Genomic DNA, 60,948 nt, shown 5'->3' with positions numbered 1-60,948 from the left:
TATCCAACTGTCACTGACTCACTGAGGGCTGTCGGTGGTAAGTGCCCATGTTGGCTAGAGGGGAGGGGTCAAGAGTTAGGTTAGAGGTCACGGGGTTAGATTGTCTCACGTCTGAGTAGTTCACAGAGAAAAGGTGGGACAATAGCAAAGCCGGCCTTTCCCCATTTGGGCTAACCATCCTGGTTTGGGTAAGTTCAGAAAGGTTCAGTTGGGGAAGCGGGTTTGGTGGCAGTGCAAACTGGACAGGCTTCACTTGGACGTGAAAGCAGAAGCATGACTTGGTGTTGGGGAAACAAAAACAAATCAAACTAAAGTTTACTATTCATCCATCCTCATCTTCTGTACAAAATGGCTGTCCAATCTGCTACTCAAGTCAGTCCTGAAACCTCCTGCCCTCCTCACACATAAACACGCTCAAAGTCACACCACACGAACAAGGCTTCAAAGAAAAGAGTTCCAGTCATTTTTCTCAGCCGTTTCCAGCAGTCTGAGTATTGTACACAAAATCAGCGGTGGCTTGTGACAAGCTGGCCGGGAGGGGGGCAAGGTTACAAAGATGGCTAGCTGATTCGTCCAATCAGAGTTGAGGGCATTGAAGAGGGCAGAGTTGCAGTGGAGAGGGGGGGTATGGTGGGTCTGGGGCGATCTCCCTCTTTCTCGTCCCTCTCCCACTCATGCAAGCTTTCTCTCACATGTCTTTGGGCTCCAGCTTGCAGGACATTTCAAAGAGCAGGTTCTGATTGTCGATGACCTGCAGCTGGCGAACGTAGGCCTTGGTCTGGAGGTGAGAGGGGGAAGGCTCCGCATCCAGAGCTACGAGAGAGAGAGAGAGGTCAGTTCATTAGTTAAACATACCCCCAACTAAATCATTTGTGCAGTAATCATATTCACCCCCATAGATCAGGGTTCCCCAAATGGCGGCCCGCGGGTCAAATATACACTACCGTTCAAAAGTTTGGGGTCACTTAGAAATGTCCTTGTTTTTGTCCATTAAAATAACATCAAATTGATCAGAAATACAGTGTAGACATTGTTAATGTTGTAAATGGCTATTGTAGCTGTGAACGGCTGGTTTCTAATGGAATATCTACATAGGGGTACAGAGGCCCATTATCAGCAACCATCAGTCCTGTGTTCCAATGGCACGTTGTGTTTGCTAATCCAAGTTTATAATTTAAAAAAGACTAATTGATTATTAGAAAACCCTTTTGCAATTATGTTAGCACAGCTGAAAACTGTTGTGCTGATTAAAGAAGCAATAAAACAGGCCTTTTTGAGACTAGTTGAGTACCTGGAGCATCAGCAATTGTGGGTTCGATTACAGGCTCAAAATGGCCAGAAACAAATAACTTTCTTCTGAAACTTGTCAGTCTATTCTTGTTCTGAGAAATGAAGGCTATTCCATGCGAGAAATTGGTAAGAAACTGAAGATCTCGTAAAACGCTGTGTACTACTCCCTTCACAGAACAGCGCAAACTGGCTCTAACCAGAATAGAAAGAGGAGTGGGAGGCCCCGGTGCACAACTGAGCAAGAGGACAAATACATTAGAGTGTCTAGTTTGAGAAAGATGCCTCACAGGTCCTCAACTGGCAGCTTCATTAAATAGTACCCGCAAAACACCAGTCTCAACGTCAACAGTGAAGAGGTGACTCCGGGATGCTGACCTTCTAGGCAGAGTTGCAAAGAAAAAGCCATATCTCAGACTGGCCAATAAAAATAAAAGATTTTCTACATTGTAGAACAATAGTGAAGAAGTCAAAACTATGAAATAATGCATATGGAATCATGTAGTAACCAAAAAAGTGTTAAACAAATCAAAATATATTTTAAATAGCCACCCTTTGCATTGATTACAGCTTTGCACACTCTTGGCATTCTCTCAACATGCTTCATGAGGTAGTCACCTGGAATGCATTTCAATTAACAGGTGTGCCTTGTTAAAAGTTAATTTGTGGAATTTATTTCCTTCTTAATGCGTTTGAGCCAATCAGTTGTGTTGCGACAAGGTAGGGGTGGTATACAGAAGATAGCCCTACTTGGTAAAAGACCAAGTCCATATTATGGCAAGAACAACTCAAATAAGCAAAGAGAAATCACAGTCCATCATTACTTTAAGATATGAAGGTCAGTCAATCCAGGAAATTTCAAGAACTTTGAACGTTTCTTCAAGTTCAGTCGCAAAAACCATCAAGCGCTATGATGAAACTGGCTCTCATGAGGACCACCACAGGAAAGGAAGACCCAGAGTTACCTCTGCTGCAGAGGATGAGTTCATTAGAGTTAACATTCAGAGTTCAAGTAGACACATCTCAACATCAACTGTTCAGAGGAGATTGCGTGAATCAGGCCTTCATGGTCGAATTCACTACTAAAGGACACCAATAAGAAGAGACTTGCTTGGGCCAAGAAACACAAGCAATAGACTGGTCGAAATCTGTCCTTTGGTCTGAAGAGTCAAAATTTGAGATTTTTGGTTCCAACCGCCGTGTCTTTGTGAGACGCAGAGTAGGTGAACGGATGATATCCGTATGTGTGGTTCCCACCATGAAGCATGTAGGTGGAGGTGCTTTGCTTGTGACACTGTCGTGATTTATTTAGAATTCAAGGCACACTTAACCAGCATGGCTACCACAGCATTCTGCAGCGATACGCCATCCCATCTGGGACTATCATTTGTTTTTCAACAGGACAATGACCCAAAACACACCTCCAGGTTGTGCAAGGGCTATTTGACCAAGAAGGAGAGTGATGGAGTACTGCATCAGATGACCTGGCCTCCACAATCACCCGACCTCAACCCAATTGAGATGGTTTGGGATGAGTTGGACCGCAGAGTGAACGAAAAGCAGCCAACAAGTGCTCAGCATATGTGGGAAGTCCTTCAAGACTGTGGAAAAACATTCCAGGTGAAGCTGGTTGAGAGAATGCCAAGAGTGTGCAAAGCTTTCATCAAGGCAAAGGGTGGCTACTTTGAAGACTCTAAAATCTAAAATATATTTTGATTTCTTTAACACTTTTTTGGTTACTACATGATTACATGTGTTATTTCATAGTTTTGATGTCTTCACTATTATTCTACAATGTAGAAAATAATAGCCATAAAGAAAAACCCTTGGATGAGTAGGTGTGTCCAAACTTTTGACTGGTACTTTTTTTTTTTTTTTCTGGGGGGACATAAGTCTGTAAAAACATCAGGAAATCAGCTCCAAGTGATTTAAATTTAAGAAATCCATTCCCAAGTATTCCCACTCATGATCGTATTCACGTTTTAAATGATTATGTTTTAGTCAAACATATCTGTTTGGGATTCTTGCGGTCAATTTGCAGTCAACATATTATTTGTAGTTATGTTCTGGCCCCCCTACCATTCGCTAAAGAAAAAAATCGGCCCGCGGCTGAATCTAGTTGATGATCCCTGCGCTAGATGGTAGTGTAACACCCAGAGAAGCTGCTGTTGCATGCAATGTCCTAACCTCACCACCGGGCGGCGGCAGACAACCCACTATTTCCACTTGACCTAACTAGAGGATCGCAGCAGCATCTGCTCACGACGAGCCCACACAATGCAGCAGGCAGAGAAACTGGTTTGATTCAGTTCTAACCAACAGCAAAACACTCCTTTTGTCAGGCAGGCTATCAATAGCCACAAATTGTCCTTTCCCATTCTGGGCGCAGCAAATCCTCCCTGGATGCGTCGTCATCCTCCTCTGTGCCACCATCACCACAGCAGCAGCAATCTATAGGATTAGATGGCAATTTACTCCTGAGCCCAAAGGGCCATTTTGAAGCTATTCCCTTTGGGGGGTTTTCAATGGGTTTGTGAACGTGGTTTATGCCCGACTGTAGCCTCTACCTGTCGGAGAACACAGGGTTAAATGTCTCCCTCTGTGCTCTAGCACGCTAAGCAGAAGTAACCTATACTTAATGGAATGAAATGACCATTGGCAAAGTCACTCAGGTGGACAGAGAGAGAGAGATAGAGAGAGAGAGGGATAAAAAAAAAGAGAGATGGGGAGATTATGAAAAAGAGAGGGATAGAGTTGAGGGGGTAATTCAAAAGAGAGACCGCTGCGGTCATCCAACGAGGTACTTTGTGATACATTCCATACAGTCCATTAGGGTACAGTGGTAATCTCAGACAATGTACTGCCATAACTAAGCCCTCTAGGATTTACGCATCTAAGCACAGATTCATTATAGCACTGTGTACAATATAATACAGCTCTAAAAAGGGTTTCAGTACTTCCTGTAACTGGTCTGAGTATCCTGAATGAAGGCTATGGAATATTTCAGGGTTAAAATAAACCCATTTTGAGAAACCCCGAGTGAAAATAAACCCCATTTTGCTGCTTTCATGTAGAAGCTATTCAACTTCAGGTTCTACACACCACAGTTCCGTCAAGTCTTGTTTGTGTCCTTTACATCACAAAGGAGCTTAAGCCTTGGAAGCCAGGTGAATAAACTTGTCATCTAATTGACAGAAGTTGTGTAACTAGATCTAAAGTGAAATACAACAAAAAAACATTAACCCTGGCTTAGGCAACATTATGCAATGTTTAAGGTCATGGTATGATGTGAAGCCGTGAGGCTTGGCTCTGGTCTCATGTTTCAAGTTTTAATGTCATGTACACAAGTACAGTGAAATGCCTTGTAAGCTTCAAACCCAACAATGCTTTAATCAATATCAAATGTAGCACTAAAAAGAACATACGGTACGGTGAAGAATCTTCAGCTGGTATAAACCTCTATATGTTGTGTTGTATGTAGGTATGCCAAGTTGCTGATGTGCTGTGAAACTTATCTTTATGCCCCTTGTCAATAAATATACAGAAATAAGAGGGTGGTGATGGACAATGTTCTACTGGGTTATTGAGTGTCTTTGCGTAGTCTTATATTATGTCAGTCTTCTCTTGTGTGTGTTGATTGTGTAACAGCCTTATATGGATTTGTGTGAAACATCAATGACCTTAGTGTGGCTGACAGTGTCGTGCTTTACTCAAACTAATGAGTGTAAGGCACGGATTGTGAAATGTCTCTGAGTAGTGCACTAGCACGATACAAATTAATTACACTGACTCTTGGGGATGCTGGCTCTAAAAATAGTGGACCAGGCTGTGAGATATGTTATGTAACAATGATAGTGATATTGAGTGTTAAGCATGCTAGACTATGCAATAACAACATTATTGAGTGTTTAGCATGTCATGCTATGTGATAATAATGATATTGAACATTTAACATGCTAGGTTGTGTGATAACCATATCACAGTGTTTTGAGCTGTACTCTGTGTGCTGATATAATGTTATTGGGTGTTTATGAACACTAGGCTATGTAATGAATGATAATGTTAAAGTGTTTACCTCAACGTAATGGAGTGGTTAGCACGCAAGGCAGTTTGTCAGACAGTAATATCATTATGTGTTGAGCATGCCTGTGTGTGTGTGTGTGTGTGTAGTGGTAGTGAATGGCGGTTGTGTGATTGAACGGCCCTGAGGGCTGTGCTGTTCTAAACAGACGGCAGGGTGGAGCTCTGCTCCTTCAAGACTATTCTTCACAGACAGGTGTGCCTGTGGAGGGGGGGGGGTGTGGCCATGAATGCTTACCTAGTTGAGAGCTCCTGTACCGTCTGATGCTCCTCACCATCTCTGCCACTTTATGCTGGAAGAGAGAGGAGACACGTGTCCTTAGTACATGTGTCGTAAGACAGTACTCAGGGATGGTAACTGGTTGACCAGGGAATCACGCTGATTGTGCCGAATAGAAAATAATTGTATTTCTTTGGCTATTCTGTCAATGGCTGAAAGTATACTCACCATCTTCTCAAAATTGACCAGCTCCCCATGAAACGACTTGCAGCTCTCGTGGAGGAAGGTCAGGTCTGAGAGAGAGAGAGAGAGAGAGAGAGAGAGAGAGAGAGAGAGAGAGAGAGAGAGAGAGAGAGAGAGAGAGAGAGAGAGAGAGAGAGAGAGAGAGAGAAAGGTAAACACACTGTGAAGGCAGGGAACAGTTATGTAATGGCTTGTCGACACTCGCCCCAGCGGCTGCCCTTGTCTACCGGTGCTTTAGCCCACAGACGGAGGAGAGGTAGGACCGAGAGAGAGACAAACCAAAGAGTCACAATCCGTGATCCCTCAATAGGAACTGGAATTTGCGGGTGCTGGGTGAAGGGGGGGCATGTTTAATCGAGACGCTACCCCCAGTCAGGAGGAATGTTCTGAATGCTGCCGATGGCGCTCGACCTGGGGAGGGAGGGTGTGTGTATGTGTTTGCGTGTGTGTGGTGGAGGGAGGGAGGAGGTGAGGCGATACGCTTATGTGACCTTTTTCACCTCTGGACTAAGATGCTGTGAGCGGAGCTTGATGTGCTGTACACTGGACAGCAGGCGCACCTTCTCTTCCGAACCGACACACATATTTAAACACACACAGCAGATGCACTTTGCTAACCAACTATCACACACACATGCATGCAATCTCGTACACACGCACACACAGCAAGCATATGCATCTTCCTCCCTCACTCCCCCACCACCACCCACACACAGAAAGAAGTCAGATGCACCTTACTCTTCAACACACACACACGCCTGCTTGAACAGTTAGTTATTTAACCACGGAGACGAACGGCCAAAGGCTATCATTCTGAACCAGGGAGCCTGGTACCAGGAAGCCCTCACAGAGCTGTCAGGTCATGCACAGTAATACACTCCTGCTATGACATAACATCCATAACATTTTGAAAATGCTTCACCTTGCCACCCAGGTCAGAGTGAAATATGACAGAGAAGGATGAGGTTGTACTAGTGTTTCTCAGAATTTCTCCCCTATTTGGAAGCTAGGTGAATTGCAACAGCAATAGGCTGCATTCAAAACAAATCTCCTCCTTAGCCCATTGAGCTTGAGTCTTTTATTTTTACTTTTGGTCCACCAGCTTCAAACAGCTGTAAAAACTATATTTTTTGTTATTGAAAATATATTTCACAGCGATTTAGATGGTACAATGATTCCCTACAGTATTCAGTGCTTGTTTTCCCAAACTGAAATTGAGCGAACAGTGTAGAATATTAGTAACCAGGACATGACGGAGTGATTTCAACATGACCTCGTTTCCACTAGATAACACAGCCAAAAAGTCTAAATCAGCTTTCAATCAACAGTTGCCGCTCCTGCGGGAGAAATCAATAGACGAATATCACAGCCAATCACAACACTGGCGGGTATGTTATATTGTGAAACACAATCATTCCACTATTACTGCAGATATATTATGGACATTTTCTGATGCAGATATTTAAAAAAGATCCTATTTGTTGCACCATTAAGAAACATTCAGTAATACATATAGCAATGCTTATGCAGTATGGTGTTTAACCTGCTAGCCAGCAGTTATGTGTCTTATCCATAGAGAATGATAGAGTACTCTAGTGCCCAAAAGCCTGTTTTAGCATGGGCAGCGCCATTGAGGACTTACACCCTTTTGTAGTCAACTGGGTGGGACTTCCTATGGGTTACTGTACCTTGTCCATAGACTGCTTACAGGGTAAGGAAACCAATGTGTTATTTCATAATTTGGGTGAACTATCCCTTTAAGGTAGGATCACATAATTCTATCCAGGTCATCAGGAGGGATGAGCCAATTAATTATACTAGTGCACAAACATTCCATAACTGCAGGTGGCAGTAAATCACCAACCTTGGCTTTATACCTGTTCAAACAACACACTCCAGGTGTCAGTATGGACCGTTTCAGTTTGTTTACCAACTCATCGAAGTAGTACAAGAAGAGAATTGACTACTACAAAATGGAGATGGCCTCAATGGCGCTGCCTGTGCACTCACAGACGCTATAATGGAACAGATACAAAGATGAGTCCTCTATCATTCTCTATGGTTCCATTATGAAAAAGTGGAAGCATCTAGCTTTGAAAGGAATCGACCTGGTAGCCATTGGAGTTGGTTTTTACAGTATGTACATTGTCTTGTACGTTTGTCTGTACATTTGTCTTGTTTACGTTTATGGTTGTCTGTAGCTCAGTTGGTAGAGCAAAGTAACTGCAACACCAGGATAGTGAATTTGATTCCCGGGACCACCCAAACGTAAAAAATTTACGCACACATGACTAAGTCGCTTTGGATAAAAGCCTCTGCTAAATGGCATATATTATTATTTTCATTAACATTTTAGTAATTTAGCAGACGCTCTTATCCAAAGCGACTTACAGTAGTGAGTGGATACTGTAAACAAATGTTGGTCCCCCGTGGGAATCGAACCCACAACCCTGGCACCATGTTCTACCAACTGAGCCACATTATTATATTACAGTCCCCAAAACCATTCTGTGATTCTATTTGACCATTGGGGATAACAACTGCATAAAATACTACAATGTTAGATTGAATTGTCTTAGAAAGGGAGAGACTTGAGTGCTTGGGGCAGCCCTGTATAGGGAACTAGGAGCAGGTGTTATTCTTAGCTTGACATTATATCAGAGCCGGGTATACACAGCTTTCAGATATAAAACATTCCACACATGTTTTTGGTGTCTAAGTGACATTGACAAGAGATTTGACAAAGAGAAGCTTTTACACCCAAGGGGGAGGAGAAATGGACAGAGAGCAAGAGAGAGTGAGACAAGCACACACTAAGTGTAACATACCACACAGCAAGTACATTTCACACACAGTATTATGGTGTAGAATAATGCAAGTATACACTACCATTCAAAAGTTTGGGGTCACTTAGAAATGTCCTTGTTTTCAAAAGAAAATTTGTTTTTATGTCCATTAAAATAACATCAAATTGATCAGAAATACAGTGTAGACATTGTTAATGTTGTAAATGGCTATTGTAGCTGGAAACGGCAGATTTTTTATGGAATATCTACACAGGCGTACAGAGGCTCATTATCAGCAACCATCAGTCCTGTGTTCCAATGACACGTTGTGTTTGCTAATCCAAGTTTATCATTTTAAAAGGCTAATTGATAATTAGAAAACCCTTTTGCAATTATGTTAGCACAGCTGAAAACTGTTGTTGATTAAAGAAGCAATAAAACTGGCCTTCTTGAGACTAGTTGAGTATCTGGAGCATCAGCAATTGTGGGTTCGATTACAGGATCAAAATGGCCAGAAACAAATAACTTTCTTCTGAAACTCTTCAGTCTATTCTTGTTCTGAGAAATGAAGGCAATTCCATGCGAGAAATTGCCAAGAAAATGAAGATCTCGTACAACGCTGTGTACTACTCCCTTCACAGAACAGAGCAAACTGGCTCTAACCAGAATAGAAAGAGGAGTGGGAGGCCCCGGTGCACAACTGAGCAAGAGGACAAATACATTAGAGTGTCTAGTTTGAGAAACAGACGCCTCACAGGTCATCAACTGGCAGCTTCATTAAATAGTACCCGCAAAACACTAGTCTCAACGTCAACAGTGAAGATGCGACTCCGGGATGCTGACCTAGGCAGACTTGTAGTAACCAAAAAAGTGTTAAACAAATCAAAATATACTTTATATTTGAGATTCTTCAAAGTAGCCACCCTTTGCCTTGATGACAGCTTTGCACACTCTTGGCATTGTCTCAACCAGCTTCACTTGGAATGCTTTTCCAACAGTCTTGAAGGAGTTCCCACATATGCTGAGCACTTGTTGGCTGCTTTTCCTTCACTCTGTGTCCAACTCATCCCGAACCATCTCAATTTGGTTGAGGTCGGGAGATTGTGGAGGCCAGGTCATCTGATGCAGCACTCCATCACTCTCCTTCTTGGTAAAATAGCACTTACACAGACTGGAGGTGTGTTGGGTCATTGTCCTGTTGAAAAACAAATGATAGTCAAACTAAGCCCAAACCAGATGGGATGGCGTATCGCTGCAGAATGCTGTGGTAGCCATGCTGGTTAAGTGTGAATTCTAAAAAAATCACAGACAGTGTCACCATCAAAGCACCCCCACAGCATAACACCTCCTCCTCCATACTTTACGGTGGAAACTACACATGCGGAGATCATCCGTTCACCCACACCGCGTCTCACAAAGACACGGCGGTTGGAACCAAAAATCTCAAATTTGGACTCCAGACCAAAGGACAAATTTCCACCGGGCTAATGTCCATTGCTCGTGTTTCTTGGCCCAAGCAAGTCTCTTCTTATTATTGGTGTCCTTTAGTAGTGTTTTTTTTGCAGCAATTCGACCATGAAGGCCTGATTCACACATTCTCCTCTGAACAGTTGATGTTGTGATGTGTCTGTTACTTGAACTCTGTTAAGTATTTATTTGGGCTGCAATTTCTGAGGCTGGTAACTCTCTAATGAACTCATCCTCTGCAGCAGAGGTAACTCTGGGTCTTCCATTCCTGTGGCGGTCCTCATGAGAGCCAGTTTCATCATAGCGCTTGATGGTTTTTGCGACTGCACTTGAAGAAACTTTCGAAGGTCTTGAAATGTTCCATATTGACTGACCTTCATGTCTTAAAGTAATGATGGACTGTCGTTTCTTTTTGCTTATTTGACCTGTTCTTGCCAAATTGGGCTATCTTCTGTATACCACCCTACCTTGTCACAACACAACTGATTAGCTCAAACGCATTAAGAAGGAAAGAAATTCCACAAATTAACTTTTAAGAAGGCACACCTGTTAATTGAAATGCATTCCAGGTGACTACCTCATGAAGCTGGTTGAGAGAATGCCAAGAGTGTGCAAAGCTGTCATCAAGGCAAAGGGTGGCGATTTGAAGAATCTCAAATATAAAATATATTTTGATTTGTTTAAAACTTTTTTTGGTTACTACATGATTCCGTGTGTTATTTCATAGTTTTGATGTCTTCACTATTATTCTACAATGTAAAAAATAGTAAAAATAAAGAAAAACCCTTGAATGGAGTAGGTGTTCTAAAACTTTTGACCTGTAGTGTACAGTGTGTAACCAATCTATTATCACAGTGATTAATACAGCTAGCCTATAGAATAATGGTAGTGATATTTGGTTGATCCAATTTCTGGACAGATCCAATTCTTTGTTAATCTAAAGAAATATGAGAATTCCCTTGCCTTGAAATTATTAGATTTGAAAGAGGGAGGAATGGAGAAAAAAGGGAGGGAGGTCAGGGTGGAAGGAGGAAGGGGGTAGAGCTCATTATGGAGCTGACCACCTGTGGAGGTGTGTGTTCTCAAAGCATAGAAATGAATGCCATCTGGTTATGTTGATAGACACGGTCCCATGCGGAGTTAAAAGGGTGTGAGAGTGGGAGAGAAAGGAAATGAAAGAGAGGAGTGAGAAAATGGCTTTTCTTCGATAATGAGGGACTTCTGTTGTTAAGTTGGAGCGGTAGGTTATGAAGTGCCTCAATGCCGATGTGTGTGTCTCAAGTGTGTGTTCATGTTGCATGTGTGTATGTGTGTGTGAATATGCTGATGTCTTTGTATGTCTGTATATGTAAGTGGATGACTGTGAATGTACAACAGTCTTCATTCATTCCTCAAGAGGATGTATAAATATGTTACATGTAGACTCCAGCATCGGCTACATCTAACATGAAACGAGTATGATCGTTGCATACCTGTGTTGCCCAGCAGGGAGACAGCATGCTGTGCAGTGTGTGTGTGTGTCTGCATGATGCCCAGCAGGGAGACTCCACACTGAGCTCTGTGTGTGTGTGCAGGGTTGAGGTAGCCTGAGTACCATTCTCTTCAGCTAACATTCCACTGCCATTCCAAATGACAAGGAGTGGCATGTTGGCTAATGAGACTGGTACCCAGGCTAGGGTTGAGGGGGATGGAGAGAGTAACTATGGGTGTTAATTAGCAAGGCGGGGCTCAAAGGCTGCCTTCTAATCACACTACACAGCATCATGCTTGTGTGTGTCTGAGAGAGATGTTATGAGCTCACATCTGGACAACATCTGGGGGGTAAAGTGAGTGTGTGTGTGTTTGAGGGGTGTTGTAGTGGTTTGTGCCCCTGTTTTCAGCACCACACACAAACACAGTGTAGCGTTTCCTCAGCTGTGGTTTGTGTGTGTGTCCATGGCCAGAGAGAGGCCTTGAGTAGCGGCCCGGCGTCACTTATTCAGTCTGTAGTTTGAGCCAATGGCAGCCTGTGTGAATGGGGTGTGTTTTTTAGTGTGTGTGTGTGTTTTGTATTTATCTTTGTGGTGATGAACATATGCATTTGAGTAGCGTAGAGAGAGAACTAATGTGTTTGCGTGTATTTAATTGCTGTGTGTATAGTGTATGTGTGTGCATGTCTGTGTCTCACCTTTGAGCAGCAGTGGTGTGAAGGGGATGAGAGGGGGTCTGAGGCTGCCCATCAGGTCTCTGTACGACTTGTGGTTCCTGGATGGATCCTGAAAAACAACAACATGTTCACTCACTCACCCTTCACTAAATGTGCCTTATAAATGAACCCATAGCCACATCCTGATTGGGGTAATTTACTTTTTGAGGTCAAAAGACCTCTTTTATAATTCTTGACTGACTGAAATGGAACTGAGCCCAACCCTGATATACAGTAAGCCCATATTATAGGGACCTCCTTAACTGTCCTCTTGGAGACCCCGAACAACCACTCACCGCAATGCTCTCAAACTGCTGGAACTGCTTCCTGAACTTCCCAGGGAGGCCCTGCCACAAACCACAGACAAATAGTCCCCAGAGTTATAAACAAATCCCTACGCCAGTGTGTTTGCTGACGTGTCAGACTTATGTGCATGTTGACTGTGTGTGCATGGAGGGGTGTGTACATTTTTACATTTTAGTCATTTAGCAGACGCTATTATCCAGAGCGACTTACAGTTAGTGAGTGCATACATTTTTCATACTGGCCCCCCGTGGGAATCGAACCCACAACCCTGGCGTTGCAAGCGCCATGCTCTACCAACTGAGCCACAGGAGGTTGGTGGCACCTTAATTGGGGAGGACGGGCTCATGATAATGGCTGGAGCAGAATCAGTGGAATGGTATCAAATACATCAAACACATGGTTTCCATGCGTCTGATGCCATTCCATTCGCTCCGTTACAGCCATTATTATGAGCCGTCCTCCCCTTAGCAGCCTCCACTGGTGTGTATGTGTTTGTGTCTTACCTCCCAGGTGAGGCGAAGGCGGCTGACTGCAGGGTTGTCCAGCCCCAGAACAACAGCTAGGAAGGACAGCAGGTCCTGCTGCTGCTTACACCTGGAGCACATACACACACGTTAGATAAGACAATAACACACTTCACCATAAACTAACCACCATAAACCACACTGTTAGGGATGACCAAATAATAACACTACTTATTCTAAACTATTATTGTGGCCTAACACACCATTAAACACATATCATCAATATAGCACACCTAGTTGTAATACGATTCAATAGGACTGACAGACACCCAGAACTCACAGAGCTGCGATCTTGATGAACTTGCGGAGGAGCTGCACCCTCTTGGGCAGCGACTGGCACTGCAGGATCTCGGTGGCGACCCAATGCTGCACCTCGCTGCATCGCTGCAGTACCAGTTCAAGGTTGAGGGGGCGCCAGCGAGCCTGCTCACCGTGGAACACATAGCACACAAACTCCACCTGGACATACGAACGAAGAAACCTACAATAAGTATATAGCATCTAAAATGTAGGTAGACCACACACAGCATAAGTCCTTCTTATCATTGAGAAAACGTTTTTTTGCAATTATTTGGCAGAGGCTCCGCCCATACTATAAGCTCCACCAATCACTGACCTCGTGCACGCAGCTGAAGAGCTCCCAGTCGAACACCACAAGCTGAGTGGCTACCTCCTCAGCACTCATGTCATGGAGTTTACTGTCACCGGGCGACCAGTGGATCTCCTCAGGTAAGGGAAGCTAAAGAGAAACAAAAAAATGTAAGGAGTCTTACCAGAGACGCTTTGGACTAAAGCGCCCTTCATTGTTTCATCTCCTTATCTTCTTTTTTTTTCTATTGGTAACTTTATGAGAACAATAATGAATCAAATGTAAACAAAGTTGTTTAGTACTATCCAAAATGGCTCCCAGCCAGGGGTTTTCGATCCTCTCCATTGTTTAGTGGTGACTCATGCTCTAGGACTCACCAAGCTTTCCAGCTCGGAGGGCTCGCAGGCAAACAGGTGAGTGTTTACTCCCAGGGTGGTGAAGACCGCCTCGTCGCTAGGCCGGAAAGCGGCCTTCTCTGAGAACACAGAAACATAGATGAGCCCACACATCAGCACACACGCAATGGATTAAGTAGAGATACCAGCAACACATAACAAAAAGCACACAAGAGACACACCAGAACATCAACAAACTGTTTTCATCTCAATAAGTCAGTTTGGCAGCTTAGCTCCAAGCAGTGGTGGGTAGTCATTTGTAGATTTAAATCTAAACCTCATTTGTGGATGGAAGCATCGCTGTTCAAACAATCATGTCAAAGCTTGCATTTTCTGATTGGGTGTTTTAGTTGTTGCTGTGTTTTTTTTTTCTGCAGATGGAACTCAAATCAAAAGTAGGCATAGCGAGAAGTAATCATAGGTTTAATGTATACAGTATCGGTGTGTATCTCTGTGTGGTCCTACCCCCGGCGGAGGTGACAGCCACCAGCAGCAGGTTGCCAGGTTGGGTTGGCTGGTCTTCGCTGTACAGCAGCTTCTCCCTGACTAGCGCCAGGATCTCCCCCACGCGGCACGACAGACGGCTGCGGATCGTCACGTACGAGTGGTCCGGTGTGTACACCCTGCAAAAGACTGAACACACACAGCCTTTTTAACTTCACCCACATGGCTCTAGTGTGTACAAAATCTGTCCCATATCCTCATATATATCTGTTACCATCTGTTGGCCTGCATCTGAAGACCTTAAAAGGAAAATACCACCCAAAACCAATCTTTCTGTATTTTGTTCATTAGTCCACTTTTGATACAGTCCCAAAATGTTTTGCAAGTGAGCAATGACGTTTTCAAGATATAGAACTTTCAAAATACATAAAGTGTCACAGTATGATGCGTTTTGCATCACATCCTGTCTCACTCACTCTCATCTGAGCCCCGGAAGGCCTCTCTGGGCTGCAGACAGGCATCGATGCGGCGGAAGTGGCGGAAAAGAGGACGGACCTGCTTCTTCCGAATCTCCTTGTCCTCCTCTGAGCTGCTTAGGAAAACACAGTAGACAGTCTGTCAGTCTATGCATCCTTTCAAAGCCAGCTAGTTTGTAATTGGGTGTGATGACTTGTGTGCTACGGTGGGATGGATCCAAAGGTCTGTATGTACCGTCGCCTGTAAGTAAGTTGTTTGTAATTAATAAGGGCCAGAGTTCTTTCTTACAAGGTCAGGGTAAACTCCTAGTCCTATTTATAGGGGAAGGCACCACAATAGTTACAGTGCAAGATAAGCCAGTGTGAGCTAGTAGGCTATAGGAGAAACCAAGGCCATTAAAACAACATATTACGCTAATTAACAGTGATTATTAAACTTGTGCAATAAATGCTTTGACTAAACCAAGAGGAGCGACACAGCAACATCCAGCTGCAATGCCTTTCACAGCCCCGGAATACCAGATAAGCTGTCCCTAGCAGGCTGGTGTCAAAAGACGAGGCTGTGGGCTCGGTGTGTGTGTGTGTGTATGTGTGTGTGTGTATATATATACGTGCATGCGTGCTTGCGTGTGTATCTGGCTGGGGTGGATATGTGACTTACGGGCATTGGAGGATCTCGGTCCAGCGCTGAAGCTTTAGCACGTCTTCCACGAGCTCAGGGAACTGACTGAGTTCTTGGACTGCACACAGATATAGCTCCTGAAGCAGAGGAGAGAAATGACTTTCAGAGAGGGAGTGCACTTTGTGCCTCGGTCTGTGTGTGTTCATTTGTGTCTACCAGCACTGCGTGGGCAGTTGCAGTTTGTCACAAGATGTGCTGACAGAGTATTCTGAGAGAAAGGAGAGATCGAGAGTGAGAAAGAAAGCGAGACAGAACCCTACAGAGAGATAGGTAGACGACAGTGGAGACAGAACAGAGCAGTCGTAGAGGCCAAGGGGTCTGTGTGAAAGAAACCGACAGTGATGTGTTATTAATGTGAATATAGAAGGAAAGGTGGAGGCGGCCAAAAGCCTCATTTCTCAAGGTGTGTTCAGCTGAGTCAGTTCCGTCGCCATGACAACCTAGGGGCCCCAACAGGCTGCTGCCAGAATCAACACTCCACACACAGCTCCCACCCAGAGAGAACACCACAGCACACTGCCTTGGTGCCAGGCTGCTTGGATGGAAGAGCAGGTGTGTGTGTGTGTGTGTGTGTGTGCTTGTAAATTGTGTGTTTAACACTGACGAGTAGTTAGATCTCACGCCATTGTCCTTCAGGATGACTGTTGTGTGTGCGTGTGCGCAAGTGTGTGGTGTGGTGTTTCTGTGTGTATGTGGGAACGCATGTGAATGTGTGTGTTCCGTGTGTGTGCTGGACCAGTACCTTGGGGAAGCTGTTGGACCTCTCGCCCTCTTCCTGCAGCAGTTCTCTGTATGTGTCCAGGTAGCGGAAGGCAACACTCAGCACAGCCTGCTTCCTCTCTGCCCTGTCCCAGCTGGGCCAGCCCTCCCCTGCCTTCCCCTCAACACCAAATCTGAACCCAGAGTCAAGGAGAAACGCCACAGAGACAGAGAGAGAATATCTACTAATGACTGTCATTAGGATATTGATATTGAAGTTGGAGAGACCATGGAAGATATGGAGAAATCATTTGGAGAAAGCTATTTTCTACTACTTGTTTACTACACACACACACACATAACAAAATTATTTACGTCATACTACCACACTCTTTGTAATTCCATCATAGTTGCACAACATAGGTTGCAAATACCTTCACGCACACACCACACTGACAGAAGGCACACATTAAGATACCACTCACACAAACACATGCAGACGCTCGAAAACACCCTGTAGAAACTCACAGCTGTAGAGCCATGGTCACCTGACACGCATATGGAAAAACACAGTATTTCAGTACAGTGTTCAGAGAGTCAAACAAGCAACTAGTAATTACAGCTTAGCCAGAGCAGAGAGCTGTGTGGTGAAGGCTCTCACAGACACACCCATCCATCGCCCACACTCTCTCCTCTTCCCCTCCAGCTCCCAGCCACAGCACAGCAGGAGGAGAGGAGAGCATCTTAGCAAATAGAGCAGTAAAGAGTTTGAAGAGCTCTGCACAGTGCAGCACAGTCTTTCCACCAGAATGAGTGTGATATTGGGATATTTTGATTCTGTGACTTGAGGTATACCATAACGCGTCTATGTTGGACTCACCACTAAATAGTAGTCATACGTGCGCACGCATGCACACACGGGAAACCTGACATCCTATTCTAAATATAAAAGGGACTACCCACCTGACTCCATGGCTAAATTTAAGGGACTATCCCTGACACCCTCCAATATTTAAGACCACAATCCAAGTCCCCCACAGGCCTGTGACCTACAAACTCACACACTGAACAGTATATACCAATGCCTTGGATGACATTCCAGATCTAGTCATTCTATATCTATGATCCCCTGTTCGCCTGCTTCTCCCAGCAACAGCAACCTAACCCTAAGGCCAGCTGCTGGGTTTATATTGCACTACATTATCTTTGTTCTCTCTGTTCTGTTCTATTGGGTTGTGTTCTATTGCTGGTGTGGGAGTTTGGTCCCAGCCTCCACAATGGCTTGGAGTCCCTCCAGAGCTCTTCAACATAGCCAGGGTTCTGGGCTTTGACCGCTCAGCCACTACGAGTGTAGTGTAGTGTAGTGTAGTGTAGTGTAGTGTAGTGTGTGTGTGTGTGTGTCTTTTGAGTGTGTGTGAAGGGTCTGGGATGAGTTACTCAGGGAGAGTGAAGTAAAGGGAGGAATTCTCTGTGTTCCTAATGGAAGGGGAGGTAGCTTTTGTTTTCATTTCCAGAAGGAAGCCAAACGTGTTTCCACAACAAAATATCTGATTAGGTTGGATTAGGGCCAGCGAGAGACTGAGGGAGAGGTGTGGATGGAGAGACTGAGGGAGAGGTGTGGATGGAGAGACTGAGGGAGAGGTGTGGATGGAGAGACAGAGAGAGGTGTGGATGGAGAGACTGAGGGAGAGGTGTGGATGGAGAGACTGAGGGAGAGGTGTGGATGGAGAGACTGAGGGAGAGGTGTGGATGGAGAGACTGAGGGAGAGGTGTGGATGGAGAGACTGAGGGAGATGTGTGGATGGAGAGACTGAGGGAGATGTGTGGATGGAGAGACTCAGGGAGAGGTGTGGATGGAGAGACTGAGGGAGAGGTGTGGATGGAGAGACTGAGGGAGAGGTGTGGATGGAGAGACTGAGGGAGAGGTGTGGATGGAGAGACAGAGAGAGGTGTGGATGGAGAGACTGAGGGAGAGGTGTGGATGGAGAGACTGAGGGAGAGGTGTGGATGGAGAGACTGAGGGAGAGGTGTGGATGGAGAGACTGAGGGAGAGGTGTGGATGGAGAGACTGAGGGAGAGGTGTGGATGGAGAGACTGAGGGAGAGGTGTGGATGGAGAGACTGAGGGAGAGGTGTGGATGGAGAGACTGAGGGAGAGGTGTGGATGGAGAGACTGAGGGAGAGGTGTGGATGGAGAGACAGAGAGAGGTGTGGATGGAGAGACTGAGGGAGAGGTGTGGATGGAGAGACAGAGAGAGGTGTGGATGGAGAGACTGAGGGAGAGGTGTGGATGGAGAGACAGAGAGAGGTGTGGATGGAGAGACTGAGGGAGGGGAGAAAAAGAAAGGATGGGAGAGAAAGACAGCAGGAGGGAGGAGGAGAGGGGAGAGGGTTAAGAGGTACGGTGGAGAACAGGCTGGATCATTGATAATTTGCAAGAACACCCCCCCCACACACACACTGGGGCATCCCACTAGGGCCCATACAAGCTGCATTAAGGGCAGCGAGGCATGCGGACGGTCTTTCCCAGCAGACCTTTGTGTTTCCAGTCTCCGTCGAGACGACAATGGGCGTCTCGAGGGCCGCACAGGCCTCTAAACACACACAAACAGCCAGGGTCTTCAGTAATGGAATGTAGGTCAGACACACTGAACGGGGGTTCTGGGAGAAAAGAGGGTGTAGTGTCCATCCACACTAACAAACATAGACACTATCCCTTACACACAGACATGCACCGACAGACTCACAAATGCACACATAATATCTGGTGGAATACATACTGTCTCATCACTAAAGATGAATGTCTTCACTTACAGTACATACACCCTCAAAACAGCAAGCTATCATAAACGGGGGAAAAGCAAGCCATCATAATGGGGGAAAAAGTAAGATTCTAAAGCCAGAGATGGGCAGGATAATATCATTGCTCTAAATATGTTTAATTGTAGATAGGCAGAAGCCTCATATAATATCTATTGGTCCACTGTAGTGTAATAATATGGAAAACAGAGTTAGCCACTAGGCAGACGTTAAGTAGCAGTGTGGCTCATTGCCAATGAATGCACTACTACTGCGACCCAAATCCCAGCTCTGTGTCGGGGAATGCTGCTCAACTTTACTGAACCCCCTGTGGTGGTGCCAAAACAGAAACACTGTTCCTTGGCTTGGTGCAGACGGGAGCCAGTGGAGTTGTTATTACGAAGGAGTTTTCAGTTCATAAGCCTTTGGTCGAGTGCTCCTGCCAAGTTACGAGCAACAGCACTGGATAATCTTACTCAAATTGAGCGTCGGCCTGACTGAGTAGCCTAATATGGCTTTGATACTGTAGAAAATATCAATATTCATAAAGAATATGAATTTTAATCGGCTAATTTGCAAGAGCTTTTAGATCAATTGTGTGCATGTTCCATGAAAAACAGCCCTTGCTTATAACATAGCGGACATCATATGCTAGGCTACTTAACATTTTGCTTCAAAAAGACAAAGAGAGCCCTTTCTAAAGCACAAAGACATGTTGTCCATGTCCAAATAGGTGTCAAGGCTAGTTCAGTGCCATTGTTTATATTAGCCTAGCGAAGTAGGGGCGTTGAACAAAACAGTATTATCTTGGCGCTAACGAGCCCTCGGACAGGAAACCAGAAGTGGGCCACCCTCGCCTTGCACGGCGGATGGGAGTGCTTGGACCGAGTCTTCCTGCATCCCAATTCTTCCTGGAGATGTCTGGGAAGGTTGCGCAGTTGTGTGTGTGTGTGTGTGTGTGTGTGTGTTTGTACACATTGGGGCTCCCAGGCCAGGCTAGGCCAGGAAGGAAAGGGAAGGTAAAGGATACTGCTGGAGTAGAACCTGCTGGAACCTGTCCGAAGCCAGGAAGATGGGGTGTGTCAACATGAAGTCATCCAGGAGGGTTTCTGTGGAAACAAGAGAGAGGTGGGGAAGGAGACAGAGTGAGAAAGAGGAGAGAGAGAAAGGATAGAGAATGGCAGAAAGCAGAGAACAGGCAGGAAAAGAGAGCGAGAAAGGGATTACGAAGAGGGTATATTGGGAGAGGGAGAGGAAGAGAGAGCAGGAGAGAGGGGGAGAGAGAGAGAAAAGCATGTTAATTATGCATGGCTGTGCTGCTACAGCCGTTGCAGCTGTAGCTCCACTGTACTTGTTTAACCGGTCATGCCCCAAAAGCTCAAATTTGATTATTGTGTCAGAGAGAGATAAAAACGGGTGTCTGAAATCCCTTAACGTCACCTTTGTCTGTTGTTAAATCCCTGGCCCTGGCGCAGCGCGGGGGCTTCTGCTACTGGGGTAAGATAAATCCTGTCTCAGTGAAACCGCCACCTGGTTCTCTGTGCTCCAATTCGGTCTGCAGTCTATAGCTCTACACGCCAGAGGGGAGGCAATGTGGTGGCCTCTATTTATAAACCCTGACTAGGAGTCGCGGACCGGCTGGACCGCGGTTAAAATCGCCCCAATCCCACTAAATCAGATGAGATTTCAATGACTCGTGCTGTGTTATTATTTCAAATGACAACAAACGAGGCGGCTGAAATTGGAAAGTGTAGGCCTATTTCCTCTCTGGTTAGGGGAAGTTGTTATTCTGGACAAGCGGTAGACGGAGTGTGGAGGGATTGTTCCTGTGACATGCGAATGTGACAGAATATACTTTCCCTAGTTTACTGCTGGTGTTATGGGGATAAGCAGGCTAGTGGATACTTAACCTCACAGGGTCAGACATATGGGGTAAAGAGGGTTGTATTTTACGGAGAGGTATTAACACACTGACCATCAACAAGACACCACACACACACACACACTAGGGGTATGAGGAGGCCTGTAGACATGTCTGTTCAGGATATGTAAAAAAAAAAAAGATTTATATGAAAATTACTAGAAGCTGCAAAAAGGGACGCCCCAAATTCCATTACCCAGAGTGCATCATTAAGAGAGCACTCACTAGCCGTGCTAATCAAACTGCCCCCATGCTCGATCCCAGACTGAGACAGTCATAAACGGACAGACCTCTGAGGGTGTGTGTGTGTGTGTGTGTGTGTGTGTGTGGCTGTGCCTGACAGAATTAGGCACACGTTGGAGAGGGCGGGGGCAGTGGAATGGAAATACCTGCTTTGAATTCATAAAGCGTAGAATGCATGGAGGTGTTGGCAATTGCTGTTCGATCACTACTAGATTAAGACCTGTTCAGACCGGTCTCTTCCTCCTAGCTATTCTAACTGAACCCCTGATATTTGAACAGGAAAGACAGACAAATACTGTGTGACATTGGATATAATGAATAACTACAGAACCAATTGTATGTGATTCTATTTCTAGGGTCTGTGTATCATGCTTGATTGTAATAGAGGCTTCTGATCCACTCACTGCCTAAAGTATCCCCTACATATGGTAATTATGCTCTTCCAATGAATGTAATATATGTGTCAGTGTTCATGTGCGGTTGAAATTTAAATATGTGTGCTTGTGTGGTGTGTGTGTTCGACTGTGCATGCTAGTGTGTGTGTGTGTGTGTGTGTGTGTGTGCGCACGCATGCGTGCTTGTATGCGTGTGCTAGTTTGTGTGCTAATGTGTGTGAGTGTCTCTAGTCTTTGCGTGCTGCAGTGAGTGAGTCCACGCATCGTCCACCTCTTTGCAGTACTGGTTTCCCACAGTTGCCTGGGAGATGCCACATTGAGTGGCTGCAGTGAGACTGCCCAGAGAGAGAAGGAGCGAGAGAGAGTGGAAGAGCGGCAAAAGATGAGCAGAGGAAGCAAACAGAATGATAAAAGAAAGTATGAAAGTCAGAAAAGACAGGCAAAGCAATGAGAGAGGAAAGAGAGAAAGCGAGAGAGTGTGAACGTGGGTGGCAGAGGAGAAACAAATGGGATGCAAAAGAGAGAGAACCAGAGGAAAGGGAGGAGAGTGCATGAGAAAGAGAGAGAATAAGTGAAAGAGAAGTCAGTGAGTGAGGAAGAGAGGTGAGGGGACGTGGGTCTCAATCATCTTCCCTATCATTATTCCCCTGGAGCTATGTGTGTGACCACAGCAAAATAGCACATCCTTTCCACTCCATACCTGCAAAGGAACAGCAGGGTGCTACAGAGATGGCTATGAAGTGCAGTATGGCAGATGAGACCATAGAAACAAATAGCATAGAGAGGACACATTCCTTGTTTGTTTCATGTGTAGCTTACATGTTAAAGTCTCATAGTAAGAGGCCAGCGTAGATCTGAATGTGAGAGAACTCATCATGTTTGACTCATCCAATATGGCTGCCTAGCTCTCGGGCAGGTTGCCACTGTGTTTCATTGGTTCATTCATGTTCTAGACGAGAGGGAAGACCCATTGTGACAGGCTCTTGGATCCACACAGCGGTAACAGAGAGAGATGGCCACTGAATCTCCCTGCTCCTCTGTCAAACTCTAATACAGTGCGGCCAACCTCCACGGCAAACAGAGAAAAATAGCATGTGCTGAAGATGGATCGGTGCACGTAACAGGGTGGGAAGATGTTTTCCCTCTCCCCCGCTCTCCAAACGCTGTTCTCTCACTTTCTCTCCTCCCATCACGCATTTTGTGCAGAAAATCTCTGACTCCGATTAGAATTGAGCACACTGCTCCACATGACAGGAGTGGGAGAGAGGAGCACAAATCCAACTCCCACATAAACAGACACAGAATTCATACACAAAACATGTGCACCCCCACGCACACGTTGTACATGTACACACATAAACGTGCATGCTTGCGCATTCATGCAGAGGTAGATTATTTCAAATGGACATTACACATACATACATACATACATACATACATACATACATACATACATACATACATACTCATCTAATTTAAAGATGACAGACTCTCATTCAAACACCTGTGCATAAACAGAAAAAACATCCCTGCAATGCCCCTGATCTCAGGGTCAAAGCACTACTGCACATCTCCCACAGTCTGTGCCTGCATCCAAACGGCAAGAGGGCTTTGGTGGGAGGAGAGGGGGGGGGGAGTGAAGGCCATGCATGTTTGAGATTTGAAGTGGGCAGAGCATACAGCCTTGAGGTACACCCTCTCCTTCATCCCCTTTTATATCTGGCCCTGCAGGAAGCACAAAGGCTGGGAGGGGAGGAGTACACACTCCCTTCAGGGGTGGAGCAATGGCAGGATGGAGAGATGGAAGGAGGTTGTGGTTCATGTCACAGCTGTGGACCACCTTATACCAGGGGGGGAAGGGGGGAGGAGTTTTAGCCTCATAACAACACGAGGTCTGGAGACCGCTCATAAAGCAGCAGCTGTACATGTGGTTTGGATCTGGATCTGAACCAGTGGGACTGATTCAAAAACAAGATATTTACTCCTGAGGTGCTGACCTGTTGCACCCTCTACAACCACTGTTACCCTGCTGGTCATCTATGAACATTTGAACATCTTGAAGAACGATCTGGCCTTAATGGCCATGTACTCCTATCTCCACCCGGCACAGCCAGAAGAGGACTGGCCACCCCTCAGAGCATGGTTCCTCTCTAGGTTTCTTCCTATGTTCCTGCCTTTCTAGAGAGTTTTTCCAAGCCACCATGCTTCTACATCTGCATTGCTTGCTGTTTGGGGTTTTAGGCTGGGTTTCTGTATAGCACTTTGTGACATCTGCTGATGTAAAATGGGCTTTATTGATACATTTGATTTGATATTGGAGAGACAGAAAGGCAGATTTCAGCCTATCCCTAGCTACCAACTGAACCAAACTAGTCTGGTATGCAGTTCAATAAACTCTGATACGTATCCCATTTCTATGGTGACCTTCTCTTTTTGACTGTACTCTACCTTACTATGCGCATACAAAAACACACACACCCACAGCTCTCTTAAGTGTTTGGGTTTCAGCAAGAAGCGGTCAGATGGAGAGGTGGAGAGTGTGTGTGGGCGAGTTTGTGTGTGTACTCTCTGCATCTGCCTGTTGGCGCTTGTTCCACTTATCTGGTGCATCTCCAGCCCTCCGCCCTGCTCCTATCTTCCCCACGCCAATTCTCATTCTCCACCTCCAAAACACACAGCCATTGACATGCAAATGAACACCAGGGCAAATATAAACACATGCGCACACATACACAATCCTGTGTTGATATGGCAGAGAGGAAAAGTGAACACACACAAAAAACAGCCACACATTGGACAATCTGGATTTAGTAAGTAACCCTAAACCAAATGGTGACAAACACAAAACACAGACACGCAGCAGTGGTTCCCTGCTGTTCATAGTGAGTGGCAGCATTCTTCTCTGGTTAACCTAATTCAAACTGCACCCAGGAGATACTCTGAGGCCTCCCCTCCCCAACCACAACCCTCCATTTTGGGCAGTGGAGAAACTCGTCTGGCCACTCGCTCCAGTGGGCTTGCAGAAAGGCTCAAATATGCACCCAAGGCCATCCAAGCTGACGCAATGCCTGTGCCACTCACATACTTTCCCACCACTGTGGATAATGCTATAGGACACATACATACATACATACATACATACATACATACATACATACATACATAACCAGTCAAAAGTTTGGACACACCTACGCATTCAAGGGTTTTTCTTTATTTTTACTATTTTCTACATTGTAGAATAATAGTGAAGACATCAAAACGATAAAATAACACATATGGAATCATGTAGTAACAAGAAAAAGTGTTAAACAAATACAAATATATTTTACACTTTCGATTCTTCAAAGTAGCCACCCTTTGCCTTGATGACAGCTTTGCACACTCTTGGCATTCTCTCTACCAGCGTCACCTGGAATGTTTTTCCACAGTCTTGAAGGAGTTCCCAGATATGCCGAGCACTTGTTGGCTGCTTTTCCGTCACTCTGCAGTCCAACTCATCCCAAACCATCTCAATTTGGTTGAGGTCGGGTGATTGTGGAGGCCAGGTCATCTGATGCAGCACTCCATCGCTCTCCTTCTTGGTCAAATAGCCCTTACACAGCCTGGAGGTGTGTTTTGGGTCATTGTCCTGTTGAAAAACAAATGATAGTCCCACTAAGCGCAAACCAGATGGGATGGCGTATTGCTGCAGAATCCTGTGGTAGCCATGCTGGTTAAGTGTGCCTTGAATTCTAAATAAATCACTGAGTGTCACAAGCAAAGCACCCCCACACCATCACACCTCCTCCTCCATGCTTCACGGTGGGAACCACACATGCAGAGATCATCCGTTCACCTACTCTGTGTCTCACAAAGACACAGCGGTTGGAACCAAAAATCTCAAATTTGAACTCATCAGACCAAAAGGACAGATTTCCACCGGTCTAATGTCCATTGCTCGTGTTTCTTGGCCCAAGCAAGTCTCTTCTTCTTATTGGTGTCCTTTAGTAGTGGTTCCTTTGCAGCAATTCGACCATGAAGGCCTGATTCATGCAGTTGTGTGTTACTTGAACTGTGAAGCATTTATTTGGGCTGCAATCTGATGTGCAGTTAACTCTAATGAACGTATCCTCTGCAGCAGAGGTAACTCTGGTCTTCCTTTCCTGTGGTGGTCCTCATGAGAGCCAGTTTCATCATAGCGCCTAATGGTTCATGTCATAAAGTAATGATGGACTGTCGCGTCGCTTTGCTTATTTGAGCTGTTCTTGCCATAATATGGACTTGGTCTTTTACCAAATAGGGCTACCTTTTGACTGGTACTGTACATATATACATACATACATACATACATACATACATACATACATACATACATACATACATACATACATACATACAACAAGCTTTTGCAACATACATCACTCAAGCACATAACTATGGAACAAACGTGTGTAGCAAGACTATTGGACATGGCAATACAATGGTGCTTAGCAGTGGTACATCAGGGCTACAGGGTACCATCAAATTAAAGTCAAAAATAGTCTGCATATATCTCTATACGGATTTGGAAACACTGCTCTACTGTTTATTATAGCTCCACTGTAATAAGACACTTCATCCACATTGTTATGTTTCCAAGACACTCCCACCAAACACTAGGGGTCACGCCCCAAATGGCGTCTGTCTCTAGTACACCCCCCTGTGACAGAGCTATAAAATAAGTGCACATGTACAGACACACGTGGCTTCCATGGGAAACACCCTTAATCAATAGACTACACCCACAAAGAAAAGGCTAAATATTTTTCCTCTGTTTAGTTTTTCATAGCACACGTCTTTGCCCTTCAGTGTAGCTGCTGTGACCTTTTGGCTGCTATTCACACATTTAAAGACCATGTTGGGGCGAAAGGTTGGGATTGATGAGTCTCTGTTTGAGCCCTTCTAACAGCAGAACTCAGGAGGAGATGGCTACTGCAAACATATGCCTTTGACCCTTCCTCCATTTCTCTTCACTGACGATTCCTCAAGGTTCTGAAAGAAGAATCTACCGCACAATGCAAGATTGTACTAAGTTTGAACTACTAACATTTTGCTCTACAGACTGTGTGGTCAGAGCATACTCTAAGTAACAATGCACCTGCCATTGTGGCTGCATGCCTTCTCCAATTCCTCTCAGTTTATCATGTAGCTTGTACATCTTCCTCTGGCCCTTATGCTGGGGAACATTCTGGAGAGAGTATCCTTCTTGGCCATGGATTGAGTGTGTGTCCCTTAAATGTAACCTGACAGTTTCCATGCTAGTCAATTCTCTCTCTCTAATACAACTGTTCCCAAATCAGATTCCTAAGCCTGTCAAGTTGATTGGTCTACCGACATTGGTCTACCGTCCCCTGCGATTAGGTCTGTTCCTGGGTCAGTATTTAGTGTTCCAGGGGGAGGGACGGAGGATGTAGGGTTGTTATTACTGCCACTGGTTAGCGGCGTTTCTCCCAGCATGCTCGGGGCCATCTGTGTGCGAGCGAGCGTGCCTAATGTGGCACACCGCACAGCAGAGAAAATAACCACTGCTCCTGTCACATCAAAGGATGTCAAGTGGCGTGGCGGTTCACCAGGGTAAGTCATAGTCACTACCCGGCTGGCTAGGCTACAAATAAAATCAAATAAAATCAAATTTTATTGGTCACATGCGCCGAATACAACAGGTGCAGACATTACAGTGAAATGCTTACTTACAGCCCTTAACCAACAGTGCATTTATTTTAAACAAAAAAAAGTAAGAATAAAACAACAACAACAAAAAGTGTTGAGAAAAAAAGAGCAGAAGTAAAATAAAGTGACAGTAGGGAGGCTATATATACAGTAAAATAAAGTGACAGTAGGGAGGCTATATATACAGGGGGGTACCGTTGCAGAGTCAATGTGCGGGGGCACCGGCTAGTTGAGGTAATATGTACATGTGGGTAGAGTTAAAGTGACTATGCATAAATACTTAACAGAGTAGCAGCAGCGTAAAAAGGATGGGGTGGGGGGGCAGTGCAAATAGTCCGGGTAGCCATGATTAGCTGTTCAGGAGTCTTATGGCTTGGGGGTAGAAGCTGTTGAGAAGTCTTTTGGACCTAGACTTGGCACTCCGGTACCGCTTGCCGTGCGGTAGCAGAGAGAACAGTCTATGACAAGGGTGGCTGGAGTCTTTGACAATTTTGAGGGCCTTCCTCTGACACCGCCTGGTATAGACTCCCTCTGGATGGTCAACACTAGTTAGTACCAAACTGCAAACTGAGAGAAAGAAGGCACTGCACTGATCTACTCGTCATCATGCCACCTGGATAGGCTAGCAGATAAAGAAGTGATGAGTAGATGAGAACATCCTTATGATATAGAAGCCAGTTAACAAGTGTATTTTGCTCGGTCTCTCTGTCCCCTTCTTCCTCCTACTGGCTGTCACACTGTCCATACAGTTTATTAAAGCTCTATTCCCTCTCTCCCAAGTTTCATGTTCTAAAAAACACATCTCCTTCCTTCCTGCATTCCCTCTGTTTCTCTTCCTCCCACTCCTCCTCCTCCTCCTCCTCTTGCTTCCCTGCAAGTGCTGGTTGCCATGTGAACAGGTGCTGGAGAGCCGCTTTTCCACGCAGGCACACAGATAGACATGCTCTCTCTCTCTCTCTCACACACACACACACACACACATCCAAGAACACACTCGTATGGAAGCACAGAAATGCACACATCCATGCAAGTGAACAAGTACAGAAATGCAAAGAGATGCATCCATGCTCACACACACACACGCAAAAAAACACACAGAGATTAAAACACATACACACACACACACACACAGTGGGTCAATCAGGCAAGTCAATCAGCCCTGGAGGGCCCCATCGTGCTCTCCTCTCCACAGAGTGGTCCAGGTGCGTAGGCTAGAGAGGAGAGGAGAGTGCAGGCATGTAGAGAGGAAGGAGGGGGTCAGTTGTCCCTCCTTTCCTTATGTAAAAGCATCCAAAAGGAGTGGGCACTAGCCAGCTGCTTCTCTTTTAATCCCTCTTTCTTTACATAAAATAACCATCAGAATCCCTCCCACACAGCCCAACGCAATCACATTTTCTCTCTGCCCTTTGTCCCTTTTCCTCCGCTCCCTTTCGTTCCACAAGACTTTGCAGCTGCGTGGCTCTGAGTCTCCGAAAAACTGCCTAAGGAGCGCATCTCTGGATGTGGAATGTAAAGCAATGAGAGCATCAAGCAAAGTTAAAGTCTATAGTTTAAGCATCCCACTTGGCTTTGTGAATAACTGATGTGGAGCTTGATACATGTTCCCTCTGCATTGCACGTGTTTTCAAAGCCAACATCAAACCCCCAAGGCCTTGTCATTCTGCAAGACAAAACAGCCATGCAATCTACTGCACTGTACGCAACTGCTGCAGCATCTCCAGTGCCCTGACACCCTCGTCTGTATCGATCATAGCCATTATTGTACCCATGGGTGCCTGGTCTAAATCTCTACTACTTGTTTGGTTTCGTGCTTTTACATTCAATACTATGGTATACTAAGAATGTGTACTGTCCAAATACATAGGATGTGGAGCGGCAAATTCCCCTCTTTGTTATTATAATCATAGTCTATCCATCTGTTTTCATGTGGACTATATATCAGACAATAATAGTGGTAATGGACTTTGGACGTGTGGTTTCCCAAGTTGTAACATGTATCACAAGCCAGACATGGCTTCGTTAACAGATTGCTTTGATCTTGATTTCCACTGTAACTCTGTGACTGTACACACCTAACCATTGCCTCAACACGCCTGTTCCTAGAACCAATAGCGTGGTTGGACGAGAAATGAAACCACAAGGTAAACAAGGTTACATAAGAGCAGGGCCGTTGACCTTGAAAAGGACGTGACTTTTTAGGGGCTGTCAAAATGCTTATAATCTGTTCTTTACCTGCGGCTCGGTCTCTCTCACACACGCACTGAAGCAGAGGGCAGTGACTCAGAGGGTTCATGGTGTTCGTCTGGAGCGCCACTCAGCCAACACTGATCTGGGACAGCCGATATAGACAGCCTGGTGCATAGTATCTCTTTGAGAGCACTGTGGTATGCAGTGGTAAAATGTAAACCGGGTGTGGTGTGCCTCCTGTAGCTCAGTTGGTAGAGCATGGCGCTTGCAACGCCAGGGTTGTGGGTTCGATTGCCCCGGGGGGCCAGTATGGAAAATGTATGCACTCACTAACTGTAAGTCGCTCTGGATAATTTAGTCTGCTAAATGACTAAAATGTGGGGGGAAAATGTGGTGTACTCAAGTCTGTCAGGTAGAGCGTCAGATAGGAGTGTGTGTGACAGGGAGGTTCAAGGGGTTGGGGACCATGCAGTGTTCGGGTCGTAGTAGACCTTGTTGACATTGTTTCACCATAAACACATTTGCATCCACACACACACTTCCTAATTAGAAACATTTAGGCTATAAGCCAGGATCAAGATCCAACCTAGATCCATAATCCAAAGATTCATTTCTGCTCCACATGTCAGGGTGGGCAGGTCCGCTCAATCTGGTCCGCTATTGTTAACTAATCCTGGATTAGCCGCGCTTTTTCAGATTTTTTACATATTCTAGAACATCCCCATCCAAACAGCAGCGGGCTTGGCCCTCCAAGAAACAGGTTAAACGAGATTAAACATATTTAAGCTATCTGGGTTGTAGCTTATAACACCAACGCAGCTCCCTGGAGTGAATTAAGTCCGAGAAAAATGAGTCTGAGACAAATGAAAGTCAAACAGAATAGTGACCTTTTGGAATGGACCAGATGAACTCTCATGAACCCTCTTCAGCCGTACGCCAACCAAGCTCTCTGTATATTTATTTGTCAATAAACTCAAAGCTTACATAGATAAGGTTTAACATTAACCCATTTATCAATAAAATCTCCCATTTTGATTAATTCGGAATCCGATATGCATTCTGGAATCACATCTGCGGTTTCAAACATGACTATTGGTTGCTATACAAATCTAATTCAATCTCCAGCACTACGATGTTGCTTCTCTCTTCCTATGAATGATGCAGTGGAGATATGCCTTTTCCTGTAGAATGCAATAGGGGGAAATTGACAGAAGAACAAGAGTGCGAGAGAGGGTAATTCAAGCATGCTTAGTCAGTTTGACAGGAACATGCAGGACAACCCGGGGAGCAGGTCAGAGAGGTCAAGGGGTCATAGGACAGGAGGTACACTGGCTTTACAATGCATAATGGGGGATGGTTGCCCGCAAGCAGAATAGTTCTGTGAGAATTTGCTGGAGGAGCATTGAACCCTTATACACTAAATTATCCTAGGTAGAGCAGATTCCTCCTGCAACAGAGGAACAGGAACTGATGTGGATTATCACTAAACAGTAGGTCTCAATATGAGTCTTGGACACAGTTAATTGCAGGTGTTTATTCTAATACATTTCCTGATCATATTCTATTGATCTGTTCATTGTTGCCCGTAATAATGCCTGATCACCACATTATCATTCATCACAGTCATACTTCATAAATCTATTGGATTTTCCAGAGAGATCTGGTAATAGTGTTACAGTGTGTGAAACCCACATCATGCACCAATATAACAGATCAATTGAGCAGAATTCAAGGATTGGCTGGGAGAAAATTCTGCATGTTACACAGGAAGACTTGGCAATCTACCTTGGAAATCTCTGTTAAATCCTGTTACTGCATGACTTGTTGAGATAAGCAGTGGAAAAAAATCTCAATGAGATATGGCAATGGCAAAGCTGCATAGTAGAAATTGACATACTGGAGGCTTCACTCAAAGGTAGAAATTGACAGTGGTGGTGTCATCTAATGCAGTGTATCACCCACCCACCATCCCCCACATCACATCAGAACTACTAACCTACTTCCCTTCAATAACATCAACTGCTTGGGAATCTTCTCTCCCACCATTCCAAGAAACCATCACCAGCATCTGTTTATGGTTTCTATATTAATGTATTCCTATCTGGGCTCAGGGTTGGGTAGGTTGCTTTCTAATTGTAATCCGTTACAGTTACCTGTCCAAAATTGTAATCAGTAGCCTAACTTTTAGATTACACAAACTCAGTAACGTAATCTGATTCAGTTTAAGATTACTTTTCCCTTTAGAGGCATTACATGCAAACCTCACTGGCCACATTGCATGAGCGAGCGTTGCAAAATAAAAATGTACACATACATGTTATTCAATCATTTCACCCATACCGCTCGCACACGTGAACGAGCGTCTGCGTAGCCAAGCGCTAAAGTAGAACTTGGTTCTATTTGAGGCGCGCCACAAGTCCCCTCCTTATTGGATATCAGGAAGATGCAAACCCACGTGGAAGCTTGAAAGATAAATGAGGAGAGATGAATTAACGATAACTAACTAAAAACTAACTAGGTTCCCCTTTTTATCTGTGGATTAATCGCCAGAGTAGAGAAACACACGATTTTGTATGACTCCAGGTCAAAATTCGACAAAGATCCAGCTAAAAACAGGACCATATACACATTTCAGGTAAAATAACATCCTAGGTCGAATTAGCTAGCAATAGCAAGCTAGCTTAGTGTCCATGAATGTTTCATATGCATTTCGACACGCCCCCAAATGAATATAGTTGGTTCTGATATTTTAACCTGAGTGTCATGATCGTGTCTGGTGTGGATAGACAAAATCAACATGCGCGTGTGTCTGGTGTAGTCAGCACATTAGAAGAAGACGATAGTTACCGGAGTGTAACTCCAGTTCTATGAGTGGAGTGGAGCCCCATAGGGGAGATCTGCTCCTATTGGTTTACCCCGCTGCCTAGGCAGCGAACAGCCAAAATTAAGCACACACCTGCAGCCAATAGGAGTACAGGTGTCTCTATAAGAGGTGACGTTTCCCCTCAATCAGCCTCCCGAGAAATTATCTTCAGCGAGACTAGAGGGTCGGCAGGGCCTTAAGTCCTATGGGGCTCCGCTCCACTCATAGAACTGGAGTTACAACTCTGGTAACTATCGTTCTATATCGTGGAGCTCCGCCCCATAGGGGAGCTCTGCTCCTATTGGTTTAAGGCGTAGCGCAACGTTCCAAAATGTACTCCCTGCCGAGCCCAACACTTCCCATCGAAATGAAAAGGTCGGGCCTAGCAATGGCTGCGACCAAGTCCCGCAGTACTGTAACACACTGTGTCACAATATACTGCGTCCTCGGTTCAAATCCGCCCCACCTAGTCCAATGGCATCACCAATGTCTGGTGGGCAGATAACTAGAATATGAGTCATACTAATCTGAACCAGCAGATAGATGACGTCACAATTCCGTCAATATTTATGACCGGTCAATAGTAATGTAACAAAGTTACAAAAACTATTTCCATCATCATTCCACCCCAAACCAGTAATACTGGTGGGCAGATAAATAACATTCCCTCTACTGTACTGAACATGTCAGCCAGGAGTCATGTCATATGTCACCTAACAGGAGCAGACCTGAAAGAGACCTACCTCTTTTAGTCCTGCATTCCTTTCCCCTGGTTCAAGGCCTCCCATCAGCTACGCTGAGTACAGACCGAGCCAAAGAATTAGAAGACATATCCAAGAGATAGAAACTGATAAATGGAGACAGTGACGACCACGACGCCGCTGCACAGATATCCTCTACCCCTGTTCCTCTGAAAAGGGCAGTAGAAGCCGCTACTCCACGAGTGGAATGGGCTCTTATACCCTGAGGCAATTGTCGCCCGCTGCCTCATAAGCTGTCTCAATGCCTTCGCAAAGCCAATGACCCATGGGGAGGAGGAGAAAAAGCCCACAGCTCCACGGTCTGTGATCTATATGAGCTCTTAATAACCTTCGGCATAAATGCCGGGTTAGGATGTAACACCGCTCGGGTCTTGTTGAAAGAGCACACAAATCACTGACACACTTTGCAGTAGTCAAAGCGAGCAACAGTGCGGTCTTCACATACAGCTTCTTGAGGGGAATTTGATTCAATGGTTCGAACGGCGACTCAAAGAGCGCTTCGAGTACCAAAGCCAAATCCCACGTTCCATTTGCTGGCATACACCCTGGAAGTGGAACTGGCACGTGAACCCTGTATGGTCCTGATTACAGAATCAGATAACCCATGGCGCTCTAGACTGTCCCTCTCAGGAGCCAAGCCTTCAGTGGTTGGGCGATAATGGGCAATTGCCCTATCGCGCCTCCCGCCTGAGTCAACGCGTCCCGTTGATGTGGAATTGGCCAAAGTGGCGCAATCAACATCTGAATCATCTCCGTGAACCATGGAGCCCCTGGGCGATCGGGAGCCACCAATATGATTGACAGCCCGCCTGATCTCACCCTGGCTAACAGTGGGAGAATGCAGGGCAGCGGTGGGAATGCATACAGGAGAACTCTCGGCCACGGTCGGTGCGCAAACGCGTCCCTACCCAGTGGCGGTTCGTCCCGATCCCTTAGAGAGAACCATAGAGGACAATGCACGTTCACACGTGATGCGAATAGATCCACCTCGGCTCTCCCGAACTGTTCCCAAATTTGGAGAACAATGTCCGGGTGCAGACGCCACTCGTCGTCTCGAGGACCCCCTCGAGACATGAGGTCTGCTCCCATGTTCAAGTAGCCTGGAATGTGTGCTGCTCTCAATGAGCGAAGGTGCTTGTGAGCCCACAGCCACAATTCCTCCGCCGACCGGTGTAGTGCAGGAGACCTGACTCCTCCCTGGCGATTTATGTAGGCTACTGTGGTCCGGTTGTCTGACCAGACCAACACATCAAAACCCCGAAGGGTAGACGCGAAGTGGGTCAGAACCAGTAGAACCGTTTCAACTCCAAGAGGTTGATGTGGCGACTCGAAAGAGGCCACACACCTCCTATCACTTGGGTCTGACATGTCCCTCCCCACCCAGTCAGAGAGGCATCTGTAAACACTGGAATGTAGGAGGACACTTTGCCTATTGGGACTCCGTGCGTGAGAACGCGCGGGTCTCTCCAATAGTTCAGATCTGCACTGAGCGAGAGAGGAACCATCACCAACCGACGACGTTGACGCACTGGGTCTAGTCTTAGTTGGGCAAACCATCGCTGCAAACTATCGCTGCAGGAAGGTCGAACGCTCTCGGATGTATTATGGAAAAGTGGCTCTTTCTTTGACAAAGTCAGGTAGAGCCAACTCTTTATTACACACATCAACAAAAACATTCTCCTCCGTACCCTCAACAGAAGGGTGGGGGGGAATAGCGGGCGCAGTCGAACTCGTCGCTGTGCCATCCTCCATTCTCTCCCCCACGTCCCGTCACGTGCGCCGTCTCTTCTGGTTGTCCTTAGGCTGCCAGGTCGACGCTCTAATGACTTCCCTCGCCGGCGGCATCGTCGGGGCCTCAGGTGCTGCTGGGGGGGGCGGAGCCCTCTCTCCTCCTGCTCGAAGCCGCCGGGCACGACGCCTCGCAGTAGAGGCTGCTCTACTAGACGGGGTGGACTTTTGTAGTCACGTGGCCTGCTCTCCCTGCCAGTGGCAGGTGTCTGGCCAGCTGCTTCCTCTCCTCGTCGAGCTTCGTGAAGCGCTCCGTCGCCTCTTTGACGGTGACTCCGAAGAGTCCGTCGTCAGAGAAGGGGGCGTTCAGAAGCGACGCTCTCTCTGCTTCTTTCATGGTTGTCAGTGACAGCCATAGGTGTCGCTCTGCAACCACCGAAGTGGCCATGGACCTCCCCGCGCAGACAGCTGACGCCTGTGTCAGGTGAAGAATAGTGCCAGAAATCCTGGATGCCTCTTCCACCTCCTCCCTGCCGAGCACAGTCTTACCTGAGGTTAGACGGGACAGAGAGGCCGCTAGGAGGGCAATGTTATTCACTGCTGCTACAGCTTGGGCCCCCAACGTAAAATACTTTTCCACCAGCTGTGCTGTGAAACAGTCTTTCTGCGTCGGCAGAGTGGCCTTCTTGGAAGAGGGCCAGGGACTCGAACCCGGCACGAGATACGCAGCCAGTGCGCTCTCTAGCCTGGGGATTCCCTTAGTGAAGCCCTGTTGCCTTCCCTCCACTCTTGTAAACGGGAGGTACGCCTTGGCCGGCGAACGCGCCGCCAGAGCCGCCTCCCATGAGCCCTCGACGTATTTTGCAAGCGAGGGCATTGCTGGAGCCAAAGGCTCCGCCGCCCTCCTTGGCCGAGAATGGAATGGATGGAATGGGAGGCAGCGCTATCTCTAAACGTCTAGCTGCCCTTTCAATGAGCCCAGGAAAGTCTGAGCGCAGAGAGGCTGCAGCGAAGGACAGGGCTACTGATCTCTCAGAGCCCGTGTCGTCATCGCCGAGGGAAGTACAAGACCTCTCACTCTCCAAAGGAAAGGGGGTCTTGAAGTTTTGGGTCAGAGGGACGGATTGTTCCATAGGAATATCCATCTCATCCCCATAATCCCTGTCTTCTCCAGAGTCGGCGCCTTCGGATGATGCCTCAGAAGCTGAGGCTAACACCGATAGCACGTCCTCTAAAGGGATATCCTCCCTAAAGAACGCCCAGCGCTGCTTCCTCTCCTTCAATGGAAGGAGGGCGCAGCTGGCGCAAATAGGGGGATCGCTGATGCCATCCTTGGCGTGCTGTGAACCCAAACACACTAAACATAAGTTGTGGGAGTCCGCAGCCGCCATGGAGGCGCAGCGGCATTGAGCTCTGAAAATAGCTTTTTGGGGGTGGAAAACTTCCCGGTGTGCTCATTATCGGACAACGTTGAGAATTGGAAATCAGACGGCGCTATCTTCGTCCTGAGTCTTCGTCTCTTCTTGGCTTCTTCAGTCTAGTCGCTGAAGATAATGGGAGGCTGATTGAGGGGAAGCGTCCCCTCTTATAGGGACACCTGTACTCCTATTGGCTGCAGGTGTGTGCATAATTTTGTCTCAGGCTGTTCGCTGCCTAGGCAGCGGGGTAAACCAATAGGAGCAGAGCTCCCCTATGGGGTGGAGCTCCACGATATAGAACAGAAAGGATCCATCAAACTCATTTGGTGTGTTATCATAGTGGTCTCTGACTTGTAGTCAGACTCACCAGGCAGGTAGCTTAGTGGTTAAGAGCGTTGTGCCAGTAACCGAAAGGTCGCTTGTTCTAATCCCCAAGCCTACTAGGTGAAAAATCTGTCGATGTGCCCTTGAGCAAGGCACTTAACCCTAATTGCTCCTGTAAGTCGCTCTGGATAAGAGGGTCTGCTAAATGACTAAAATGTAAATGTAATGTAAATGGAACAAACTTAAACTTGAGCCCTTTTTCATTGCTAAATTGAATGGCATTGAGAAAATAGATAGGTGTCATAATGTATTGTTTTTCCGCAAACATCCTTTATGAATTCAAAAGTAATCCAAGAAGTAATCAACTGATTACAGTTATTTTTTTGTAATCAGATTAGATGTAACTGATTAATCAGTTACTCACCAACCCTGTCTGGGTTTAATTTAAAGATTGGTCACAACCGCCATATTTCAACTTGGAGAGTCTAAAGAGCAGATTCAATAGATCACAAGCACACCACCAGAGGGGCTATGCATCTGGTATATTTGAAATTATGCTAATGACACTACTTCATATTTGTTATTCTCACAGGAAATATGGAGAGAAATGCTACAGATATGTAGGGTGCAGATATTACTCTTCTTTAAAATGTGCTATGGTGGCTTCTGCATTGGTTAACAAAATGTTAAATGTATTATTATTTTAATTCTGTATGCTCATCTCCTCACAATCCCTTGTGATAGAAAATAATTCTGGATCAAACCTTTTAGGATAATAATGTAGGCCCACTCCGAATAAAAAAGTATAAATCCCATTGTATCGTCTGCTCTTTAGCTGACAACAGAAACATTGTCTTTTAGGATGAGAATCATGACCTCGTTTTTAGAAATAAATAAATAAGTGCACAAACTCAGCAGCCAATGTGTGAAGACTAGCGCTTTCCTCCATGACTGATCATGAAGCAGCCAGTTTCCATATGAAAGACATGCTTCTACTGTAATAGGCTAATGCAAATGAGCTCAATCAAAATGTTTTTTTGAATAAACTGAACCCTAGAGGCTATAAATGAGATTCTGGGCGAGTGTCACAGAAATGTAAATCGTAAATATCATTCATTTTGCGAGGTCTTCTTTTCTGAGGCGTGAGAAACATCTGGACCATCCCTTTTAATAACAGGCTTTAATTTTTCGTAACGAGGACAGCCGTTCTTATGTAACCGTTGAACCAGAGAATATAACAAGGCAATGATGGGAAGGAACCCTTCCGCATCAACCACCCCCTAATCTCTAATTCTACAGCCTGGAATAGATCACTGACTGAGTATTTGGGTTTTCTGTTATTGTATGAGCAAAAAGAGAAAATAAGGAAAAGCTTAGTTATTTTCAATAGCCTATGAAGGCCTATAGTATAGGATATAGCCTAATCAAGGACCAAATAGTAGTTTTGGGTTCCTGGATAGGCTACATTCCCTTGACAAGTGAATTGCTTGGCTAATTTGCAAAAGTGAAACTTAAGAACACCATGATTAGGAGGGAAACAGTTGAGGCATTAGTCAAACAACTGAGTGTGATTATTGACAGGCCAATAGGTGGATGCACTGTGTTGTATAAATGCTGTTGATTGACTAGCCCATTTACCTGTGCAGTTGCCATATCGTTTGCCCGCCACACTGTCCAGGAGCGCCAACGCCAGGTTGTCCGGCGTGTCCGCAGGCAGCGGGGTCCAGCTCGTGTCCAGACTCGCCTCCGAGCTTTGCTCATCGCTAGACAGCGACGGGCTCCTAATGTCCGCAGTGGCCGAGGGCCAGCACGGTGCTTCCTCAGTGTCCGGGCTGAACACCTCCCTGGCCGGACCGCTCTCTGGAGAAGTCTCCCTGAAAAACGGAACCACCCGAGACAGGCTGGCTCTCCGCCGAGAAGCGCCAGTGCCAGTCGCCTTCTCCCCAAAGCCACCAGCTCGAGTGAGCGCCGTTGTCTGTTTCTTCAAAAACTTTTCCAGGGGCTTCATTCCCGCCGGCATTTTGATACAATACCGCAATAAGGCTTTTTTCGATGATGATTGATATTAACTGAATAGATCTGCAGGAACTAACGTTGTGTGACTACATTATACAAGCATCCATGCGTAATTCTATTGACCGGTCTTCGTAGTAGGCTCTTGCGTGGAGATAATTAACCCATTTGTCAAATCATGATTTTAAAAGAGCAGTGTAAAAATCCGATTTGTGAAGCAGCAGTCTATCGACGTCGGCCACAGCGTGCTCACACACACGACTGCACGTTCTGGTTGAGTAGTTTTTATCGCAAAATATCCAAACCTGCTCCACAACAACCGCTCCCTGGCATCTCCTCCACCTCTGCAGACGTTTCGGGCGCGTCAAGGAACAGTGTTTGTCAGTTTCAAGCAGCGGCCAAAATACACTGGATGACGAACGCAAGGTGCCGAATACACACACTCTCAGCAGAGCACAATGCGATAAACAGAAACAACAGATAAGGGTAACAGCGGGGGTTGGTAAATAGGCGCCCCAGTAGCTTTTTACCACCAACAAATGCGACGCGTCCTTGCCGCATGGGGTATCTCTTGCTGCTGGCGTCAAAGCAATCTACTGCAGTAATATCGCCAGTGGAAATGGCCTCGGCTCCTCCGTATGTGTGGAAGCTTGTTCAGATAAGTAGCAGCCGTTTCCCTCTCCCCTTCTCCGTCTGAATGCTTATTGAATGCAGTGGTTCGAGCTCTGTGTGGACACACTCACACTCTTCGGGGGTGTGTATGTACTGTATTTGGGACCGCTGCTATATTAACTCGCACACTCCCTCCCTTCATCTGCAGTTGCGCGTTTGTTGCCGTCGGTACTCCTCAGTGCCTGCTGAATGGCAGCTGCTCACTCCCACTGCCACTGAAAACCAGGGCCGGCCCTAGGCATAAGCGCCTCCAGCCGCTAGAGGGCCCCGACCAACTTTTTAAATTATTGTGTTGGAACTCAGTCGGGGTCTTAACTTACTGTTTAGCGTTAGAATAGTACAATACACAAGATGCAATTTCGAAATGTAGTTGTGCATCAGCAGTTTTCCTCTAGTTATGTCTGTCACTGACAATCATTCAATTAGCCCATGTCAGCTAAAAATGTTTTGATAAGTTAGTTTACGCAGCTACAGTGGGGAAAAAAAGTATTTAGTCAGCCACCAATTGTGCAAGTTCTCCCACTGAAAAAGATGAGAGAGGCCTGTAATTTTCATCATAGGTACACGTCAACTATGACAGACAAATTGAGAAAAAAGAATCCAGAAAATCACATTGTAGGATTTTTAATGAATTTATTTGCAAATTATGGTGGAAAATAAGTATTTGGTCACCTACAAACAAGCAAGATTTCTGGCTCTCACAGACCTGTAACTTCTTCTTTAAGAGGCTCCTCTGTCCTCCACTCGTTACCTGTATTAATGGCACCTGTTTGAACTTGTTATCAGTATAAAAGACACCTGTCCACAACCTCAAACAGTCACACTCCAAACTCCACTATGGCCAAGACCAAAGAGCTGTCAAAGGACACCAGAAACAAAATTGTAGACCTGCACCAGGCTGGGAAGACTGATTCTGCAATAGGTAAGCAGCTTGGTTTGAAGAAATCAACTGTGGGAGCAATTATTAGGAAATGGAAGACATACAAGACCACTGATATTCTCCCTCAATCTGGGGCTCCACGCAAGATCTCACCCCGTGGGGTCAAAATTATCACAAGAAAGGTGAGCAAAAATCCCAGAACCACACGGGGGGACCTAGTGAATGACCTGCAGAGAGCTGGGACCAAAGTAACAAAGCCTACCATCAGTAACACACTACGCCGCCAGGGGCTCAAATCCTGCAGTGCAAGACGTGTCCCCCTGCTTAAGCCAGTACATGTCCAGGCCCGTCTGAAGTTTGTTAGAGTGCATTTGGATGATCCAGAAGAGGATTGGGAGAATGTCATATGGTCAGATGAAACCAAAATATAACTTTTTGGTAAAAACTCAACTCGTCGTGTTTGGAGGACAAAGAATGCTGAGTTGCATCCAAAGAACACCATACCTACTGTGAAGCATGGGGGTGGAAACATCATGCTTTGGGGCTGTTTTTCTGCAAAGGGACCAGGACGACTGATCCGTGTAAAGGAAAGAATGAATGGGGCCATGTATCGTGAGATTTTTAGTGAAAACCTCCTTCCATCAGCAAGGGCATTGAAGATGAAATGTGGCTGGGTCTTTCAGCATGACAATGATCCCAAACACACCGCCCGGGCAACGAAGGAGTGGCTTCGTAAGAAGCATTTCAAGGTCCTGGAGTGGCCTAGCCAGTCTCCAGATCTCAACCCCATAGAAAATCTTTGGAGGGAGTTGAAAGTCCGTGTTGCTAACGACAGCCCCAAAACATCACTGCTCTAGAGGAGATCTGCATGGAGGAATGGGCCAAAATACCAGCAACAGTGTGTGAAAACCTTGTGAAGACTTACAGAAAACGTTTGACCTGTGTCATTGCCAACAAAGGGTATATAACAAAGTATTGAGAAACTTTTGTTATTGACCAAATACTTATTTTCCACCATAATTTGCAAATAAATTCATAAAAAATCCTACAATGTGATTTTCTGGAATTTTTTTTCTCATTTTGTCTGTCATAGTTGACGTGTACCTATGATGAAAATTACAGGCCTCTCTCATCTTTTTAAGTGGGAGAACTTGCACAATTGGTGGCTAACTAAATACTTTTTTTCCCCACTGTATCTAAACTTGTAGTAATCATGGCCGAATTACCGACCGGGCACGAAGGGTACGTTTCAAGCAGAGAGACAGGCGATTCTGTATCAGTTGACAAGTTACATAGTAAAGGTGATCTTGTATAATGTCACATGGAGTAGAAACACTGTGCTACATTTTTACAATAGCCAACTACTTTACAATACCTCTATTTCTGATGATTTGTCCTACATACAGTATGTACTGTATAAGGACAATGAAACTGTAAGACTGACATATTTCTCAACATGCTCACAACCTGCCAATTTTTTTTGTATGGTGCATGTCAAGTTAGTCAAATTGGCTGTATGGAAAATTACACTGAGTGCACAAATCATTAGGAACACCTGCTCTTTCCATGATATAGACTAACCAGGTGAATCTGGTTGAAAGCTATGATCCCTTATTGATGTCACCTGTTAAATCCACTTTAATCAGTGTAGCTGAAGGGGAGGAGACAGGTTAAAGAAGGATTTTTAATCCTTGAGACAATTGAGACATGGATTGTGTATGTGTGCCATTCAGTGTGAATGGGAAAGACAAAAGATTTAAGTACCTTTGAACGGATATGGTAGTAGGTGCCAGGTGCACACGTTTGAGTGTGTCAAGAACTGCAACGCTGCTGGGATTTTCACGCTCAACAGTTTCCCGTGTGTATCAAGAATGGTCCACCACCCAAAGGACTTCCAGCCAACTAGACACAACTGTGGGAAGCATTGGAGTCAACTTGTCCCTGTGGAACGCTTTCAACACCTTGTAGAGTCGATGCCCCGACGAATTGAGGTTGTTCTGAGAGCAAAAGGGGGTACAACTCAATATTAGGAAGGTGTTCCTAATGTTTCATACACTCAGTGTATATTTACCATCTACTATTTGTTCTATTCAGCGCTTCAAAAATAAGTTTTGAAATGTGTACCTTGTATTTTTGTTATTGGATTAAATGGTAGTTAAAATGACTAAATGGGGAGCCTATCATTATGTGATGTATTCAGTGGCGACCCGTCATTCAGCGCAGGTGGGGCTTAGCCCCACCTGTTTTGAGCCCCATCTGTTTAGCTAAAAATAAATACAAAATCAAATATTATAATTTATTTATTTTGCCTGTTTTGCATGTTATTTTGGCATTAATATGTGTCACATATCAGTTTGCAAACAATGTAAAAAAATTAATAATCATTGAGTTAATAAAGCTGCATACAAACATGGTCTCTTTTTTGCTTTCTTGAGTAAGGCAGCTCCAAAATGCAGGTATTTCAGCCTAGCTCAGTGCTTTCTGTGGTGATGGGGCAGCAAGCGGAAACCACAGAGTGTAGGGGTTGGTAATGTTCTCTAGTTGCGCCGTGATTGGCTCAGTGTTCTGTCACTCATGGGGACACTACGTCGCCGCAATATCTACGTGGAGAGCTCGAAAATTCAAGCCCCTTGGGTGCTGCCATAGAGTTACATTAGAAGTGCCCATCCAAGAAGGCTCAAGGTCATTGGCCACAGATAAAATTACGTCAAATCACGTTATATCTACTGTAGCTTTGAATGGACATGTCAACATCATACTTTCAAAATCTTAGCTAGCAAGCTAGCAGTCATCATCATGAATCAAGTCGACAATCTACTGGCAAATCCTTTTCGATCCTTGTCATATGAAGATAAATTATGGATAAAACGTATCGGTGCTCATCGGCCATTGGACATAAACATTACACAACAAGTTGGAAATCGCAAATTCAACCATGAGTGGTTTGGAAGGAATCAGTGGCTAGCCTGCTATTCAGTGGAGTGGGTGTGTGGTCCAAGTCTGGGTTTAAGGGTCTATTTTCCAAGCTTAAAAGGATAAACATTCACATGCCATGGTCCAGAAAAGGTTGAATACATGCTGTCAATCCAGCATGACTTCTGCCGCGTTCAAAACAACTGGAAACTCGGAAATGGGAATTCTCAGACTTCACTGAGTTGAAGAAAACTGGGAACTAAAAGTAAACGAGCTCCGACTGGGAAAATACGTTTTGAACGGTCATCCAACTCGGAATTCCAACTCGGGAACTTGGCCTCTTTCTAGAGCTCCAACCTGAAGATCACTGACATCATGATTCGCAAAATATTTTCTCTTGTGAAACAAACAAGAAAAAAATACAGAACTTGAGCGTGCATAACTATTCCCCCCCCCCAAAGTCAATACTCTGTAGAGACAACTTTTGCAGCAATTACTGCTGCAAGTCTCTTGGGGTATGTCTCTATAAACTTGGCACATCTAGCCACTGGGATTTTTGCCAATTCTTCAAGGCAAAACTGCTCCAGCTCCTTCAAATTGGATGGGTTCCGCTGGTGTCATACCACAGATTCTCAATTGGATTGAGGTCTGGGCTTTGACTAGGCCATTCCAAGACATTTAAATGTTTCCCCTTAAACCAGTCGTGTGTTGCTTTAGCAGTATGCTTAGGCTTATTGTCCTGCTGGAAGGTGAACCTCCGTGCCAGTCTCAAATCTCTGGAAGACTGAAACAGGTTTCCCTCAAGAATTTCCCTGAATTTAGCGCCATCCATCATTCCTTCAATTCTGACCAGTTTCCCAGTCCCTGCCGATGAAAAAGTATTGTAAGTAAGTGGAGTTGCAATGATCATGAGAACGGTGAGGAATCAGCCCAGAACTACACGGTAGGATCTTGTCAATGATCTCAAGGCAGCTGGGACCATAGTCACCAAGAAAACAATTGGTAACACACTACGCCGTGAAGGACTGAAATCCTGCAGTGCCCGCAAGATCCCCCTGCTCAAGAAAGCACATATACATGCCAGTCTGAAGTTTGTTAATGAATATTTGAATGATTCAGATGAGAACTGGGTGAAAGTGTTGTGGTCAGATGAGACCAAAATGGAGCTCTTTGGCATCAACTCAACTCGTTGTGTTTGGAGGAGGAGGAATGCTGCCTATGACCCCAAGAACACCATTCCCACCGTCAAACATGGAGGTGGAAACATTATGCTTTGGGGGTGTTTTTCTGCTAAGGGGACAGGACAACTTCACCGCATCAAAGGGACGATGGACGGGCCTGTACCGTCAAATCTTGAGTGAGAACCTCCTTCCCTCAGCCAGGGCATTGAAAATGGGTCATGGATGGGTATTCCAGCATGACAATGACCCAAAACACACGGCCAAGGCAACAAAGGAATGGCTCAAGAAGAAGCACATTAAGGTCCTGGAGTGGCCTAGCCAGTCTCCAGACCTTAATCCCATAGAAAATCTGTGGAGGGAGCTGAAGGTTCGAGTTGCCAAACGTCAACCTCGAAACCTTAATGACTTGGAGAAGATCTGCAAAGAGGAGTGGGACAAAATCCCTCCTGAGATGTGTGCAAACCTGGTGGCCAACTACAAGAAATGTCTGACCTCTGTGATTGCCAACAAGGGTTTTTCCACCAAGTACTAAGTCATGTTTAGCAGAGGGTTCAAATACTTATTTCCCTCATTAAAATGCAAATAAATTAATAACATTTTTGACATGCGTTTTTCTGGATTTTGTTGTTGTTATTCTGTCTCTCACTGTTCAAATAAACCTACCATTAAAATTATAGACTGATTGTTTCTTTATCAGTGGGCAAATGTACAAAACCAGCAGGGGATCAAATACTTTTTTCCCTCACTGTATGTCTGAACTGAAGACAAAACAAACGACAGGTTAAGGAGAGTAAAGAGCCAGGCTGAAGACAAAGACAATTTAACTCTACTGGTGAGCCAAGTTACCGCTCTAGTAAGAACAACGATCTGGCGCCGGTGGAGAGCCATGCCCAGGAATTAGTAGTGCAGGTTGATGAGAGAATAGGATGCAGCTGCGTGGGCAGGAATCACTGGAAACAACCCGCAGCTGCACAGGAGAGGCAGATCCTGAGCACGCCCCCCGATCCACTCCAGACACACCCACATAATGGGGACAAACACACATACAGATACCAGTCCGCCTGGCCTTGCTGCTATTCCAGTTTCAACTGTTCTGCCTGCGGCTACGAAACCCCTACCTGTCCCAGACCTGCTGTTTTCAACTCTAAATGATCGGCTATGAAAAGCCAACTGAGAGACCTGAGCCCTAGGACCATACGTCGGGACTACCGGCCGTGGTGACTCCTTGCTGTCCCCAGTCCGCCTGGCCTTGCTGCTATTCCAGTTTAAACTGTTCTGCCTGCGGTTATGGAACCCCCTACCTGTCCCAGACCTGCTGTTTTAAACTCTAATGATCGGCTATGAAAAGCCAACTGAGATTTATTCCTGATTATTATTTGACCATGCTTGTCACTTATGAACATTTTTGAACATCTTGGCATGGTTCTGTTATAATCTCCACCCGGCACAGCCAGAAGAGGACTGGCCACCCCTCATAGCCTGGTTCCTCTCTAGGTTTCTTCCTAGGTTTTGCCTTTCTAGGGAGTTTTTCCTAGCCACCGTGCTTCTACACCTGCATTACTAGCTGTTTGGGGTTTTAGGCTGGGTTTCTGTACAGCACTTCGAGATATTAGCTGATGTAAGAAGGGCTATATAAAATAAAATTGATTGATTGATTGATTGAGATACAACAGACAAAGAGGGGACAAAACAAGGAGGAAGGGAAACAGAAAAGGGAGAGACAAGCTGCCCACATAACAGTACCCCCCCCCTCAATGGTCGCCATCTGGCGACCCACCAGGCCTGTCATGGTTGTCGTGATGGAAGTCCGTGATCAGCTGAGGATCCAACACAAAACGCTTAGGGACCCAAGACCTCTCCTCTGGTCCATAACCTTCCCAATCGACTAGGTATTGGAGACCCCTACCCCGCCTCTGAGAGTCCAGGAGCCTACTGACGGTGTAGGCCGGATGGTCGTCAATGAGGCGAACAGGTGGAGGTGGATCTGCCGGCGGACACAAAAGGCTGGAGGACACAGGTTTCAGTTGGTAGACGTGGAAAGTAGGGTGTATCTTCATGGCTGAAGGCAACTTCAAACGAACCACAGCGGGGTTAACGATGGACTCCACCACAAACGGACCCAGGTACCGAGGAGACAGCTTGCGTGATTTGGTACGAAGAGGTACGTTCTTAGATGACAGCCAAACTTCTTGACCAGGATGAAACACAGGTGCGGGAGTCCTGCTCCTATCCGCTGTCGTCTTGTTCCTGTCGGTGGTCCGAAGCAACGCTTCCCGAGCGTCGCTCCACACTCTCTGGCAGCGGCGGAGGTTCTCCTGAACCGAAGGAACAGCCAATTCCTTCTCCTGAGCAGGAAACAGAGGGGGTTGATAACCCATGGTTACTTCGAAGGGTGAAAGGCCGGTGGCAGAGGTGGTGAGGGAGTTATGGGCGTCCTCTATCCAAGGCAGATGTTTGGCCCAGGATGATGGATGTTGAGCAGCCACACAACGAAGGGTTGCTTCGAGGTTTTGATTGGCTCTTTCTGTTTGACCGTTGGTCTGGGGATGAAACCCTGAGGACAGACTAACGGAAGCACCCAAAGCAGAACAGAACACCTTCCAAACACGGGAAGTAAACTGTGGGCCTCTTTCAGATACAATGTCCACAGGTATTCCATGGGGACGGAATACATGTTGGACTAGGAGGTCCGCTGTCTCACTGGCAGACGGTAATTTTGGTAATGCTATATAGTGAACAGATTTAGAGAATCTGTCCACAATGGTAAGTATAGTATCATTACCTTCAGACTTGGGTAGGCCGGTGACAAAATCCATGGCTATGTGGGACCAGGGACGGCTGGGAACTGGGAGGGGTAGCAGCAGCCCCGAAGGGGACTGATGGGAGGCTTTGCCCCGAGCACAGGTTGAACAGGCTGCCACAAAAGCCTGAACGTCAGTTTCCATTGAAGGCCACCAAAAATGTCTCCTAAGCAGCGTCAACGTGCGTCTCATCCCAGGGTGACCAGCAAAACGGGAGGTGTGAATCCACTGCAACACCTGAGACCGGACCGTCTCGGGAACAAAGAGTAGGTTGGGAGGTCCATCACCCGGTCCCGGGTCCGTGGCAAGTGCAGTCTTCACAAGAGACTCGATCTCCCACTGTACTGCCGCCACGACGCATGAGGAAGGTAGGACTGCCTCAGGCTCGCTGGTCTCCGAAGGGTCAGCAAACTGGCGGGACAAAGCATCTGGTTTAACATTTCTTGACCCCGGTCTGTATGTAAGAATAAAGTTAAACCTACTAAGAAACAGGGCCCATCTGGCTTGGCGTGAGTTGAGTCTCTTAGTGGCTTGGATGTAAGCCAAGTTTTTGTGGTCTGTCCAGACCACAAACGGCAGTTCAGCTCCATCCAGCCAGTGCCGCCATTCTTCCAGTGCTAGCTTGACCGCCAGCAGTTCCCGGTTTCCAACGTCGAATTCCGTTCTGTGGGTGACAATTTCTTGGAGAAAAAAGCACAGGGGTGAAGCCTTTGGTCAGTGGGGGGAGCGCTGGGAGAGGACTGCTCCCACACCTGAGTCAGACGCGTCCACCTCCACAATAAACTGCAGAGAGGTATTGGGGTGTATCAACACGGGGGAGGTGGAAAACAGTTCCTTCAAAACCCCTACCGCCTGCTCCGCCTCAGGGGACCACAGAAAAGGGACTTTTGGGGATGTGAGTCTAGTAAGGGGTGCCACCACTTTACTAAAACCCTTAATGAATCTACGGTAGAAGTTAGCAAAGCCCAAAAATCGTTGAAGTTGCTTACGGGTGGTGGGTGTGGGCCATTCCGTCACTGCCCGGATCTTCTCGGGGTCCGCCTTCACCTGCCCGCTCTCAATGATGAAACCAAGGAACGATGTAGACTGTTTGTGGAACTCACACTTTTCTGCTTTGACGTACAGCTTATTCTCCAAGAGCCGTTGAAGGACTTGACGGACGTGTGACTCATGCTCCTCGGGTGACTTGGAAAAAACAAGAATATCATCCAGTTATACAAAGACAAAACGGTTCACAAAATCCCTAAGAACATCGTTCACCATGGCTTGGAATACAGCAGGGGCGTTTGAGAGCCCAAAGGGCATGACCAAATACTCAAAATGCCCCAGTGGAGTGTTGAAAGCGGTTTTCCACTCATCTCCCTTTCGGATTCTGACAAGGTGATAAGCGTTCCTGAGGTCGAGCTTGGAGAAAACTGTGGCGCCATGCAGAGGTTCAAAAGCTGAGTTGATGAGTGGAAGGGGATACTTGTTTTTAACAGTTATGTTGTGTAAACCCCTGAAATCGATACAGGGGCGTAACGACTTGTCTTTCTTTTCAACGAAAAAGAAACCTGCACCCAAAGGAGACGAGCGAGGACGGATTATGCCCGAGGCCAGAGAATCACCAATATACTGCTCCATTGCCTCTCTTTCCGGTCGGGACAGATTGTATAAGCGACTAGAGGGCAAGGGAGCACCAGGAAGCAGTTCAATAGGGCAATCATAAGGCCTATGTGGTGGTAGAGACAGAGCCTTGTCCTTACTGAAAACCTCCGCTAAGTCATGGTATTCTTTGGGAACAGATGACAGATCGAGAGGAGCTGAGGGATGAGTTGGGTTACACTTAGTGGGGGAACCGCTGACCTAAGGCACTCTGAATGGCAGTTAGTGCTCCAACTGAGAATGGTGTGACGTGTCCAATCAATTTGTGGGTTGTGAAGAGCCAACCAGGGGAAGCCAAGGATTAGGGAGGTAGCTGAGCCAGACATAACTCTTAACTGAATGCTTTCACAATGATTGCCAGAAATCACTAGGGGAAACGGGGGTGGTTTGATGAGTTATCTCCGCAGGAGGCGCCCATCAAGGGCTGTGACCCGAATGGGGGTAGGTAGTGGCTCCATGGGGATACGAGCTTGTGTAACGAACTGGTGGCTAATAAAGTTGTCTTCTGCACCTGAGTCTATGAGAGCTGAGAGTGGCAGGGAATGACTCTGGAAACGTAAGGTTACAGGTACTTGTAATCGGGGAATGATGGGTTCAGGATCTAACTCTGAGCTCGCAAGTAGACCCACCGTTACGAGCGAGCCTTGTCTTTTGGTCGCTTAGGGCATGTAGCCAGAATGTGTGTGGCGTCTCCACAGTACAGGCACTCACCCGCCTGGAGGCGCCGTTGCCGCTCTGCTGGAGGTAGTCGAGCTCGACCCACTTGCATTGGTTCCTCCTCTGTGCTCGGGATGGGATCAGGAACAAGAAGCTGCCGGCTCCGGGGAGGCGAGACTCGAGTGGTTGAAGGCTGGGGAACTCGTCCTCCTAGATGTGGCTGACCGCCTCTCTCCCGACGCCTCTCCCGCAACCGGTTGTCTAGCTTAATGGACAGGGAAACGAGAGAATGTAAATCATGTGGCTCGTCACGAGCAGCCAGTTCATCCTTAATGGCTTCATTCAAACCGTTTAGAAATGCTCCTTGAAGTGCCACATTGTTCCACTTGGAGTCCGCTGCCAAAGTCCAGAACTCAATAGAGTACTCAGCCACACTGTTAGAACCCTGCCTCAAATTAAAAAGTATCTTGGAGTAATTACCCACATGGTCAGGATGGTCAAAAACAGTCTTCAATTTAGCAGAAAAATCAGCAAACGTCAATCCAGTCAAAGTTTGATTTGAGCACACAGCCTCAGCCCAAACCAGAGCTCTCCCTCTTAACAGCCCCAGAACATAATGTACCTTAGAGGAATCAGTAGAAAACGACAGTGGTCTCTGCTGAAAAATCAAGTCACACTGAAGCAAAAATCCCCGGCACTTGTCCAATTCTCCATTGAACGGTTCAGGCGACGTGACAGGGGGTTCCCGATGGAACGAAGCCTGCATAATGTCCGAGGAAACAACTTGGGGTGCATCAAACTGGGGGTCAGAGAGAGATGGAGAACTGATAACAGACAATTTAGAGACGTGTGTAGTTAACTGAGTCACCTGGTTCAGCAGTTGATGATTATCTTCCAAAAGAGTCCGAATCAATTGGTCATGCTGTCCTAGCAACGTTCCTTGAGCCTGGATAGCTTGTTGGAAGCTGTCTTCGTTTGCCCCGTGCTGTTTCTCTGTTGGGTCCATGACCAGATCGTTCTGTTAGGCTATGGTTCAACCTAGCACTCAGAGAAACAAACACGACTAAGGGAGTGGAGGAAACAAAAATTATTTTAATAAAAGTTCAATTTGTCTTAGTCCAAAAACAACTGAAGAAAAGGAACAGAGTGGGCTAGTCGGCTCCGGAGGAAGGAGAGGCTGAGGCAGGCAGGCAGGCAGGCAGGAAGGCCGGCAGGCAGGAAGGCAGGCAGGTTGGGAGGTATGTCTGAACTGAAGACAAAACAAACGACAGGTTAAGGAGAGTAAAGAGCCAGGCTGAATACAAAGACAATTTAACTCTACTGGTGAGCCAAGTTACCGCTCTAGTAAGAACAACGATCTGGCGCTGGTGGAGAGCCATGCCCAGGAATTAGTAGTGCAGGTTGATGAGAGAATAGGATGCAGCTGCGTAGGCAGGAATCACTGGAAACAACCCGCAGCTGCACAGGAGAGGCAGATCCTGAGCACGCCCCCCGATCCACTCCAGACACACCCACATAATGGGGACAAACACACATACAGATACAACAGACAAAGAGGGGACAAAACAAGGAGGAAGGGAAACAGAAAAGGGAGAGACAAGCTGCCCACATAACAGAGATCTTGCATGGAGCCCCAGGCTGAGGGAGATTGACAAATCTTTTGTGTTTCTTCCATTTGCATTTCCATAATCGCACCAACTGTTGTCACCTTCTCACCAAGCTGCTTGGCGATGGTCTTGTAGCCCATTCCAGTCTTGTGTAGGTCTACAATCTTGTCCCTGACATCCTTGGAGAGCTCTTTGGTCTTGGCCATGGTGGAGAGTTTGGAATCTGATTGATTGATTGCTTCTGTAGACAGGTGTCTTTTATACAGGTAACAAACTGAGATTAGGAGCACTCCCTTTAAGAGTGTGCTCCTAATCTCAGCTCGTTACCTGTATAAAAGACACCTGGGAGCCAGAAATCTTTCTGATTGAGAGGGGGTCAAATATTTATTTCCCTCATTAAAATGCAAATCAATTTATAAAATGTTTGACATACGTTTTTCTGGATTTTCTTGTTGTTATTCTGTCTCTCACTGTTCAAATAAACCTACCATTAAAATTATAGACTGATCATTTCTTTGTCAGTGGGCAAACGTACAAAATCAGCAGGGGATCAAATACTTTTTTCCCTCACTGTATCAGCTATGTTTTTAACAGTTTGTGGGCACCGTTTGTCACCGTTAGAGTGCAATTAATATATTGTTTAGTGTTGTGTTGTGTTGTGTAGTGGCTTTGCTGGCATGCATCTAAAACCTTTTTGAGTTTGCCCCACCAAGATTCACATGCTAAAATCGCCACTGGATGTACACTAAATGTTCTCATGGTATTTCACTGGCAACTTTGATTTCGCATGAACGATGTGTGAAACCCCAATGAATGCACAATCAAAGGTTCTGAACATAAGATAAGGTTTAGAGTTTGTACTTAGTTTCGATAATTCACCACATACTTGTGAAAAAAGCGCAAAAAATATTTTAAAAAACTAACATGGCATAAGTAATGGCAAAATGTGTAGAATTTCATGAAATCAGCTTTAAAACTGAAAAACTTTCTCCACCCATGGCAAAATGAGTAGCATTGCATGAAATTGCAACATTTTATCTCCACCCCATGGCAAAATGTGTAGAATTGCAGTAAATTAACTTTAAAACGTAAAATATTTATCTCTGCTGTCAAGAGGGGGGCCACTAAAATGTTTTGCCCACGAGGTGAGGGGGCCTTCCAACCAAATCTCGCCTAGGGTCCCCAAAAGGCTAGAGGCCTGCTGAAAACAAACATGTGTGGCAGGTTAACCCTTTATACACATCGGTCAAGAACAAGACAGTTCTATATATATCAGTTGTAGAACAAGACAGTTCTATATGTCAGTTGTAGAACAAGACAGTTCTATATGTCAGTTGTAGAACAAGACAGTTCTATATGTCAGTTGTGGTGTCGTCTAGCTCTATCTCCTCTTTTGTTGTGGATATGCCTATTTGCTCAAATGGCCCATGGCCCATTGTTAATTGTGGGTGGATCGGTGCTGACTATATGGATAGGTGGCAGTCACAACCAGTGACAATAACAGAAGAACCCATGGTTCCAAGGCAGGCACCTAATATAATGCACCACTGATTATTGGGTTGTCATTTTTAAGTTCAGTGAGGTATGATGGACATGGTAACAAATATGGTGAAGGACATATAGTCTATCGGTTATGTTAAAGAATTGAATAAATTCCTATTGCAAGGGCTGAGGCATCAAAGAAAGAGCACAGCCTGACAGACTGTCTGTGAAGAAGTTAGGGGTTGGATGGAAGCCAATTAATCAATTATTAAAATCACCATTCAGTTATTAGATTTAGTAGTTCATTAAAAAATTAACTCAGTGATTGATTCATTATTAATCTAAGCATAATTTATTTGACCTTTTTTCAGAGAAGGCCTCTCTGAGTTAAGTTTCATAAAACATTTATTTGCTCTGTTTAAACCGGCTACGGCCATTTGAATAGTAGTAGTGAAAGCAGATATTGATTCTACTACAACATAGGATTGCTAACAGATTGAAAAATAAAGGTCAGTGGTAGTAGGCCTGTGTAGTAGTGTCATTGATTATTACTGGTGTTGTGTGTGACTTCATTACTCCAGTACTTGTGGCTGGGGATTGAAAATCATTCAGAATGTATTTTTGGAATCACCAATTGAGTGATATTGATTGTGGTAGCCTGTTCAATGGAACAAATTAAGTTATCAAGTCATGTTTGTATAAGAAAATGTGATAAAAATGCCAGTTTGGGGCAGGCCTTTTATTAAATGTAAAATAAACAAGGTCTCTAAAAGGCTTAAAGAACTTCAAAGAAAGATATAACTTGAGGAGGCAAATGAGTGCAGCTATGATGAGATAACAACAGAGTGTGAGGCTTAAACAGCAAACAGCAGCCGAGGCACTCATGATGAAATGGAACCTTATCAGGTGTCACTTATGGTTTCATCACCATCCTGTTGATCAACTGGACTGCAGAAGGAAACTGTATACTCACTCTGAGCTGCTGCATACTCAATCCTTTGTTTCAGAGTAAATACGGGATCCGATTCCAGCCACCCACGGCTGACTGATCCGGCTCCTTGCCTATGCAAGAGGTCTTTCCAAACAGCGAGCACACAGGTGCCATACAACACATGTCGGAGTAAGAGAGCTCATGGCTGGGGATATTGAAAAGCATGGCTTCTCTTCTCAACAACATGCACTTGGGGCATCATTTCTCTCTCAACATGCTGCATACTAACTCATTCAGGCTATTGCCTGGACATTGAGGCAGTGTGGAAATAACTTAATAACTGCTCAAGTTATCAGTGAATTTCTTTGCAGTGAATGGCAAGCAGTGTGGCCCTCGATAAAATGTCAAACAAGACAGCGCCTGACAGTAGTAGTGAAGCCTATCCCGCACACAACCAACCACAATGTAGTTGAGTTTTTAGCTGTGGGATCGTGCATGGATTTGCAAGCCCCCTGAGACAATAGTTCTGATTGTCTGGTCTCCTTGAGGAATGACCTCATCCTTGTCTCTGGCTCCTTTAGCTCATCCATGTTAGCCGTCTCTATTGACACAAGCACTAGCTCCCTAGCTCCTGTCTGTGAGTGACAGGAGCGCTTACACACAGAGACCACAGCCTTCCGTCACCTCTGGCAATATGCCAAGCTCAGCAACGTCTGGCCCGGATCTGTAGGGATGTCGATGGGGGAAGGGATGGGGAACGTGTGTAGTGAGTGACTTATCTCAGGGAAACCCCTCTGCCCCACATCACTGACACAGGAGTGGAGTCCCCCACTCACACACACACACACACACACACACTCTCTCTCTCTCTTCTCTCTCTCTCCTCTCTCTCTCTCTCCACTGGGCACATACTGGTTGAATCAACGTTGTTTCCACGTCATTTCAATGAAATTACATTGAACCATCGTGGAATAGACATTGAGGAAAAGATCATGACCATTAGAAAGCAAATTACGGACTCCTCTTTGAATCTGCGTATTCCTCCAGGGCTTAGCTGTCCTGGATCTGCACAGCTCTGCGAGGGCCTGGGATCGGGAGAGACACTTAAGTGTTTTAGTACTATATCTCTTGACACAATTATGAAAATAATCATGGCCTCTAAACCTTCAAGCTGCATACTGGATCCTATTCCTACTAAACTGCTGAAGGAGCTGCTTCCTGTGCTTGGCCCTCCTATGTTGAACATAATAAACAGCTCTCTATCCACCGGATGTGTACCAAACTCACTAAAAGTGGCAGTGATAAAGCCTCTCTTGAAAAAGCCAAACCTTGACCCGGAAAATATAAAAACTATCGGCCTATATCGAATCTTCCATTCCTCTCAAACATTTTAGAAAAAGCTGTTGCGCAGCAACTCACTGCCTTTCTGAAGACAAACAATGTATACGAAATGCTTCAGTCTGGTTTTAGACCCCATCATAGCACTGAGACTGCACTTGTGAAGGTGGTAAATGACCTTTTAATGGCGTCAGACCGAGGCTCTGCATCTGTCCTCGTGCTACTAGACCTTAGTGCTGCCTTTGACACCATCGATCACCACATTCTTTTGGAGAGACTGGAAACCCAAATTGGTCTACACGGACAAGTTCTGGCCTGGTTTAGATCTTACCTGTCGGAAAGATATCAGTTTGTCTCTGTGAATGGTCTGTCCTCCGACAAATCAACTGTACATTTCGGTGTTCCTCAAGGTTCCGTTTTAGGACCACTATTGTTTTCACTATATATTTTACCTCTTGGGGATGTTATTCGAAAACATAATGTTAACTTTCACTGCTATGCGGATGACACACAGCTGTACATTTCAATGAAACATGGTGAAGCCCCAAAATTGCCCTCGCTAGAAGCCTGTGTTTCAGACATAAGGAAGTGGATGGCTGAAAACTTTTTACTTTTAAACTCGGACAAAACAGAGATGCTTGTTCTAGGTCCCAAGAAACAAAGAGATCTTCTGTTAAATCTGACAATTCATCTTGATGGTTGTAAAGTCGTCTCAAATAAAACTGTGAAGGACCTCGGCGTTACTCTTGACCCTGATCTCTCTTTTGACGAACATATCAAGACTGTTTCAAGGACAGCTTTTTTCCATCTACGTAACATTGCAAAAATCAGAAATTTTCTGTCCAAAAATGATGCAGAAAAATTAATCCATGCATTTGTTACTTCTAGGTTAGACTACTGCAATGCTCTATTTTCCGGCTACCCGGATAAAGCACTAAATAAACTTCAGTTAGTGCTAAATACGGCTGCTAGAATCCTGACTAGAACCAAGAAATTTGATCATATTACTCCAGTGCTAGCTTCCCTACACTGGCTTCCTGTTAAGGCAAGGGCTGATTTCAAGGTTTTACTGTTAACCTATAAAGCGTTACATGGGCTTGCTCCTACCTATCTTTCCGAGTTGGTCCTGCCGTACATACCAATACGTACGCTACGGTCACAAGACGCAGGCCTCCTAATTGTCCCTAGAATTTCTAAGCAAACAGCGGGAGGCAGGGCTTTCTCCTATAGATCTCCATTTTTATGGAACAGTCTGCCTACCCATGTGAGAGACGCAGACTCGGTCTCAACCTTTAAGTCTTTACTGAAGACTTATCTCTTCAGTAGGTCATATGATTGAGTGTAGTCTGGCCCAGGAGTGTGAAGGTGAATGGAAAGGCTCTGGAGCAACGAACAGCCCTTGCTGTCTCTGCCAGGCCGGTTCCCCTCTCCACTGGGGTTCTCTGCCTCTAGCCCTGTTGCAGGGGCTGAGTCACTGGCTTGCTGGTGCTCTTTCATGCCGTCCCTGGGAGGGGTGCGTCACTTGAGTGGGTTGAGTTACTGACGTGATCTTCCTGTCTGGGTTGGCGCCCCCCTTGGTTTGTGCTGTGGTGGAGACCTCTGTGGGCTATACTCGGCCTTGTCTCAGGATTGTAAGTTGGTGGTTGAGGATATCCCTCTAGTGGTGCGGGGGCTGTGCTTTGGCAGAGTGGGTGGGGTTATATCCTTCCTGTTTGGCCCTGTCCGGGGTTTCTTCGGATGGGGCCACAGTGTCTCCGGACCGCTCCTGTCTCAGCCTCCAGTATTTATGCTGCAGTAGTTTATGTGTCGGGGGCTGGGGTTAGTTGGTTATACCTGGAGTACTTCTCCTGTCTTATCCAGTGTCCTGTGTGAATTTAAGTATGCTCTCTCTAATTCTCTCGTTCTCTCTTTCTCTCTGAGAACCTGAGCCCTAGGACCATACGTCAGGACTACCGGGCATGATGACACCTTGCTGTCCCCAGTCCGCCTGGCCTTGCTGCTATTCCAGTTTCAACTGTTCTGCCTGCGGTTACGAAACCCCTACCTGTCCCAGACCTGCTGTTTTCAACTCCTAATGATCGGCTATGAAAAGCCAACTGAGAGACCTGAGCCCTAGGACCATACGTCGGGACTACCGGCCGTGGTGACTCCTTGCTGTCCCCAGTCCGCCTGGCCTTGCTGCTATTCCAGTTTCAACTGTTCTGCCTGCGGTTATGGAACCCCTACCTGTCCCAGACCTGCTGTTTTCAACTCTTAATGATCGGCTATGAAAAGCCAACTGAGATTTATTCCTGATTATTATTTGACCATGCTTGTCACTTATGAACATTTTTGAACATCTTGGCATGGTTCTGTTATAATCTTCACCCGGCACAGCCAGAAGAGGACTGGCCACCCCTCATAGCCTGGTTCCTCTCTAGGTTTCTTCCTAGGTTTTCGCCTTTCTAGGGAGTTTTTCCTAGCCACCGTGCTTCTACACCTGCATTACTAGCTGTTTGGGGTTTTAGGCTGGGTTTCTGTACAGCACTTCGAGATATTAGCTGATGTAAGAAGGGCTATATAAAATAAAATTGATTGATTGATTGATTGAATTGACTGACCTTGGAATTTTGCATTCTATCGGGAAATTCCAGCCTTTTATTTAAAAGAGAAGGATGGGCCTCGTCCTCTTTAAGACTTTGTTCCTTTAAGTTATTTTTTGGCTTTTCTTAATAACATACATTTTCTTACTGCTCTATTTCCGGAAATGCCCTGAATTAAAAATAATTCACACCAAACAATAACTCCCTTCGGTAACTATAGAAACAAGGTTTGACCACAAAACTATGACGCAGAGCTATGTTGCGTAGTAGTGATTGCAAGCATTGACCTCAGTCACAAGGTCTGCCATGTTACTAAATGAGGATATGGTTATCATGATACTGTACTTCCACCACAGGAGGCTGCTGAGGGGAGGACGGCTCATAATAATGGCCAGAACCGAGTGAATGGAATGGCATCAAACACCTGTAAACCATGTGTTTGATGTATTTGATCCCATTCCACCTTTTCCGCTCCAGGCATTACCACGAGCCCATTCTCCCCAATTAAGGTGCCACCAACCTCCTGTGACTTCCACATCCCCTCAGCCCTGGCTTTGGGTTTCTTCTCTCCATCCTCCTTCTCCACTTCTGCTTTCTCTGTAACTGCCTGGCCTGTGTGGGCACTGGGTATTCCCACTAAGGAATCCCCTACACTCCCAACACTTTGATATACAGTGACCTCCAAAAGTATTGGGACAGTGACAGATTTGTTGTTGTTTTAGCTCTGTACTCCAGCACTTTGGATTTGAAATTATGACTGACTATGAGGTTAAAGTGCAGACTGTCAGCTTTAATTTGTGGGTATTTTCATCCATATCAGGTGAACCGTTTACAAATTACAGCACTTTTTGTACCCCCATTTTAGGGGACCAAAAGTATTGGGAAGAATTCAGAAGTAAATAGTTAAGTATTTGGTCCCATATTCATAGCACGCAATGACTACATCAAGCTAATGACTCTTACAAATTGGTTGGATGCATTTGCTGTTTGTTTTGGTTGTGTTTCAGATTATTTTGTGCCCAGTAGAAATTAATGGTAAATAATGTATTGTCACTTTTATTGTACATAAGAATATAATATGTTTCTAAACACGTCTACATTAATGTGGATGATACCAAGATTATGGATTATCCTGAATGAATCGTGAATAATGATGAGTGAGAAAGTTACAGACGCACAAATATCATACCCCCAAGACATGCTAAACTCTCACCACAATAACAGGGGAGGTTTGCATTTTTTGGGGGGGTATGATATTTGTGCGTCTGTAACTTTCTCACTCATTACTATTCACGATTCATTCAGGATTATACGTAATCATGGTAGCATCCACATTCACGTAGAAGTGTTTAGAAACATATTATATTCTTATGTACAAAAAAAGTGACTCCAAAATGACAATCCATTATTTACCATTAATTTCTACTGGGCACAAAATCATCTGAAACACAACCAAAACAAACAGCAAATGCATCCAACACATTTGTAGAGTCACAAGCTTGATGTAATCATTGCGTGCTAGGAATATGGGACCAAATACTTAACTTTGTTCTACTTTAATACACATATAAGTGAATTTGTCCCAATACATTTGATTATATCTAGAGCGTGTAGGTGGGAGGTTTCATAATAGTCTGTCACGTAGTTGTATTGAAGTCATATTGAATAGTCATATTGATGCATCACTAATGCAATGGTCCAGTCTGAATACATGTACTTTTCTCATTCACATGAACATTTAATATTATTCACAAGCTGCGAAGAGAGAGTGAATCTTCGCTGACCAAAAGCCTCACAACAACCGCTGTGAATGGTGTGTTGATCTTGAATGAACAGATAGTCTGAAAATGTCACGTCATGTTGTCCTGTTGTGCTGTTTCCCCTTTGCTGTATTACATTTGTCTGGCTATGACAGGTAACCTCCCACTGGGCACACACTGGTTGAATCAACATTGTTTCCACGTCATTTCAATGAAATGACGTGGAACCAACGTGGAATAGACGTTGAATTGACGTATGTGCCCAGTGGGCTAATTACCAACTTGACCCTCCAGAAAATTTGCTGCTGTCAAATGTCCATCGACTTAGCTAGCAGGTGCAGCTCAAGTTGTTATCTGATACCTCAGGAGTGCTTGAAAGAGGTATGGCTGCAATGAATAGCTCAGGGAATGTATAAGGTAACTTCAAGTTACACCAATACTGTCGACTGTAAAATATTGTTAGATACCTAAAATGGTTTTCTTCACCTTGACTGACCTTGGAGTTTTGCATTCTATTGGGAAATTCCAGCCTTTTATTTAAAAGAGAAGGATGGGCCTCGTCCTCTTTAAGACTTTGTTCCTCAAAAGTTTATTTCAGGCTTTTCTTAATAACATACATTTTCTTACTGCTCTATTTCCGGAAATGCCCTGAATTAAAAATAATTCACACCAAACAATAACTCCCTTCGGTAACTATAGAAACAGGGTTTGACCACAAAACTATGACGCAGAGCTATGTTGCGTAGTAGTGATTGCAAGCATTGACCTCAGTCACAAGGTCTGCCATGTTACTAAATGAGGATATGGTTATCATGATACTGTACTGTACTTCCACCACAGGAGGCTGCTGAGGGGAGGATGGCTCATAATAATGGCCGGAACGGAGTAAATGGAATGGCATCAAACACCTGTAAACCATGTGTTTGATGTATTTGATCCCATTCCACCTTTTCCGCTCCAGGCATTACCACTAGCCCATTCTCCCCAATTAAGGTGCCACCAACCTCCTATGACTTCCACATCCCCTCAGCCCTGGCTTTGGGTTTCTTCTCTCCATCCTCCTTCTCCACTTCTGCTTTCTCTATAACTGCCTGGCCTGTGTGGGCACTGGGTATTTCTACTAAGGAATCCCCTACACTCCCAAAATTAGCACTTGTACTTTCACTTCACACTCTATTACTGTACTATGGAGGAAACCAGTTTCTCCACTCTGGCTTATGCAATCAAACATCTTTAGGGGAAGCACAGAGGTGCTAAAAGGTGAATGAACAGGCTGGGAGGGAGAGGAGAAGGAGAGGGAAGGGGCCGGGCCAACCACGAGGTTACTGGTCATAACCCCCATTTACACTTACCACACACTGGTGGAAAATGTTACATGGAGGTTCTAATATGATCACCAGATGAGGTATTATGGGAGCACTCCCCTTCCAATGGTGAATGGTTTTATATGGAGCTGAGGTCAGCAAGGTCACAGGGTCACATATAGACTTTTATTGACACACAGTTGCCAGAGCTATAGGTTTTGAGTTCCACCTAATGTCCTTCAGTGTGGATGGTCTGTTTGGTGTGGTCAAAACACATTTAAAAGCAAACTGAGCAAAAAATCATTTGTGTTCAATTGGATCAATATTTATAACATTCTGTTTTGTTATGAATTACTGGAATCACCTTAGATTCCATAACTGCTTTTCTGTCTCAACCAATATGGTAGAGGTTATAGTGGCACACTTGCTTAATACCTCAGGACATCTCTAGGAGTAAAAAAACATGAAAATATA

At 45.5% G+C, this 60,948-nt stretch overlaps 1 protein-coding gene across 2 annotated transcripts; it reads right to left on the bottom strand.

Moving 5' to 3' along the window:
- Positions 1-625: 625 nt before the first annotated feature.
- On the bottom strand, positions 626-39,594 carry LOC121569656 (rap guanine nucleotide exchange factor-like 1). 2 transcript variants are annotated; one of them, XM_041880793.2, is made up of 15 exons: positions 38,348-39,594; positions 20,212-20,290; positions 16,427-16,577; positions 15,664-15,761; positions 15,003-15,118; positions 14,548-14,715; positions 14,065-14,162; positions 13,715-13,837; positions 13,379-13,557; positions 13,078-13,168; positions 12,565-12,615; positions 12,251-12,338; positions 5,816-5,880; positions 5,606-5,660; positions 626-813 (listed from the first exon to the last, which is right to left on the bottom strand). In XM_041880793.2, the coding sequence occupies exons 1-15, from the start codon at positions 38,727-38,729 to the stop codon at positions 689-691; spliced, it is 1,869 nt and encodes a 622-aa protein (XP_041736727.1). In that variant the 5' UTR covers positions 38,730-39,594; the 3' UTR covers positions 626-688. The 2 variants fall into 2 exon arrangements, with proteins under 2 accessions (XP_041736727.1, XP_041736728.1); XM_041880794.2 differs by having other exon boundaries at positions 15,003-15,115; positions 38,348-39,593.
- Positions 39,595-60,948: the final 21,354 nt, after the last annotated feature.

Source organism: Coregonus clupeaformis, chromosome 7, assembly GCF_020615455.1.
Source record: "Coregonus clupeaformis isolate EN_2021a chromosome 7, ASM2061545v1, whole genome shotgun sequence".
In the NCBI taxonomy this organism is placed as follows: domain Eukaryota; kingdom Metazoa; phylum Chordata; class Actinopteri; order Salmoniformes; family Salmonidae; genus Coregonus; species Coregonus clupeaformis.
The sequence above is the reverse complement of the archived record's forward strand: the minus strand, read 5'-3'. Positions and strand labels throughout refer to the sequence as shown.

Excerpts from the sequence above, each read along its gene's own strand:
- LOC121569656 (XM_041880793.2), bottom strand. The coding sequence starts at position 38,729 with ATGCCGGCGGGAATGAAGCCCCTGGAAAAGTTTTTGAAGAAACAGACA. Across the intron at positions 15,119-15,663 it reads ACCGAGATCCTCCAATGCCC|CAGCTCAGAGGAGGACAAGG; the intron begins GTAAGTCACATA and ends TGTTTTCCTAAG. Across the intron at positions 13,558-13,714 it reads TCTTCAGCTGCGTGCACGAG|GTGGAGTTTGTGTGCTATGT; the intron begins GTCAGTGATTGG and ends TCGTATGTCCAG.